Source organism: Mustela lutreola, chromosome 1 (genome assembly GCF_030435805.1).
Source record: "Mustela lutreola isolate mMusLut2 chromosome 1, mMusLut2.pri, whole genome shotgun sequence".
Classification (NCBI taxonomy): domain Eukaryota; kingdom Metazoa; phylum Chordata; class Mammalia; order Carnivora; family Mustelidae; genus Mustela; species Mustela lutreola.
Genome location: NC_081290.1, coordinates 261,948,991 through 262,009,938, shown reverse-complemented (window position 1 = coordinate 262,009,938; position 60,948 = coordinate 261,948,991). Strand labels below are relative to the sequence as shown.

The window sequence follows — 60,948 nt, the reverse complement described above, 5'->3', positions numbered from 1 at the left end:
AATGAATGAAGAATGGCATGGTATGGCTGTCACCCCATGGTAGATGACAGGTGCCTGTCTTTAGCAATGGAACTTGGCCTTGGCAGCCCTGACAGGCATCACCTAGATCCTGCTGCCTTGATGCATACGGCCAGCTCCTCTCTGCCATTGTCTAGGAGGTATTAAGTCTTAAATGACAAGGTCTATTATGAAGGGCAGCAACAGTCAGGAGGTGTGTTGTGAGAATTTTCTGGTAGGTTCCAACCACAATTCTTTGGGGGTAAAAAATAGAACACCCTCATGTTTACAAGGTGGTAATAGAACCTGATGGCTGCGACCAGGCTCAGGAGGTCAAGAGTCCATTCCCCTGCCTCCAGGCAAGACCAGTTCAATCACAGACAGATGGGAGCCTCCTTATATTATTAATAGTATATTATTATTATCATTATTATTATTAGCTGTATAATAATGGCTCCACTAAAAATAAGCATTCACAGGGAAAATGGTGTCACAACCTCCCAGTAGTCATTGGATCATGGAACCAACATGGTCTCAGCTGTGTGAGGTCTGACCATATCCATGATGTTAACAGGATGGCCCAATGCCAGGGAAAGGGAAGCAAGTGGGTTCTCCTTAAGAGGGCAAAGAAAATGTTCTAGAGTCAGGTCCTAGGGACACAAAGTCATCAGTGTCACTATCAGCTATCTCCCCCGCCATTTACAAACACCTCAGCCCTTCCCCCACGCACAGGGCTTTATGGCGCCTGAAGTCCTCTTCCATCATGATCTCATCGGGTCCCCACAAAACCAGGATGGCGCGTGCAGCGTCGGACTAGGAAGAAGCTCAGGCCGTGACAGGCGTTGGGTTGGTTTCCCAGAGTTCCCAATCCTAAATAGGTGGCTGGGCTAGGATCAAGGAACCAGGACATTTTGTCGCTAGGCTGACATCGTCCACATTTTGACATTCTGCTTCTCCATACAGGAAGAAGTGAGGGATGGGACCACCCAGCCCACATGGCCCGCAGTCCAAGTTTTCAGTAAATACATGAGTTTTCAGTAAATACATGAGTAAATACACTGACTATGTTCGAGGCACTGTTCCAGACTCTAGGACTAGAGCAGGGACTAAAACCGATTAAGAAGGATAGGAGGAGGAGAAAAAGGAGAAGAAGAAGAAAGAAAAAGGAAGAAAGACAAAGAAACCCAGGTCTCCTGGAGCTTATCTTCTGGTGCTGCAGTTTTTATAAGTAGCTATAAATGACATGATTTCAGATGACACATGGGCCTGGAATTCAACAATATTCAATTACCTGGTGAGAAAGGTGTGCCCTCTCCAATGGTCTCTCGATCCTTTCCAGACTGAAGGAGGCCTCAGTCTGCTGATACCCCTTTCAAGGAAAAGGGAGCAGCTGCAGGAACCCGCGAGAAGTTAATTCCGTCCGTGGGTTCTCATCTCGCTTATTAACAATTAACACATGGGGGGGGGGGGCAAGTGATGCTAATTTTCCATGAAAGGTGGTGATACGGTCACTCTTTAAATAAAGGTAAATTCTCTGATCAGTACATCATTTTTGAAGAAGCACCTGAGAGGCGGCCAGGACAGGTGGTCAGTGGCCGGAGCAGAGCCCTCGGCGTCGGGGAGGCTGGAAGCAGACAGCGCCACACGCGTGGCCAGGAGCCCTGCCGCTTCCCAAGAGCCACACGCGCTCCTGGCCCCGGGCTCCTGGGCTTTGAAGATCCGGTATCGCGAGAGCTCCAAGGTTCACGACTTGGGGCCCTCCTGGGTGCTGCACCTGCCACCGCGGTCCCCCGCCAGCTCTGCCGCCACCGCCGGCTCGCGCCACGCAGTCTCCAGGAGAGAGGCCACGGGAGCCGGGCCTGGAGCCCGACGGCAAACAGCGCGTCCTTCCTGCCACCGCCAGAAACGCCGGCAATTTATCTCCCTTATCTCAATCTGCACACTTTCACTGAGGACAAGGGTCTCTCGCAGGAAGCTTCTGGAAGGTAATTTGCCTTCGTTCTTAGAAGCCAAGGGCTCTTCTCCTACTCGGCGGTGGAAGAACTGGGACCAGCCTCCGGGGAACCCGGCTTTCTCCCAAGGGAAGGGGGCGGATGGGTCCCGTGCAGGCTCCGTATCAGGAGCTCCTGGGGAGCGCGACCGCACCATGAAGGCACCTTAGGGCCCCACACAGACTCCCCGAGCCAGAGTCACCCAAGGGCGGGGCCTGGCAAGCAGCATTCTGTGCTCTTCCCAGAGTTGGCCTTTCAGCTGGGTGGTGTGGCTGAGGAAGCACCCACAGTTATCTTAACAAGTTAGTAAGTGGAGAGGTTTACTGATGTGGGCTTTGGAGTTGAGCAAAGCTCTTTTCAAATCCTGCAAGCAGCACAAGGCAGGGGCTGAGCGACCTCAGGCAAGCCGCTCACCCACTCTGAACCACAGCGTCTGGGCTGTGAAACGGGGGTAGCAGGGGCTCCTGTGCGTCCTTGGAGTGTTTGAAGGATTCCACGAGGTATGAAAAGTGCGTTGCTCAGTGACTGGCTTCAAGTAGGAACTACCGAAATACTGGCCAGTATTTTTTTTTTAAAGATTTTATTTATTTATTTAAGAGAGAGAAAGAGTGAGTAAAAGACAGAGCGCACAGCAGTGGGGTGGGAGAGGCAGAGGCAGAGAGAGAAGCAGACCCCCTGCTCAGAGGGGAGCCTGATGGGAGGCTCGATCCCAGGATGCAGATACTTAACTGACTAAGCCCCCCCAGGTGCCCCAGTATGGGCCAGTATTAACACAGGGTTGGGTTTCTATCTTGGTAACCGAAAGGAAGTCACAGCGGTCTGCCAAGAGGACAAGGGCGGAAGAGGAAGAAGTGTGGGAAGGAGGTAGGGGGAGAGCCCAAACCATTGCTGCGGTCCAGACTCTTCTGCTCCTTCCCTTCCCGCGCTGTGAGGTTCCTAAAGCCAGAGGCTGGGATTCTCTGTCCCTCCTCACTTCTCTGCCTACAGTGATGTGTGCCCAACATTACCCAGTGACCCACAGACGTGAGGCAGCCTCTCATGGAGAGAAATACACCGAGGGATCGAGGAGCATTGAGGGGGACACCTAGGACCCCATGTCATGGATGGGAGGCTTGGGGCAGCCTGCCTCTTCACCGACAGAGGAGGCCCTCCTGGGTCTCTTACACTGAAGTACTTTTTTCTTCACTTGGAAATTGAGGGACAAACAGAAAGCCCATGCTGGGGATCAGCACCTCCTTTCTTCATTCCCTCCCTCCTGCAGCACATGGCCTCTGGCTAGCCTGCCCTGTGCATCGAAAATTCAGCACAAGGTTGGGAGCCTCCTGGTTCCCCTGCCTCGTTTTGTACAACCTGGAACCCAGAAGGTGAAATGACTCAGCCTTGGTCTCGCCACCAGCCAGCACACCGGGGGTGCCAGATGTGGATCCAAGCCCTGGCCACGCCCCCCCACTCCCCACACACTGTGCACATAAGAGGCACAAGCAACAGCTCCGCAAGGACATTTGGTTCTCGGATGCCATCAGTCGCCTGGCACAACGTCCAGAGCTCAGGAACTACTCACTGGGTGAATGAGTGAACAGCTGGGGAACTAAATCTACTACAGGGAGAAAAGTGTGGGATGTGGTGGGGGCCACACTTCACCAGCTGCAGCATGTACGGGACTCACCTGCCGAACATGCAAGAAAGGCAGATGCTGACTCCGGGAGTGCTGGCGGGCTATGGTTCTGCAGTCCCGGCGGGCTTCTGGGTGATGCCAACATGGCCAGCCCCGGACCGTAACCTGAACATCATGTAGCCAGATCGCCTGAACTCGAAGCCCAACTCTTCTTCTCACCAGCCGTGTAGCCTTGAGCTGCTTACTGTGCCTTGGTTTTCTTGCCTATAAAGGGGCGAGACGTGGTACTAGTGCCTGCTTTGCAGAGTCACTGGAGGCGGGAGGTGATGAGTTAGCACATGTTAATCACTTTGCTCTGTGCCTGGCACATATAAGGCGTCAGAAACCATGGACTGTCATCAGAAAGTAGAGGAGAGCCTTTCTTATCATGAGGCCATCGCCCTGCTTTCTGTCCCAGACACCCACCCCAGACGAGTCAACACATTCTTCTCCGACATCCAGCTAGTCTTGGGCCAAGAAGGATAAGCCAGCATCGCCCACGGAATGGTCCTGCAGCCCAGGGCACCATGCGCCCCTCCCCCTTCACCCCCTGTGGCTGTGGCTGGTGCGAGTTGAGCAGAGGACAGTGCCCCAGCAGGCAGAGAGCAGAGCTCCCCCTTGAAGGGCTGAGGTCCCAGCTGGCAGTCATTTCCATCTGTTTTCTCTAAAAGCCTCTCAGAGCTTTCAGGAGGCAGAACATTTTTATCTCCAAGATCCTGAAGAGCCGGAAGGTAATAAAGAGCTATGCGGTAGCTCTATAGATCCCTGCAGATAGCGTCTAAAAGAAGGCGGGCGTGCTTATCAGGGGTGTTCTCGGAAGGCTTAAATTCAGAGTCCTTGGGGTCATCGGGTCAGCAAGGGCTTGGGAAAAACTAGGGACCAGGTACCCAGAGGTTGGTTCCTCTTTCTCTGGCTGGGGGATTCTTTATCTCTACTCCTGGCACACACACACGCACACACACACACACACACACACACACACACACACACCCCGCCCAGCTTTCCTGTCCCCCAGCAAGTCACCTCCCATCCACATCATGTCCACAGAGGCACGATTGGCTGCCAGCAGCCTGAGTGAAGGTGTGGACTTTTGTTTTCCCCCGGAATCCAAGTCTTTGCCTGAAGGAAAAACACTCCACTAAGAACATTTTCTACGTCAGCCACGGGGAAGGGGCAGTTGGAAGGAAAGTGATGTGGTTTCGAGGTAGGGAAGCCCTGAGTTTGAATCAGGCTCCAGCATTTGCCAGCTGTGTGTCCTTGGGCAGGTCACCAAGCTCCTCATCGGGGCTAGTTCCTCCCGTGCAGAGAGGCTGTGGGATTCGAGATAACATACGGGAAATGCCAAGGAGCATGCCGGCCAGTGGCACCCCCGTTAATGACCGTGGATATGACCTCCCCAGCTCGGGCTGACCCTGCCCTCCTAGCCCCGCCTGGCATCCACTCTGCTATTTTAGCAGGTGGACGGCTGGAAGTCTTCCTTTTCGTGTCTGTTCCTTTCTTCCCCATTTCTCACCGTGACCTCAACGAGGGCAGGGACCCTGTCTGATTGATCTTGGATCTCTGTGTCCTGTGCGAAACTGGCATAATAAATGGGCCAATCTGAATTCCAGACCCTGAACTTCAAGATAAAGAGAGCCCTCCCTGGCTCCCTGCCCACATTTGTCCTCGGGGCTGAGGCTTGGCTGAAGGGAGAGGGTCCAGTGAGGGAGGGGCAGCGGCTGCTCTCAGACCGGCAGGCTGGCCTGCCACTTCTCCCCCCGTGAAGTCACCTTGGTTTGATCCCCGCTCCTCCTCAGGGAGGCCAGGTCCCAGCGTGTGCAGGCAGGGAAGCGCTTAACTCTGGGTTGGGCATTTCTCCATTGTTTCATTCTCTCTTATCTCCAGCTAGTTAGTGATTAACTGCTGTTTGAAGGTTTCCCAGCCTCCAGAGCTCCCCGGGAGCACAGGTGGCCACTGGATTGGAGCAAGAGAGCAAGAGAGCTCTGACTCAGAGCCTAGCTCTCCCTGCGAGAGACAGGGAGGACCCAGAGGTGCAGCCCCTGGGTCATGGGCCCACTGGGGCAAAGCCAAGAGGTTTGGTGCTGCACTAACAGGGGTTGCTGGGAAGGGCACCTGGGAGGTGTGTCTGCAGGTGCTGTGTGTGTGTGTATGTGTGTTTGTGTGTGTGTGTGTGTGTGTGTGTGTGTGTGTGTTTGGGGGAAAGGTGGATGACAACCAGGACCCAGGAAAGAGCAACCTGACTTTCTCTCACCATCCACCATCCTTGCCTTTGCCCCCTGGAGCTTTCAGTATAAACCTTGACTGTGGGGCTTCTATCAGAAAGGAGATATGTTCGCAGACATCCCCAAAAGTTGGAGCATACTACTTTCCCCTCTTTTTAGCCAGCCCCATCTCAGATGACCCACCAGGGAGACCAGGCTAATTTGGATGAGTACTGTCCAGAACTTTCCAGAAGACACAAAGACCATTTCCTTTCCAGAATGTGGGGCCCGCCTCCGCCTTTCCCTTTCTTTAATGCCAGGACTTTTGAGTTGAGGTTGTACCTCCATAAAGGGACTTTCAGGGAGATCTAGGAGGCCCTAAGACACACAGTAAGCAGAATGATTGGGAGTACACATGTAAGCACATTTTTCTAGGAAAGGGCTTCTATACTCAGCCCAAGGGATGTGAATCAGACCTTATCACATCTCACCCTAAAACCCTTTACTCACTTCCTGTTTGCTCCATCATTTTTATTGCAAGTGGGGGCAAACCCTTCCCCTGACGTAAGGGGACCCCGCCTGTGAACCCCGGGATCACGATGCTCAGGCCCCACTGGCTCTCTCTCTGCCCGGACCCCTGCCTTCGCCCTTGCGGTTCCCTCTCCCGGCCTCCTGCTCCTCTCCAGCTCTTCTCACGGCAGCCCCTTCTCAGAGTTCAGGTTCAGGGCCAGTATCTCATCTTCAGAGAGGTGTGTCCTAACTGCTCTCACCGAGTCAGCTTCACCCCCACCCCACCCCCAGTTCCCCACAGCCCCTCGCCATGTCTCCAGAGCACAGACTAGGTCTTGCTTCGCTTGTTTGTTGAGGGTATAGAATATAAGCTCCCCAAAGACAGGACCCTGTGACTGTCACTGCTGTAACTCCAGTGGCTGGGAGAACCTAGTGTTCAAAATGTGTGTAGACGGACCAAATGGACATGAAGCTGTCCTCAAGTCCTCAGAGCAGTTGGTTGTAAACCCTCAAATTTAACAACTATGGCTCTAAATCAGAAATCAGCAAATGACAGCAAATCTACGGTCTGTTTTTGGACAACCTGCAAGCTGAGAATTATTTTTATGTTTATGTTTTATGTTTTTGTTTATGTTTTTGTTTTTGTTTTTGTTTTGGAGAAAAAAAGCCAAAAGAATAATAATATTTAGGAACACATGAAATATATATGGAATGCACATTGCATCGTCCATGACTGAGGTCATATTGGAACAAAGACACAATCACCCATTGATGTGTTCTCGGGGGTGTGTCTATGGCAGTGACAGACTGCATAGGCTGCAAAGCCTAAAGTATTTGTTGCCCAGGCCTTTACAGAAGAAGTTTGCCCACCCTACTCTAACTAATACTAAAAAGGGAGGAAGGGGTGGAATCCAACTGGATCCAAGAAGGAATGGAGGAAGGGAAAAGAATAAAAATAAAAGAGAGAAAGGAAAAGAGAAACAATAAGAAGAGGGAGAGAAGATTTTATTGAGCACCTGCTATGTGCCATGTACTGCGTTTGGTGCTCTACCGACTTCATTTCTCAGTCTAGACAAAAACTTCAAGTAGAGGCAAAATCTGTGATCAAGAAGCTTCCATCCCCAGATGCTGTGCTTCCTCTGAGTACCTGTAGCCTACTGATCATCTAGCCCCCTCTCCTGCCATTAAGGGACACAGCTCTGACCCCTCCCCATAGCATTTTCTCTTTTAGACATTTCTCTCTGCGAAGATCAAAGCTTTCTTGTCCCTTTCCTCCCTTAAGTTCCTGCTCTGTGTGAAGTGACTACAGACATGAAGACAGGTTTTCTCTGTATTATTTCCACCCCCCCAAGCTATCCAGCATAACAAAGTCCACACAGTTGGAACTCAGTAAAGATCTACAAAGTGATTAAATTAGACAAGTAACCACACAGAGCCTTGGTTCTCTTAATCACCATTCCTTAGGACAGAGGACCCCAGTGGAGAGCATTTCCATAAGGATGACTAATGGCAACAGATTCTTCTTGATCATGCTACAACCCACCCATAGAGACCTAAGGGTTCTCCGCTCTCTCCCCCAACTTCCTGCCCTGGGGTACCCTTCTGTGGAGCTGCCCACCTCTCATCCCACAGCCCATGTCCCTTCTGCTTATCCTATCACGGTCTTGGGCTCTTGCCAGGGGAAAGCACATAATTGAAGGAGGGCTAGTGAAGTTGGACAAATGACAAGAGAACGAGAGCTTATATTTGGAAACTGCCCTTCCCCCATGGTCGTTCCAAGACAGGAGTGGGAAATCCAAGCGAGCAGGCTCAATAGAAACTAGTTCCACATGATGTCCCTGCATGATAAGAGGTGATACCACATCTATCTGGTTTTTCCTGTGAGGGTGATGACTCTGACTTTGGTGGCTGGTTTGGGAAAGGGAACAGGTCGCCTTATAAGAGAGATGGAAGACATAAACTCATGAGCACTAGTCTTGAGAAAGCCAGGAGGGAAGGGGAGGGCAAAGGGATGGGACCGATGACTTCAGAACTACGACTGATACATCAGGGAAGGCAACCAGGAGAGAGCTGTGGGGTACAGCCTGGTTCCTTTGCTTTTGATGACACCATTGGCAGAAGACTCTCCCGCTCCTTGTGCCTTCCCCGCATCTCTTAGAATGGCTTCCAGCGGCAACTACCAATAACTCCTGGGAGAATCCAAGATTGGAAGTGAGGCAACTCTGGGTCACAAAGTCCCTCTTTTCAGACAGCAGGAAGGACCCAAGGAAGACAACCAGATGGCAGCAGCAGAGAAATCCGTGGAAATCATAGCAGAGGGAAGTTGGATTGGGTAGATTGCCTTGACTTGCAGATGTGATCCATCATTTCTCGGGTAGAGGCAGACCTTTCTAAGCGCTGCCCCAGCCGCGCTTTCAGTCTGCAACTACCACTGTCTCCTCCAGGGGGCGTGGCTCTTTTTGCACAAACGAAATTGAGAAAGAAAATACAAGTGTCTGTACAACTTATGGTCTTTTTTCAAAAGATTTTATTTATTTATTTGAGAGAGGGAGAGAGAGAGAGCGCACAGAGGCAGAGGGAGAGGGAGAAGCAGACTCACCGCTGAGCAGAGAGCCCGCGACGTCGTGAACCCACATCCAGGTACAAGCCCCAGGATACTTCAGCGCCTGCTCGCAAGGTGACAGTACCGAGAGAGTCATCACGTCACTGTTAGTAAAATGAACAACTGGGGAAAGGACTTCAGTAGGAGAACAGATACATACGTTGATAAATAAATCCACGGCTTCCCCATTTGTTGCTTTATTCACTTTTTTTCCGTTCAGCACCTTTCCTTCTCTTGTTAATAGGTGTAAGAATCACTTGGGAGGCTTGTTTAAAGGGCAGAATTTCTGCCCCCACCCTCAGAGTCTGAGTCTTTGGTCTGGGAAGGTGTTGAAGGCAGTGCGGGGAGGGGGATGGAGGGGGGGCTTGGGAGGGCAGCACCTGACGCCAGCACATGTGGCCTTCGAGTCACATTGTATCTGACCCTTCATCTTGAGGTTCCATCTCAAGATGGATTACAAAACTCTACGGGCCACATGTGGCCCCTGCTTACTCATCATTTACTAGGCAAAGCGTCCTGATCACCTGGATCGGCAGGATCAGTGGAGGAGGGACTGGGGGAGGGGGGAGGGGGGAAGGGGGATGCATTTCTCCTCCATGGAACCCAGTCCTCTCGTGTACAAGAGAGCCAAACTGGAGGACGGCTCCATTTGTTCTCGCTTCTGTGATTCTCTCCCTCCGTGGCCGTGTTGTCCCATAAGTAAGCAGTTTTCCAAGGGACCGCACAGCCCTATTTCTGTATCCAGCAGCCTCTATATTCGACAGCGCTCCCTTAAGCAGAACTCTCTGGGAATGAGCATTTCCAGCTCCTTCCATCCCTCCGTGGTCCCTTCTCTAAATCCCAGCGTGTTTTCACCAAAAGAGCGCTAAGTATATCTAGAGACCATTTCCCAACCCAATGGAGAGAATACGATTGTAATGGCTTGAAAAAGGCAACACATGCATGGCTGATACCGAAACTACAAGACCCAGAATATCTGATTCATTATTTGACTGCTGTTGAACTGGGTAGGGTTCAGACAAATGTTGGCCGAATTCCCTACACACACTTACTTCCCTGCCTCTGTGGACAAGGAAAACTAATATTGACTGAAGGTTCAAATAAAAACTTGATTCCGTGCCACGTCTTTTCTCATGAATCTTGGTCTTTGTCGAGGTAATCTTTGAATCTTTGCCTTTGAGACTTTTTTTAATTTCTGAATTTCGTCATTAAGTGAGGCTGAGGCACAGGATGGAGAGTGGGAGCTTTTTTAGCTCCGGGACAAATTCCACTCACGAAGATCTGTGGGTAGACCTATGTCCAGGCAAAAGATCAGAAGATACGCTTGTTCTGGCCCGTTGGCCCTCAGATCCATTCCCTACCCCTTTTCATTCAGAGGCTTCCTCCCTTTCCACTCTCTGCCTCCTCCTTGTCTGATACATGAGGCTGAAGGCTTTCCTGGGGCTCCCGGCTCCCCTGCCAGCCAGCTTCAGCCCAGAGGCAGCCAGTGAGGGTGCCAGCAAGAGACTGGAAGGAAGAAGCCAGGGTATTTCTTCCTTCGCCTTCTCTCCTGGGCATACCTCCAGCAGCCACTTCCTTTCCTCCCCGACTCCAGCTCCCTCCAGACAAGCCCATCAGGGACTCTGGTAACACCACTTCCTCCCCTTCTCTCTCTATACTAGTGACTTTCTGCTTCGGTTAACCTTTCAGTTACCTTGCCATGCTGGTCGGCTTCACAGAGCTTCCAGTACTGGTTGTGACCCATTGCCTGCATCAGAGTCCCTCTGTTGCCAACACTGGAGCTCCTTTCTGTTTTCTTGGTTAGATGCCAACTGCTACAGGAGATAATTAACCTCTCCTCTCAGCCCAGTCAATATTAGAGCTCTTTGTCTTCCATCCTCCTTGAGGAGCTTGTCCTTTTCAAAACTTGTTCATATCACCAAAGCCCACAGCATCCCCGAGACGCAGACAGGGCAAGGATCACCACTTTATTTTACAAGAGAGGGAACACATCTAGAGATGCTAAAGGGCTTATGCCAAGCCACACGTCTAGGGAATTACAGAGCAAAGCCAGAACCCAGGTGTCTTGTGGGCTGGTGTTAATTTCCCTATGGCATTCGGCCTCCTCTATCTCTCCCCAACCCGTTCTTCATGGGTCAAAATAAGGACTGATTTGGATCTCATTTGCCTTTGATGAAAAGGTGCTATGACTATGCAAACTGTACATCCAAAGGAGTTTGAGGGAGTATGCATTTCTATTTTAGTCTTTAGGAAAATATCTTGCTTTTAAGTCAACCAGGCTTTGTCAGCCTTCTCTAAATCCCAGGGCAGTGTTTCCCAAAGTCAGAATCGCCTGGTGGGAAAGGTGGGGATAGGTGTCTGATAAAAACTCAGATTCCTGGATCCCACCCCACCTACTGAAACAGAAAATCCGAGGAATGGGACCTTAGTTAAGGTGTGTCCTTAACTAGCATTCCAGAGGATTCTTATGAAAAACAAATTTTGAGGGCCACTGTTCTATGAGATAGAAAAAGGTTGTCATCGACCACAGAGAAGGAGAGGTCAGCAAGAAGATAAGAAGGCTTTTCTGGGTGACAGCCCAGATAAAAGATAGATAAAAGCCCAGGTTGTCAGGCTTCCATCCCAATAAGAGGTACCACTTAATGACAACCTATCATGTGTCAGCCTTATTCTCAGACACTGCATATGCAGGACTCCATTTACTCTTCACAAGTAACTCTATAAACAGTAGCTATTATCGTCCCCATTTTACACATAAGGAATCTAAGACTCAGAATTATTGTCCCTGGGTCATCTAGCTACAACCCAAATTCTAGTAAGTTCTGCTTGACTCCAAAGTTGCGCTCTTGTCTGTCCTTGTCACCCTCGGTCCCCGCCCCAGAATGGAATCAACTCCCATCTCCAAATGATCATGGGAACAACGATATGCTAATCTGGTTCTGTGCGGGGCATCCTAACCCTGTTCTCTAGAGGGTATGGGTTTTCTTACCACTTGTTCCTGAGTGAGAGGCCAATGTAGGGGGGCAGGTGGATGATGTCCAACCCCGCCCTTCTAAACCGTCAAGTGATAGGAAAGGATCCTGGCAAGAGAGATTCCCACTGATCTCTTGATTGTCCTCCTCAATTTTCCCCAGATCTTCTCCCCTTCACTTGGCTCAGAAGTTTCTGGTTTTGCCCCAGACCAGTAGAAACCAATCAGAAAACCTGAAGCCACAGATGTCTGCATTAATCCATCCAGGGAGGCCTCAGGGGGAAGCAGCCCAACTGTTTTTCTTATCATAGATGTTGAAAAAATTAATAACATGAATGGGCAAGTGTGCAAGCACAGGGTGCTTGACATCTGGACGATCTTGCGTCATCTGAGCCGCCTCTCCCTTTTTGTCTAAGACATTGCTCTCCATGGCTGCTCGTCATTCTGTTGACACTGCTGTTTGAATCAAATAGGGCAGTGAACCCACCACACAGACATTGAGTGATACAGGGGCAGGGGTGGGGGGTCATCAGACCAGGGTGATGGTTTGAATGGTATATGGGAGGGTGCCCCCCAATGTCTTCAGTGTTCTCTTCTTATCCTTCCCAACTGCTGTTGAACCCCACCCTGTGTCACTTAATTTTCTGTGCAAGTCTCAGTAGGCATTTGTCACCTATGTCAGGCTCTCCCACCTAATTGTAGAAGGCAGAGGCCTGTGTTCAAATTCCAAGTCAATCACTCACTAGCTGTGTCTCCTCGGACATGTTAAGTAACTTTTCCGAGCCTCAGCCCACCCATCAGTAACATGGAGACAATAATGACATATTAAATTTCCAGAACTGCTGGAGAAGAACTTTTTAAAAACTTTCACGTAAATCAATTATCACAGCACCCAGTTCAATAACTACTTCTTGAGGGCCTTCTGTGTGCCAGATACCGTTTAAGGCCTGGCGATAATTACAGTCAACAAAAATATCTAGACCCTTCCCTCAGAGAGTTTATAAAATTGTGGTAGAGATGAACAGTAAACAGCTACACTTACAACCTTCTGTCCCTTAGTAAAAAATGCTATGAAGCAAATTAGAGCAGGGTGAGGGATAGAGAAAGGCAGAGGGGGGAGCAAATGTTGTTATTGATAAGGTGGTCAGAGGAGCGCTTTCTGCAGAAGCCACACTGGATAAGAGACATGAATGAGGGGAGGGAAAAAGACAGGAGGATATCTGGGGCAAGGGCATTCCAGACAGAAGGAAGGTCCAGATATAAGGACACTGATGTGGGAGCAGGCTTTTTCATTTAGGGACCAGCACAGAGGCCAGTGTGGCTTAAACACAGTGAGCCATGGGGAAGGCAGTAGGAGTTGAGGTTCGGGAAGAAGCCAAAGGAAAAAACTAAGTGAGATGTAGGTAGGTAGGTAAGGATTTATGATGAAATTCCTTCATGTATTCATAATAACTTCACATCTTGAGTGGAACTCTGCTTGATACTCTAACAAAGACAAAGATAAACCAGAAAGAGAAATTTCTCTTTGATAGACCTTGAACCATTAGTTTAGTAAGGGATAAAGATACCTACATAATGAGATAAGAAGATAATAGATGTCATGAGTGAAATGTGAGTGAGGACTAAAGAAACCCAAAGGAGTTGGGATACCTGGGTGCTCAGTGGGTTAAGCCACTGCCTTTGGCTCAGGTCATGGTCCCAGGGTCCTGGGATCAGGGGGTCCTTGCTCGGCAGGGAGCCTGCTTCTGTCTCTGCCTCTGCCTGCTTGTGCTCGCTCTCTTTCTCTCTCTCTCTGACAAATAAATAAATAATAAATGAAATCTTTAAAAAAAAAAGAGAGAAACCCAAAGGAGAGAGTCCTTGCCTTTCATGGCTACTCCTACCACCAGAAACTTGGAAAGCTTGAAGAAAGAGATCATATTTACATAAAGACTATAAAACAACTGTGCTTACCATGTTCAAAGAGATAAACACTGAATTTAGCATATTTCAGCAATCAACTGAAATTAAATAATTGTAACTCTGAGAAAAAGATCAAATAGAAATGCTAACATTAAAAAAAAATCCAATGATCAAAGTGAAAATTGCAACAGATGGGTTTAATAACAGATTCAATAAAGAAGGAAAGAGAAATAGTGAACTGAAAGACAGGTCAGAAGAAATTACCTAGAATAAAGCACAGAAAGACAAGACAATAGAAAATACAAAGATGAGCAGAATATAGTAAGCAGACTTAACATATTTTCTTCAGGAATATAGATTCTCAATATTCTCAATATAGAGAATAACTCCTCAGAAGAAGTTAGAAAAAGAACAGCAAAACAATCTCTCAAATATATAAAGGAAATAAAAAAGATAAGAAGAAAAATTAATAAAACAAAAAATCGTATTAAAGAGGTCAAAATTTGGATCTTTGAAATGACCAATAAATCGATAAACTTCTGCTAAGACAGAGAAAGACAAAAAAGGGGAAAGGTACAAAATAATTAATGTCAATGTTGGGGGGAAAAAAAGCCATAACATATGTTGCAGACATTAACAAGATAATAAGGAAATATTATTAATAACTGTAGATAAATTTGAAAATTTAGATGAAATAGACAAATCCCTTGGAAAACATTACTTACCAAACCTAACAAAAAAAGAAATTTAAAAATCTGAATAATCCTATATTAAAATAATTGATCTTTTATTAAAAATAAATTTCTCACAAATAAAATATCTTTCATGGCAAATTTTATGAAATGTTTGAAGAAGATACAATGCTAACCTTAGACAAACTCTTCCAGAAAACAGAAAAAGTGAGAGCAACCCCCATTTTGTTGTGTAAGGTTGAAGTAATCTTGACACCAAAACCCAACAAAAATACATGGCAAAGAAAATTACAGGTCAATTTTCCTCGTGAACAGGGAACAGAGAGGCAGAAAAGTCCCTAAACAGAATACTAACAAGCCAAAGCTAACAATATATAAAAAGGAAAATATGTCATGCTCAAATTTGACTAATTCCAGGATGCTGGTGTGACTGTTGCTTTATTATCAGAAAATCAAAGTAATTTGCCGCCTCTTCAGATCAAGTTGTTTCAGAACTTAACAAACATGTTCTACATTGTATATGGACTTGCCAAGGTCCAAGACTAGCCAAGAGTTTCCTGAAGAAATACACGGGATCAGAGGAGTTACTCTGTCAGGCATTGAGTCTTACTATAAGAGTAGAGTGATTGAGACTGTGGTCTTCACTCAAGGATATAGAGGAAGACAGATGTCACTAGTGTTTTTTCCAAGATCTGAGTAGCCTCCCTTTCCCAGCACATGGCAGAAAACATTTCATAGCTCCTCAGACATGAGTTTAATTTTCTGACTGGTTCTGGCAAATGTGTTTTAGGAAGAAGTGAATGATGAGTAAAAATACCCGGTGAGTCAGTGGGCAATCTCCAGTCTCTCTCCTCTGGATAGAGAGTGCTCCCAATGGTGTAGACACTTCATTCATACAGGACAGTTGCCCTGACACAGCTCCCACATCACCAGTGACCTCTTAGTGAGGAATAAATAACTTAATATGTGAAGCCATGAGATATTGCAGTTACGTATTACCCCAAACAAAGCACAGCGCATCCTATCTTGTCCAACATACAGACAGTCCAATGGGGCACAAAAGTGCTCAGATAGATAGCCACCCATTTGTGGACAATTGATTTTTTTTTAATTTTTTAAAAAGATTTTACTTATTTATTTGACAGAAGGGAGATCCCAAGTAGGCAGAGAGGCAGGCAAGGGTGGGTGGGGGAAGCAGGCTCCCTGCTCAGCAGAGAGCCTGATTCGGGGCTCGATCCAGGACCCTGGGATCATGACCTGAGCTGAAGGCAAAGGCTTAACCCACTGAGCCACCCAGGTGCCCCTGGACAATTGATTTTTCAACAAGAAGTGAAATTGCAGAGTAGTAGGGGAAGAATGATTTTGGTACCACTGGCTATCCATGGGGGTGGGTGATAGAACTTTTCCCTACTTCATGCCATACGCAGAAATCAATTCTAGGTGGATTCAACTTTATTTGAAAGGCAACCCTGTACAAAACTATAAATTATCAAAATTTAGGAGAAAATACTGGATAATTTTTCATAACCCAGAATAAGATTTTTTTCAACCATAAATAAAAACTGTTAGCTATAAAAGATAAATTGTGTTCTATTAAATTTTATGAGAAAAAAAGGATTTTTTTTTAAAGAAAACAGCAAAAGGGAATCCCTAAATTTTAATAACAGCCAACCCTGGGTAATTACATTATAGTCTGAATTTCTTTCCTTAATTTTGCTTCTCTCTTTTTGCAAATAATCTGTGATGCATGTGGATCTCCTCTGTAATAAGAAATGTAAAAAAAAAAAATGAGAAGTTATTAGTTTTTGTTTGTGTGTTTATAATCTAGAAGAGACAATCCAAACATTGAGGATATAAAATTAGAATTTTCCAGACATCATTCTTCATTGTTTGTTAACTCAAAACTCAAAGGAAACTCAAAGGAAAAAAATAAATTCCCAGTGACCGGATTTCAGGGATTGGAGATGGCGGATGGAGGTGAGTGTCCATGGTCTTTGCGGCCTTCCTTATGGCTCTTTTCTGCATAGTTACTAACTTCATCAAGACAGCCTACGGCCACCTTTGAAAAGCCTCTCTGTTGTCAATTTGCAGTCCTTATTTTCAGAGTGAGGTGCCTTGGCAGGCCTCCTCCTCTCTCCCTCTTCCATTTCTGGTCTCCCTTCTCTGATACGAAATATGTTTTGACCTGCATGTCCTTCATGGAGGTTATCGGACCCGGAGATGTGAGGCCAGTAGCCTTGCCCCGGGAGAGGGGGCTGTTCATCAGGCCAGTGACGGATGCTAGAGCCTCCCACTTCCTTTGGTCTCGCCACTCCAGGCCCTTTGTAAAATCTTTACTAGATACACACTTGACTCTGAGCAACCTGAATATAAAGACCTTTTAAGATCTAAAGCGCTTATAAGGATACTTATTTGTATTCTTCCTTTTTATAGTTTTATTGGCTCTTATTTATTCGTTGAACATTTACTGGGCACAGGTAGTAAACTTATCAGAGACCTTGGCTCCTAAAGCCCTGAGAATTCACAACCTAAATTCTGGCAAACCATGGAATGGGGACGTGGCGGACGAGGGTCATCCCTGAAACCAGTGAGCCATCAACAGGCAGAAATATCTAGGTGCTCTGGGTCAATGGGGTTTACGTGGGTTCAGACATTCTAGAGTCCCTCACTGTGGACATAAAGAAGAATCTAGAATCATTAACAGCGACCACCTTCATCATCATCACTAGTACTTACTGAGTACCTCTGCATAAACCACGCCATGCACTTCCCGTACACCATCTCATACACCTTCCCTGCAACCCCGGGATGTATATAATGTTGGCCCATTTTAAAAAACAAGGAGATTAGGACTTGAAGAGTTCGGTAATTTGCCCAAGGTCCCCATGGCTCAAATGGCATGGCCTTAAGCTGGAGATGGAAATCTATGAGCTGGAGACACTTGTCCCTTTTTCCGTACCAGTAACTGCTGCTCTGGGCACTGAGTGGCATCTGTCTACACCTTAATAAGGTACTTCAGTTTCACAGCCATTTGAGAGAAAACAGGAATTTTGATTTCTGAAGGCCATTCATATCTGGCGTCCACTTCTTTAGAAAACCTCGTGTACTGGAGATATTGTCCTCTGTGAGATGGGGACAAAGACAGCGCTGAGGCCCGGATACGATCATGTGGACTAAATGTGACATCCGTCACCCAGCCACCATTACCATGTGGCTGTTCCCCAGGCCCCCAGGCTGCTGGTCATCCCACTGTCACAGGTGGTAGGAAACACATCCAAACACACACAGTCTTACTGCTTCTTGGAGTCCAGTGCCAACAGCTTCCTTCGGGAGCATCTCTCCTCCTCCCATGCAACCATGTTCCAGGGGGCCTGTAGACGCAACACTGATGTCACCATGTCTCCAGGCCCTGAGCTGGCTCACTTTTGCTGAGCCTTCACAGAGCAACGGGACCATGATGAGATAGTGGCTGCAACTCCAGAAAGAAACTCCTGTAAGTTTCTATATCAGATCCTCTCAATGGGAGAAAGTGTCACGAAGTACAACGCGGAAACTAAAAGACCAGAGCTTGAGTTAGGCAAATGAGAGTGTAAATATTGCCTCTGCTCCTTCCGGCTGTGTGACTTGGGGCTAGTTACTCAACCTCTCTGAGCCTCTGCTATAAATAGATAGCAATAGCTGCCTCACAGCTTTGTTAGGAAGACACTATAGGATACAACTATGTTAAGCACTTAACACAGAACTCAGTCCATAGGAAGCACTAAATAAAAGTTCGTTGTTATTACATTATTATCAAATGCAAACAAACAAACCCTATCATGACATCTGTTTTACAGGTTAATAAAGTTGCTTTACATGGGTTTTCTCAGGGCGCCTGGGTGGCTCAGTGGGTTAAAGCGTCTGCTTTCGGCTCAGGTCATGATCCCAGGATCCTGGGATCAAGCCCTGCATCGGGCTCCCTACTTGGCAGGGAGCCTGCTTCCCTTCCTCTCTCTCTGCCTGCCTCTCTGCCTACTTATGATCTCTGTCTGTCAAATAAATAAATAAATAAATAATCTTTAAAAAAAAAGAAAAAGATAAATGGGTTTTTTCTCCTACTCTATCGGTCTGCTGTTCGTGGTCTTGAGACAAACCAACCAGCTCTTGGAGTCTCTTTCAGGGCAGTGTGCCTGGTGTGCATAACTTGGAGGCTTGGCAAGGCCCGGAGGCTAGCAGGCTTAACTAGATGTGCTAGCTGCACACACCAGAGGAGACACCTGAAAAGTCTATTTGAAATGTCTAAGGAAGAAATAATTTGGCAAGGAGATGGAATCAGGAGAACTGACCCACCCTGCACCTCAGTTTCCCCATCTGCATGCAGGGAGGGGGTAATTGGACTTCACACTCCCCTCTCGCACCTCTGACCTTCACAAGTAAAGCCATCTGATTCTGGCAGGACCACCTCAGCCGTTTGAGCGAGCACCGGCCACCACTTACTCTCACATAGCCTGGGAAAGGTTGGCGTGCAGTGCCCTTCTCTGGGCGGAGTTTTGCAGGACTTGCCAGGCCCACGACTAGTGCTATGTCCACTGCCCCTAACCTCCCTAGGATCCAGAAATTGCAGCATCTCCCACCCCACCCCACTGCTGCCTCCGCCCACTGTGTCTTCGGACCCAATGTCCCACTCCACTCCTTGTGGGGAGGAGAAATTTTCGAAACAGGGTCCCTGTTTCCCCCACAAACTGCCCAAGGTGTTCAGAAGGAAAGCTTCTTCTTTCCAGCTGTGGAGAATCATTCTTTCACACAATCAGGGGAGGAAAAAAATAAATAAATAAAACAAAACGGAACAAAAAAACTGACTACAAACCTTCGCTTTTTTTTCCCCCTGAAGGAAAACTTGCTTTGGGGTTAGGGAAACATCGCCACCTGGTGGAATGATACTGACATAAGTACACCGGCGTCTCTAAAGGACTGAAATCCCAGAATCCCAAAGAGAAAGACCTGGAAGAGCTTGGATCCGATTCCCTTCCTTGGGCCGAATAATGGCAATGTGGTAGAGGCAGTTTGTGTCAGAGCTAGAAACCAGACCTACTGAGCCTTTATGCGAGTAATTTTGGCCCTCACTCTCCCTACACCCTCCCCTCAACATACACTCGCCTCACACTTGTTTTAAGATTTTTTAAAGCTTTTTATGATGTTCAATTAGCCAACACACAGTACACCATTAGTGTTTGATGTAGCGCTCAACAACTCATTAGTGTTAACACGCAGTGCTCATCCCTCACACTTGGGCTTAAACGGATTCCATAACTGAGGCCAGCACGGACAGGATCGTCCTCGCTCTGCATGCCCCCTCTTGCTTTTTATTGACTTTACGGAAGGCAGGAGAGGAAGACCAGAGGCATTTTCAACTGACAACCGGCACAGAAAGGAGACAGGTAGGAGACCAAGAGGGGAAGAGAGTGGGCAGACGTGAGAACTCAGAATGCTGTTCTGTGCTTTATCTTTCCAACTCGGGAGTCAGTGATGGTGATGTGATGGGCTTGATCCGTCATTTCATCGTCGTCGCTCTCGGGGGCCAGCAAGAAACATGTGACACAACAACAGTGAGTGCTTCCGTGTCTTGTTTGGCATACTCGTGTCTCAAAGATGGTCTGTTCTGTGAGTTGCGTAGAGAAACCCTCGCGGTTGCTGCAAAGGGTAAAAATCTAGTATGTGTGAATTGAGCTTAGTACAGACAGAGTCATTTCCGCCTCCTATTTGCAAATAACTTCACAGTTTACTACATGCTTCATTCCATTTTAAATGATTTAATCCTTACAAACACCCTCTGGTGGGAATAATGAGTCATTACGAAGGAGGAAATAGAGGCTCAGAGAAGTGAAGCAATTTTCCTGAGGTCACACAGCCACCAATGGCAGCCCTGGGACTTGACAGGAGGGGGAAAACAATGGTTAATCCACCGTGGGCCGGGCAGGGTGCAAAGAGCTCTGCACACAGCTTCCGGGGCTTCTCTACTCAGGGAGTGACGAGACCGCGCTCAGCCGGTCCTCGTCCTTCTGGCCCGACAACTACAGAAGCATTTCTGCGGCTGCCACATCCCACAGTTCTTAGGTTGACTGTAGGACACACTGGAAAGCCATAGGACATACATGTTCATCGGGTCATGATCTCAGGGTCCTGGAATCGAGTCCCGGGTCGGGCTCTCTGCTCGGCGGGGAGCCTGCTTCCCTCTCTCTCTCTGCCTGCCTCTCTGCCTACTTGTGACCTCTGTCTGTCAAATAAATGAATAAAATCTTTAAAAAAAAAAAAACAAAACTGACTTAAAGGAATAAATAAATAAATAAAACTGACTTGGAAAAATGTTGCCAGATATCGGCCTCTCTGAGAAAGAGGTGGGACGCAGAACATCTCACTCTAGCAGAGGCCACTAGCCTGGGTCCGGGGGCACTGTCAAGTGGACTTTTCCTCCAGTCCCCACCTCAACCATTTCCAAGGAGCCCTTGGGCAGAGGCCCTGATAGAAAGGATACTTCATGCCTTCTCGTTTAATAAATACAGGGTCTTCTCGGCTGCGTTCTCCCCTCTACACATCAAGACCCAAAGCCCAGTCCTCAAACCACTTCCCTCCTGCATCTAATCTCCCTCGACACATGGGTTCATCTAGTCTCACGCCAGTAAATGCAAAGTATCTGCTGATGATTCCTAAACTTGTGCCAACACCCTCAGGCTCTCCCTCTGCATTCCAGATTCATATATGCGGCTGGGTACCCCACATCTCTACCTTGTCGACTAAACCATCAAAACTGCCAAGTCCACATCCAAAATCCTGGTTTGGCCCCAACCCTTCCCACCGTGGTCAATGGAAGTCCCATCCATCCAGTTCCTCAGGCCAAACCCTGTGGAGTCCCCCCCGGGATTCCTCTTCTCTCACAGCCCGCGGCCCATCCAGCTTCACTGCATTTCCAGAGGCTGCTGATTCTCACCACCACTCTGGGGCCCACCCGCCTGCACTACTTGAGGTCAGTCTTCACCACAGAGCTAAATGTGTCACCCAAAGCGATGAGAGGAAATGGGGATTCTGTGAGAACAAGGCGTTGTTGAGGGCAGGACTAGCAAAAAAAAAAGGTCCCTGAAGAGCCAGAGGGTCATTACGAGGGCCCTGGACACTCTGGGAACCAGGTGTGCTGAGAAGAAGGGGCTTTCTCCCAGAGATAGGAAAACAGGCTGGGGGGCAGGGGGGGTTGGGCACACGGGAGAGCATTTGAACCAGCTCATGACAGCAGATCGTTACATGCTCAAAAATCTTGCAAACCACTTAAAACAACCATATTAAAAATGAGATGATAGCGGCGCCTGGGTGGCTCAATTGGCTGAGAGTTGGACTCTTGGTTTCAGCTCAGGTCACGATCTCAGGGTGGGGAGATCGAGCCCCACGTTGGACTCCGGCGCCTGGCACAGAGTCTGATTGAGATTCTCTCTCTCTCTCTCTCTCTCTCTCTCTCCCCCTCCTCTCAAATACATAAATAATAAGTCTTTAAAAAAATTAAAGGTTATAAATTTATAACTAAACAGATTCTATTCAGAAACAAGGATAGGAAATACCAAAAACACATCAGTTCTTAATTATCTTACCGCGTTGTCCGGTGATGGAGGGTTCTGAAGGCGACTGACACAGGCTGTGGCTGCATAGTGAGAACACCGTCCCAGGAGATGCTGCTGTGTCTCTCCTCCCAGCTCTGGGTTTAGGGATGGCATCCTGGAAGATGGGAATTGGCCACCATGGGAGTAGTGACATCTTACAGAAGTCAGCAAACACCACCAGATCAAGGCCTGATTTATTGTTTTGTTGACTCTCTAAACCCAGCTTTGGCAAAAGGTATTCTGTAAAGGGCCAGACAGTAAATATTTGGGGCTTGGTGCCCATACACTCTCTAACTTACATCGGCCACTGTAAGGCAAAGGCAGTTGTGACAATATGGAAAACCACAGAGCAGAGTGTTCCAATAAATTTGATTTACAGGAAGAGGTGGTAAAGTCAGATTTGACCCACAGACCCTTGTTTCCAGATCCCTGGTCAAGACTTTAAAGAAAGTATTAGGAAAAAGTTAATAATGTCGATTAAATTTTTAAAAAGTGTTTATAGCCAAAATGTTATGAGTAGCGCACGTGCACGCGCACACATACACACACACACACACACACACACACACACACACACGAAGTATTCCTCCGATATTTGAAAAAAATCATCTCCTTCTGGAAAGAAGTTGTCTTTGTCGTTAACAAATGATTGGAGACCCAACATCCAGCTTTGTGGTTTTGCTTTCTTCTCACCTATTAACATAAAACATCAACCCACATTCATGTTGGACCTGCACTCGTTCATCAGTTGAAAGAGCAGATGGGAGAAACTCCAGATATATGAGCCCAGGGCCAAAGTCAAGACCATTCCATGGGAATCTGTTGGCTATAAGGAAACTACAATAAAGAGTTTTGTATCATTTGTGATTTATAAATTGTTTTTGCACATCCTTTATGTTAATAAATATTTACCAGCTTTCCACTCGACTTCATGTACTTTAATCTATTTTGTTATGGCCTAGGCCAGGCAACACAGGGTTTTTACAACCCTTGCCATAAACAATATTTTTTCTTTTCCTCCTTTCAGCCCTGCCCCATCACAGAAGGCCCCCCACCAAAGACATGGTTTGAATTCCCAAGGCTTCTGCAAGAGACTTTCTCGTCTAGAAGTCAAGAGATCTATAAGATCCTGCCCCGCTTTTCAAACTGAATTCAAAGTTTCCATTGGAGACAAGTGACAGTTGACCCTTGAGAAACATGGGAGTTAGGGGTGCTGACCCCCAACATGGTCAAAAATCTACATAGAACTTTTCTTTCCCCAAATATATTACTAATAGCCTACTATTGACTGGGAACTTTGCTAATAGCATAAACAGTTGAGGAACACATATTTTGCATGTTATATGTATTATATCCTGGTTCTTACATAAAGTAAGCTAGAGAAAAGATGTTAAAAACATCATTAAGAAATGAAACACACACAAAAAAAGAAGTGAAATACATTTACAGGATCCTACTGTATTATTAAAAAAAAATCTGCATGTAAGTAGACCCATGCAACTCAAACCCATGTTTTTCTTTTCTATTTTTTTTAAACTCATGTTTTTCAAGGGTCAAATGTACTAGCTAGTTCCTACACACTTGACCCTTGACCCAGGAGGTGAATCCTATTTTCAAAGCAAAATTATATACATGTTCTGACATTGTTTTTATATATGGAAATTAAGAATGTTGTATGGAATTTAGGTCACAGTGTTGTATTCTCGGACTCTGTACCTTCTGGGCCCACGACTAAGAAGTTTATTAATGAGGTTTTAAAGCATCAATAACAAATCCATGAAGATCAACAATTTAGGAGAATAATTAGACCTAAAAAATAAGAAAAGAATTTCAAATGTGTAACTCTTGTTTCTAAGGAATACAATTTCTGGCCCAGATTAAGAATCAGGCTGTCCAAGAATAGTGTTATTTTAAGTCTGTTTACAAAAACACAGCCTAATTCTGGGATCATTAAAGATACTGCCGGGTATAATGGAGTTAAACAGTCCACTGTTTAAATTTAATTGTTTAAATTGTAGCTCTAGGATTGTGACCCTAAGAACTGTGTGAGATTCTAGAGCTTCTCTAACTTCCTCATATTTTTTCTTAAAGATTTTATTTATTTATTTGACAGAGAGAGATCACAAGTAGGCAGAGAGGCAGGCAGAGAGAGAGGAGAAAGCAGGCTCCCTGCTGAGCAGAGAGCCCAATGCAGGTCTCGATCCCAGGACCCTGAGATCATGACCTGAGCTGGGCACCCCTAACTTCCTCATATTTAATTTTGTTTGAAGACCCTGTTTATATCCCTATAGCCTTATTAGGATGCTCGTGCTCTTAAAAGCAATGATTATGTTTTCTTTTTATATCCCAAATGACTGACATATTACACAGTATAATTCAGGAGCTCGCACCGCACAAGGAAGAGGTTCTTCACAATTATTAGGTTACGACTTAGCATCCCCAGCCAGCGCACTGGGAGAGAAAGGGTGTGTGTGCCCTCTGACCCTTGCACAGAGAAAGAAGCAGCGTTGGTAGATCAGAAAGAGAGCTGGCCGAGCCTCTTGACAAACATATCCTGAGTCCCTCCACTTGTCCCCATCTCCCTCAACTGCCACCTGGATTATGACATCTGGAGCAGCCATCCCTTGGCTCTCCCCAGGTCCACTCTTGCCTCCTCCCATGTAGTGTCCCCACAAAAACCCGAAGGAGTTTTTATTTATTTATGTATTTATTTATTATTTATTTATTTTTATTTATTTGTTTATTTATTTATTTTTAAAGATTTTATTTTTTTGACATAGAGAGAGAGAGACCACTAGTAGGCAAAGCAGCAGGCAGAGAGAGAAGCAGGCTGCCGGGCGAGCAGAGAGCCTGATGCGGGACTCGATCCCAAGACCCTGAGATCATGACCTGAGCCGAAGGCAGAAGCTTAACCCACTGAGCCACCCAGGTGCCCACCGAAGGAGTTTTTATAAAATAAATCTCATCATTTCATTGATGATGATTTGTTCATTCACTGATCAAACCTCTTCATCTTTGACAAGCCTCTCCTTATCCTCAAAGATAATTGTTAGGTTTCTAATAGAGCACTCAAAAGCTTCACACTCTGCTCCTTGACCTGGTCCCCACTGGGCTTTATGGCACATCATTCCACTCTGTTCTGATCACACTGACCTATGAGCCCCTCACTAATGCAAACCCCTTCTCACCTCTGAGCCTTTGCTTATGCTCTTCCCTCCCTCTCTCCCTTTCTTACACCTCATTTCATCTGGCTCACTCTCACTCATCTTAAAGATCTAATATACCATCTCCAGAAAACAGTCTCTGACTCCCCAGAATGGGACATAGCACCTCATACTTCTTTCTCATGGCACTTCTTTCAAAGGTATTTAACAAATTACTTGTAAAATTATTTGTTCAATGTCTGTCTCCCTTGGCTCAACTAGACTCTGCGTGAGGCCAGAGATGTGTGTGTCTCCCCTCCCCGCCCCAACAATATCCCCATCCCCTAGCACATAGTAGATTCTCAGTAAATGTGTTGAATGAATCGCTGGAGAAGCTTTATTCTCTGAAATTGTTGCCTCATTTACAAATGGCAATAATGCCCACTTCACAGGACGGCCATGAGGATTAAACCATACAACTCATGTCAAAGCTCTATCATGGTGTCTGGTATATGGTAGATATTTAATAAATGTTTGTTAAGTGACTATAAGCACTACAGCTTCTAAAATGGCACCTCTTTAAATGGGCCTCATATAAAGACTAGGCTAGTAATTAGCACTTGTGAAGGTTTCTTTATTAGGTGATTAATACAACTTAAACCTTGGGTGTTGAGGCTAAGGTATTATTAAGACAAGTGCTGTTGATTGGCACTTGCTGGGCACAGACAGTGGCCTCGTGCCAAACCAGGACACTCAACAGTGTTGTCCTGGGGGATGGGTTCACCACAAGCTGGGGAAGTAGAAGAGGGACTGTTTATGTGCAAGGGGAATCCTGGTGTACTAACAGAAACACCACCATGGCTCCAGACCAGTGATTACAAAATTCAGCCCAGAATTCAGAAAATTTATCTTTTGCTATTTCTTAGAATGTTCGTAGTTGGTGAATTAGAGCCAATTGAGGAAATAAACTCAAGAGACAGAAAGACACGGAATCCAGGACACACTTGATCCAACCCAGGAAAAATGAGACCAGAATTCCTGAGATGATGGAGGAGAGGTCAGAAACCCAGGAAAACAGTGGAACAGCCAACAGGAATGACCACCAGAGCAGGGTGGAGGGTTCTGGGAGAGGAGTCAACTGGAGAAAAGCTAGATACTACCTGATGGGACAATGTGATTGAGAGAAAAAAAAATCTTACTGAAATTTGGAGAAAGGAGTTGGGAGAAAAATTGGTGACAGGTGCTTGGAAGACTAAGCAAAGGAAAAATGAGGTCATTGTGAATGCAGGAGTGACATGGAGGGCAGGGGTAGAGGATGAGGACCAGTTAAAGAAAGAATATCTACTCTTAATACATTATGTGTATGTATTATCTCGTATCTTATATCTTATATCTTAATACATTACGTGTATGTATATCAGCTGTGAACACCCTTTGTGTAGTTTTCACATAAATAGTGACCTTGACTTACTCAACACGCTGATATTACTACCTGGAGGACGGGGACAGGACTTTGAGTATAGATGGAGAGAGGGGGCATGGCGAGAGGGAAGTACTGTAAGTGACTGATTGAAGTCATCATTTTTTTTTTAAAGATTTTATTTATTTATTTGACAGACAGAGATCACAAGTAGGCCGAGAGGCAGGCAGAGATAGAGAGAGAGAGAGGGAAGCAGGCTTCCTGCGGAGCAGGGAGCCCAATGCGGGGCTCGATCCCAGGACCCTGAGATCATGACCCGAGCCGAAGGCAGCAGCCCAAACCACTGAGCCACCCAGGCGCCCGAAGTCATCATTTTTGATGGCCATAAACTCAATCAATCAATAAGAAAACCCATCTAAACATGTTGAGAATGATGGAGGTAAGGACCTGAAGCAGCAACTGAATATATTGGATTGCTGAGCTAGGAAGGGCTAAAGTCAGCTACTATAAACCTGTGGCACTATTTGAATGTTTGAACTAGAAACACGTATTCGTTTGATTAAAAAAAAATCAATAAAATGAATTTTAAAGAAACAAAGGAGGATATGTGGCCAACAGTGCTTGAATGATTTATTTTTATTTTTCTCTATTTCCCAATTAAAAAAACAAAAGTCCACCTTTATATTTTATACAGGAGAAAAATCAAATCAGCTTCTTGAAACAGAACATCAGATTTGAACAGGAAGAGAAATTGGGAAGCAGGTGTAGGAGAGAAATTGTAGAAGGGGAAAGGAGATTTCCAGGGTGATGGATTAAGTGATGAAGGATATGTTTGATTCAGAAGAACATCCTTCTTTCTCCCCAGTACATGCCCACCAGCACCCACCCCATCCCAAATTACTCTAGCATCCAGGTCCCCCAAATTACAGGGTCGCAGGTGCTCTCCACACCACCCCCTCACCGTGTCCCATCACTGAGTCAGTGGGCAATGGGTGTGTGTTTTCCTTAGTCCTGACCTCTTGCTATCAACAAGAGTCACAGCACACTGTGCCTGCGCTAATTCTCCTTACAGCCCTCAGAACAGGGCATGTGCAATTAGGAACTAAGAGTACTTAATGAAGATGCAGAGGACAGGTAGGAAAACTACAATAGTGAGCACACTGGCTGTGGGGTCTCCCAGACTTGGTTTGAATCCCAGCTCTACACCTACAAGCTACTGGCTATGGGACCATGAGCAAGTCACTTCCGTCTCTGGGTTTACCCATCTGTGAAAGAAGAGACTAAAAGAGCCTCCTTCAAGGGGTTGTTGGAAACATCAATGGAGACAATGCAGAGTGTCTGGTCTATTGTCAATGTCCAATAAATGCCACCAGTTTTTATCTGTGCTTGTTTGGGGTATGAATATAGGAAAGTCACCACAATTAAACAGTCTTGGCATACATGCCATGGGCACCCTCCATAATGGTAAATATTTTAAACTAATTTTTAACTAATATGTTTTTTTTAGTTTTCAACATCATTGAAAACCTGGTTAATGGCACTAAAAGGCTTATAGTAATAACAACAACAAAGCAGCAAGTCCCTGTTCCCCTGCTCTTACTTCCCACGTCCTGTTTGCAGAGGCAAGTTTTGCCTCTTTTGGCTTTTCTTCTGGTATTGCATTCTGGTATTTGGACATATTTCTTTTTCTTTAAGATGTTATTTATTTACTTGACACAGAGAGAGAGAGAGATCAAAAGTAGGCAGAGAGGCAGGCAGAGAGAGAGGAACAGGCTCCCCACCGAGCAGAGAGCCCAAAGTGGGGCTCGATACCAGAACCCTAAGACCATGACCTGAGCTGAAAGCAGAGGCTTAACCCTCTGAGCCATCCGGGCGCCCCGGACATTATTTCTAAATAATGTCCCTATGCTGCTATTCTCTCATATGTCAATTTTAGACATTATTGTCAACGAAGATTTAGATTTGGCTCTCTTATATCACACTGTCCCTGCCCCTTCCTCCAAAATGTCCTGATTTGGGGTTAAATGATTAATCAGTGGCTATGTATATATTATTCAACAATTAGTCAAGTAGTAAAGCATGATTGCATTTCCTTTCTTGCAGACCTTTTTATTTTTGTTTTTCCAAGAGTTAAGCATTGCCTTCTTTTTTTATTTACTTTTTATTTATTTTCAGTATAACAGTATTCATTATTTTTGCACCACACCCAGTGCTCCATGCAATCTGTGCCCTCTCTAATATCCACCACCTGGTTCCCCCAACCTCTCACCCCCTGTCTCTTCAAAACCCTAGGGTTGTTTTTCAGAGTCTATAGTGTCTCATGGTTCACCTCCCCTTCCAATTTCCCTCAACTCCCTTCTCCACTTCATCTCCCTATGTCTTCTTTACTCTTCATTTGTTTGACTTTCTTTGTGCCTTCTGCTATTTTTTATAACTATTGGGACATATCTGCTATATACATTTTGAAAACTACTTCCAAATGCTTAAGCTGATCAGATAGTCCTTCGGTTTCTTCCTCTGGTGCTGTCCCTTCTAGAGCTCTGTTCTTGGGAACCCCCCACCACCAGCTGTGCCCTGTACTGGGTGGCATCCTTATTTTCCAGACCCCACTTCTACTTTCTTGATTTAGGTCCTTGTTTTGGTGAAGTACATTTTCCAGCATCTTCTGAGATCAGGTACATTGGAGGTAAAATTTTAGATAATATTTTCATCCCTCCCTCACATCAGGATTTTAGTTGAACTGGATATAGAATTCTGGTTAAAAATTATTCTCACTTGGAAATGTTAAGGCATTGCTTCTCTTCTTGTAGCATCCAATATTGTCCTAGGGAAGAAGTCTGATGTCATTCGGAGTCCAACTCCTTTATATGTGACTTATTTTTCCCTTTGAAAATTTTTAGGGTCTTCTTGTCCTAAAATTTCACAAGGGTGGGTTTCAATGAAGATTTTTTTAATCTATTTTTTTCTGAAAACAAGGTGGATCTTTTCAATCTGGAGATCGATGGTCTTTTGTTGTAGAAATTTTTCTTAGAATATTTCCCCCTCCCTTTCCTCTGTCTCCTGAAATTTCTTTTGGTCACATACCACCTCCTGAGTTGATTCTGCATTGTTTTTGAAATCTAAAGTATTATATTCTTTCAAAATAATACTCAAGCCTTCTGCCCAACTTTTTACTTTTATTTTGTTATTCACTTTTTAAATTTCTAGGAGCTCTTTTCTCTTCTCTAATTAATCTGTCTCCACAGGAACTTGTACTTGTTTCAGGGATGCAATATATTTCTTTATCTCTCCAAAGAGTAATAATTATATAAAGGTTTCTGTTTTTTAACTTACTTTCTTTCCCTGCCAGATTTCTTTTCTCTTTACACCATCAAGTTTTCCCCCCCTCTTTATTCTATTTCTTTTTCACACTGGAAGTTTCTACAAAAGTGAGCCTGTCTTGGGGCACCTCCATGGCTCAGTCTATTTAGCATCTGACTCTCGGTTTTGGCTCAGGTCATGATCTCATGTGAGATCAGCCCTGTATAAGACTCCATGCTCCATGGGGAGTCTTCCAGAGATTTTCTCCCTCTGCCCCTTACACCACTCGTGCAAGTGTGCACTCTCCCTCTCTCCCTCTAAAATAAATAAATTTTAAGTGATCCTGTCTTTCCATAATTAAGACTAAAGTACCATATAATAGATTAGAAGGTATGCATTCAGGGTGAACCCTGACCAGTGGGCATCCCCAGAAGCTGATGAGGTAGTGAGCTGCCTTTTTCCTGGGGAACTCCCAAAAGTAAAGATCTTACTAAGAAAATGGGTATTTTCTTTTGGACTAGTCAGTTTCTCCAGAAAGGAATATTCCAGTCTTCTGCATAGGACAGGATGATCTGCGAAAGGGGCTGACCCAGGCCTGGCTGTGAGCATTCTGAAGAGAGCCAGGGTCTCAGCTGTAGACCTGTATTTCTCCCTTATTTTCAAAATGGGATTCCACCCTGAACTTGGCTGTCTCTAGGTCTCCCCAGCTCAGAGGAAGGGGCAGGAAAGAGTCTCCTGGTTGCTTAGCATGATGAAAAATAAAGACTTAGCAACTAAGTTCTCTATATTTGGAATTTCAAGAAATCCCCCCTTTATTGCTACCACCTGTAGCACCTGGTATCTCCAAGCCTCACCTTCCTATGGTTCTGACCAGTAATGTGGCTTGTTTCTCACAGATACTAATCCCCATCCCCCTGCCTTAGTCCCTTAGGTCATTGCTCTCTCCATTCTGATAAATCAATCACCCTGTCTCCAAATGTTTCCCATATTCCAAAAGGTATTGCTATGTCTCCAATGACCTCTCTTCTGCCTTTCTCCTTGTCTTATTCTTCTCTTTTATTTGCCAAGGTATAATTTACACAACATAAAAATCATTTTAACCATTCTGAGGTACAGAACACAATGGCAATGAGTACATTCACAGTGCTGTGTAACCACCACCTCTCTCTAGTTCCAAACATTGTCATCGCCCCAAAAGGAAACCCCATATGTAGTAAGCAGTCATTCCCTGGTCCTTCTTCCTCTCACCTTCTGGAAATCACCAACCTGCTTTCTGCTTTTATAGATTTGCCCATTTTGGATGTTTCCAATAGACAGAATCATACAATATGTGATCTTTTGTGGCTGTCCTCTTTGACTTCCCATAACATTTCAAGATTTATCCACATTGTAACATGTATCAGCGCTTCATTCCTGTTCATAGCTAAATAATATTCCATTGCATGGATATACCATATTTGTGCACCTATTTGTCAGTGGATGGACTTATCTCTTCTCTTTTATTCCTATCCTGTCATCAGGGGTGGGAGTTGAAAAAGAGAGATGACATATGTGACAGGTAGGTCTGCCACAGTTCACCAAAACAATCTCACTAAGTTTGGATACAAGCTCTATCTCTCCGACCACACAACAGCCTGGTTTTCATTTTAACCTCTGCTTTAGGAATCTGTCCCGTGACCAGTCCCTGTTGGAGTGACCATAAAAAGGATGCAGTCTACCCCATCAGAGTCATGAATCAAAATCCATTCCTCTTCTCTGGCCTGGGGGTCTCTCTGCCAAAGAAAACCCCAAAAATGTGGTTGGGAAGGCAATTCCAAACTGTTTAGAATAGCATGACTGGCTGGTTATTTAACCCCAGTTAAGTATAGAACTGATAAATTTTTTCAAGTCATTAGAATATTTATATTAAAGAACAATCCCTCAGAGCTAGTATTTTAAGAGCACATGATCTTCCTCTACAGAATTCCATATTCCATACCCTAGTCATTTTGAGACATGAGCAACATCCCAGTTAAAGAATTAGTATGAGGAGATAAATGTATATTCTTAGGTGTCAGCACCCATTTTCAGAATATTCAAGGTATATACCATGAGGTCTATAGAAAAGGATTAAAGGGGGCACCTGGGTAGCTCAGTGGGTTAAAGGCTCTGCCTTCAGTTCAGGTCATGATCTCAGGGTCCTGGGATCGAGCCCCACATTGGGCTCTCTGCTCGGCGGGGGCCTGCTTCCTCCTCTCTTTCTGCCTGCCTCTCTGTCTACTTGTGATCTCTGTCTGTCAAATAAATAAATAAAATCTTTAAAAAAAAGGATTAAAAATAGAAAGCTATGAGGTGCTACCATATTTGGAATTCCCTAAGGAGATTAATTCCCAAGTCAGTATCTAGATCGAAAGAGTTAGGGGTGCTCCTGAGGAAATGTCAACCTGAGACTCTCAAAATTCTTAATTGCATGAAATCTGAACCATCTCAGAGAGGGTGAAACATATTTCCCAGAAACCCAGCAAATAAGGTTCATGGAAAAAAACAAAACAAAACACACGCACAAGCCCCCAGAAAAAGAGCCTAAGGCAAGTTCTTGTTTTAATTTACCCTTACTTATTGGTACTGTTGGATGCAATGCTAACCTTCCTTTGTCCTGATTTTGGAAAGGAGGGAGTCCTTCCTCGACACCTCTCTTGAGATCTCATGCCAGTGGGGATTCGGCCCTTCTAGGAGGCTTCTCCTGTCACTTGGGAAGCAGAGGCACAGAGCTGCATCGTGGATTTCCCAGACCAGAACTTTCCAGGGGCCCCGCCTGACCGGCTTTGGGCCTTTGTTCCAGATTTGTACAAGCACATGAGTTTGCTCTCTACTACGTCTGGCCTCTCTCACACCTGAAAAGACGTGGGCCACCTCTTGAAGAAGGCCACAAAGGGCCACACTCTAGGTTTCTAACACCACCTATCCTCAGGGGCTAAGAAGCAGGTTCCTTGACATGAGAACCAAATAGCCACTGGCAAATAATATGGCCCTGCGGGGAACAGAGGGCTGGTTCATCTCCTGGGCCTATGTGCAGGCAAGGAGAGCAGCAGACTTACAGAGAGACAGAGGCACAGGAGCCCGACAGGACGGCACAGCAGCAAAACAGGTCAACAAGGCAAAGAGGCCAGGCAGGGAGACAGTGAAACAAGCTAGTCAGTGTATTTGTTGGGTGGGTACATTCTTAGGAGAGACAAGGGCAGACACTGATGGTGCAGTTCCAGCAGGGACTGCAAAAGAGCTTCCCCTTTGGGTCATAGTCACCGCCCCCCTCAATGTGATCCTCCTTGTAAGTGTCATCATCCTGTCACCGTCACCATCAGTTCAAATAAATCTGAATGAGTGAAGACATGTACGCCGCTTTATTGATCACACCCAATATGATCCCCTGTAACTATCCCGTAGCATCACCCACATCGCCGTCAGCACACCAAACCCGGGGGTCAGGGCCAATAAGCATGTGCCTCATGTCGGGTACTCCGTAAAAACGAGTAGCCCAGCCCAACCCTCTAGGAACTCATTCTCATGAGCAGCGTCATTATTGGCTAGAATGTATTGAGTAATTACCATGTACCAAGCACTGTGTAAGGATTAACCCTTACAATACCCCAAAAGGCATGAATGCTCTCCCATGATGAATGACAAAATAGATTTAGAAAAGCTAAGTGATGTGTACAAGGTCACAGAGCTAAGGAGGGGCAGCACTGGGATTTGAGCCCAGGCTCACGACTGACACCTCACCGTGATGCATTTTGTCTCCCACCTTCTCCAGTTTTGGGGCACGTACAAGGGGACCCATTGAAGGCAGCAAGAAAATATTAGAACTGCCACACATTCTTACTTATCATTTTATCCTCTAGTTTCTATTTGATATGTGTTTTCTGACATACTTAGTCACCATTATTGTGTATATATACAATTTTTAAATAAATAATTTCTATTGTGGATACATGCTTAATTGTTTCCCGATCAAAGTATGCAGTCAAAACTTCTTGGAGACACCTGGACAGAGCTAACATGACCACCCCACATAGCTGAGCAAATGGAAAAGTCCATCAGTTGGGTCTGAGCTTACCTCTGGGGAACTCTAGTCAACATCTATAATTCTGAACCATGCTAATAACTGGGTTCTGCAGAATTAAAGTCTTGATTTCAACCAGTGACTAAAAATTTCAACATATCCTTCGGAATGGCCTCTCTTTAATTTTACCTGTTGCCATTCTTACTGCTAACACGCCTGTACTGGTAACAATTAACATGTATTAGTTTAACAAATTTTTAATGAAGGAGAAATAGTTTCATCACTTTCTAAGTCCTCTCTGAAAATGTCCCAAAAGTTTCTTCATTTTAAAAGTAGGTTTAGGCTTTTCAAGGGAACGCTTATCTTCTAGAGATGGGTAGTACAAAACGTAGGTGTGAAATGACAGGCTGTCTAAGATTGCTTCAAAGGAAATCTGGAGGCAGCAAGTGGCTGGGGATCAGAAGAGGCAGAATTGGCCAAAGGTTGATCATTAAGGAGGTTTAGAGATGGATATCTAGGTATGTAAGTTATTTGGCCAACTTAAATGTTTTAGTTCCATAATAAGTAGTTAAAAATAGTTAAGATGTAAAGAAAAAGAAAAGAAAAACTTTATGTATTTATTTATTTATTTTTACTGAGCACTGTAAGAACTTACCTCTCAGTTGAGAAAGGAGAATGATCAAATGTGGATTTCACAGAAATTATTGTAAGCCTTTTCGTGTCTTCCTAAAATCATGAGTTTGTCTAGCGAACATGTGTCCATTGTTTGCTATTATGTTAGAATCAACCACACACAAGATATAATAATTAGGAGAGGCGGGGAAAGGGGCTTGATTTTAAAACAACCATTGCATGATCTGTGCAAGGAAAAACTCAAAAAAGAGACAAATGTCATGGATCATTGAAATGATGTCCTTTGCAGACACTTTTCAGCTGATACTTTTGGCGTGGGCACCAAGGACAGGACCTCCCACACACAGGTAGCTCTCAAGGCCGAGACCGTTGATTTGGAATCTGATTGAAATCTGAATGACATCACTCAGAGGGACATGTGGCAGCTTAAAGGACCCCAGACCATATCTCAAGGCAAACAGTGAGATGCAGACCAGCATTCCCACAGGGACAAGAAAAACCAGCAAATGCCGATTACATTGCCACTGAAATTAAACCAAGGGCAGTTCACTAAACAATGCATAGAAGGCAGGAATGGTTGGTGTTCACCATGGCCCACAGCTACTAAAAAAGCACAAAATCGCTCCCAGGGCAACACTCATCTGTTGGCCATCCCCCCTGCTCCAAGAAACCAGAGCCAACCCTGCCAAGAGGCCTTGGGCAAGAGTCCTTCCGGAGTTCAGCCTCCAACTCTCTTCAATCCTTTGTGTTCTGAGTAAGAATTTCCACACTGAGAGCTCGCTTCCAATTACTCCCCGAGATAATATCAAAATGATAGGTAAAAATAGGCCCAGCTTTCTGGTGGGGCAGCCAAAGCACACAGTGCCACAGGGAGAACGCAGGCTGATTGGGATCTCTAGAGGTTGTGACGTCTTCTTGGAGAGCAGCGGAGGGCGGTGGGAGCAGTGTCATCAGATTGGGCTACCGAGAAAGCCACAGGGAGAGAAGCACACGAGTGCTTGTTGCGACATGAGCTTTCCTGGGAAGGGAGAGGGTGCGTCCACCTCTCCTTGACACTTGGGACCAAACCAAAGAGGAGCAACCAAGCTGACTTGAGAAGGTTAAAGTTGGCCAGTCCCGCCAGGGGCCTGCATCATAGTGGATCCCAGGGAACAAAAACACAGATTTGGGAGAGCTTCAAAAGGTCACTAGGATCCACCTTTTTTGGCAGAGGAACCAAAGTTTTGGGATGGGGGATGCCTTTCCATAGATTCTCCATGACCTCCATCAGTGAACCTCGACACTGCCCCCCAAATAAACACATAATATAAATTTTGGGATGGGGGATGCCTTTCCATAGATTCTCCATGACCTCCATCAGTGAACCTCGACGCTGCCCCCCAAATAAACACATAATATAAATTTTGGGATGGGGGATGCCTTTCCATAGATTCTCCATGACCTCCATCAGTGAACCTCGATGCTGCCCCCCAAATAAACACATAATATAAATTTTGGGATGGGGGATGCCTTTCCATAGATTCTCCATGACCTCCATCAGTGAACCTCGACGCTGCCCCCCAAATAAACACATAATATAAATTTTGGGATGGGAGATGCCTTTCCATAGATTCTCCATGACCTCCATCAGTGAACCTCGATGCTGCCCCCCAAATAAACACATAATATAAAGGGAAAATGGTGTGCTTGCTCTGCATGTGCAGCTTCAAGGAAAACTCCTGTTTCCCCCAAGGAAGACATCAATGTGCCTAACCTGCTCCTACAGAGGAATTTTGGAACTAGCCCTGTCTGCTCACCGCCACAAAGAGCCAGTGCTTGAATGGACCCCATAAACTGTCAACGTCTGAAGAGACTAGGACCTCCCAGCACACCCCTCCATGGGGAAAGCCACACAGCTATCAATCACACAGCTGTCATTGGCGCCATCTGAAACACTGTTCCCAGCCATTTGGTGGTTCAAATCATGAGCCTGAAAATGTCCTTATTTCCTTGAAGCCAGTCATTCCTCTCTAGAATCTGCCCAAAGAAAGTGAGCCTCAATAGGATAAAAGTTCTACACAGAACTGTTTTCATAACACAGTGTTTCTCTAACACAGCAAACTGGGGAAGATTAAGAATGAGTGATACATCCACTCAACCCAGTAACACTCAGCCATTGCAAAGACATTTATACAGAGGATGCAGCAAAATTTAAAAAAAAATGCTTGTAATATTTTAGATGTAGCTGACAATGTGAAGAAACCAAGATGCTGAATTCCCTATTCATTAGGCTATGTTGGTATTTTTTAAGAAGACCCATTTATAAAAATAACTAGAAATGATCCTATTGATAGGAGGAATGTAGACTAGTCAAGTTCATAGAGACAGAAAATAGAATAATGGTTACCAAGGATGGGGGAAAGGGAAACAGAGAATCATTGGTTAACAGGGACAGAGTTTCAGTTTGGAATGATGAAGAAGTTCTGAAGATGGACGGTAGTGAAGACTGCCCAACAATAAAAAGTGTCCTTAATGTCACTGAACTGTACACTTAAAAATGGTGAAAGAGCAAAATTTTATGTTTGGTATTTTTTGCAACTATATTAAAAAAAAGTTGCCCCCAAAATGACTAGCTGGAAATAAACTAAAAAGAAACTGTTTTTGAGTGGGAGACTTTTGCATGATTGTTTTTTCTTATTTCTAATTTTCTGTGTTGTCTAAAATGTATATAAGAAATATATTCAGTTGATCTTGGAAAATCTAACAATCCTGATTTAAAAAAAATAAATTTCAACATGCTATTAAATAACAATGTCTCTAATGTCTCTCTCTAAGTTTTTCAGGGCAATAATAATCCACATTCCTCACTTAGGTTAAATACCACACCTTGCCTGATTACCCTGACCATTTTACAGGAGAGAAAACCGAGGCTCACAGAGGTTGGGTGACTTGCCAGGTTCCACGTTTTTGCCAGGGGTGGTTTAGATGATTCCGACTATTGCAAACCCAGGCTGTTTATGCTGGAATGGCCAACACAGATCACCGGGACTTCACATGTATTCTGCCCTCAGACATAAGCTCTCCAAGACGTAGAGAAAGAGCTTGTCCATTAAATGACATTCCAGCCAGCTTCTACCTTCCTTAACTTTTGGGCTTTCATGCAAAAAGAGAAGAAAAGAAAAAAAGAAAAGAAAAGAGAAAAGAAAAGAAAAGTAAGAGAAAAAAGAAAAGAAAAGGAAAGGAAAGAAAAAACTCTTGGATTTAATAAAAAAAAAAAAAAAGACAATTTCTTAATAGATCTTATAGCCAGCCAACAAACATCAGTAAACTTTCCCCAGTCTCTTCTCAGGATTAGGACCCTGAGGCTTTGAAGCTCTGAATCATTAAGGACTCAGTTATGTTCAAGAGGTGGGACACCCTGAGGTAGGAAATTTAGACTAATCTATGTTGGAATGGTTTTTCACAGCGAGAGCTATTAGTGATTTAATATCCTAATTTCATTCATTTTCATCTATTAGAATATTGAGTTACCTGGAGCATGTATTTCTCCCACATTCTAACTGGTTTTTCATTTCAAATGAGGCAGCAGAGTGTCCAGGGGTCGTGTATCAAAGGGTCTGAACGCTTCAATGATGAAGGTGAATTTCACACCTGTTGATGTTCTAGGCATCCCTTCGCCTTTGGTGATCTTTGCGTTCTGGAAATGAAAAATCTGTCAGTTTGTGTCAAGCGCAAGAAGTATTCTTGAACTCTTTGCTAAATTCATTGAAACAAAGGAAATCAATTCTGGTATCCAGCACCTAGTAATTAAGGAACAACGCCTCATTACTAATGAAGAGAATATGGAGTAAGGAGAGGTCTCAGCCAGAACTCCTGCCAAGCCCAGAGAACCAGCTTGGTTGGAGGAGGAGGAGGAGTGAGTCAGTCAAGTTCAGTATACACTGACAGCCATCGAAGCAGAGGACAATCTGGGAGTCAACACCGAACTGCGCTGAGTTTCCAGGTTCTGTGACAGTCACGACACCAAGATTAGATGCCTTGGGAATACATTACTGTCGAGAATTCAGAGCAAAAGTTCTAAATAGACATAGGGAAGGCACTTGACCTCCATCGCTGACTCTCATGGGTGGAGACTGCTTGGAACACTGCACTGAGAAGGGGCTGACCCTACAATTCCAGTGACCAGGAGAAGGTGTGGGGAGAAGGGGGATGGTGGCAAGTGTGCCAGACATTTGTCACCTGTGGCCCACTCTGTCATGAAAACCACTCTACCAAAATGTAGGCTGTCTAGGCAACACCTGTCTTAGGTAAAATCGAGAGGAAGATGGAATTTGTTTTTAACATGCCACGTTCCCCTTGACCTTTCCCATGGTCCCTCCTGGTCTCTGGCCCCAAATAACCTGCCGTCCTCTCACAATCAGTTCAGTCTCCCCATTTCTCCGGGACACTAATGACAAACAATGTCAAGTCCCAAGGATTACGGTGTCAAGGCAGCTGGTGTGAGATCCCTGGCGGCCCTATTTGGGGCTCAGAGCCATGTACCATTATGTCTGGGGGTGGAAGAAGGGAGACCCCGCAGAACAGGCGACCACAACCAGAGGCCACCTTTCTTCCTTCAAGACAGAAACTCGGACAAGAGGCAGAAGAACGTAGACAAGGCTGTCCTCCTTTTGCATCTGGCGTAGCCCTGAGTCTGGTCCAAAGGCAAGCCTCAAGCTCTTCACTGTGAAAACTAGAGGCTGCCCCGGGCAGGTGAGCTCCCCAGAGCAGAGAACCTTCTCCACTCTTGCTGCCAGTGCTCCCTGGGTTCAGGAGACCTATCCCAGGGTGCCGGAGGACCCCTACTCCATCTGAACCAACGGAGCCTGGAGGCCACCCTTACAAGCCTGTAGGTCCCTGGACCTACTTCCCTGCCAATGTCACTAGGACACTGAATAAATGATAACTATGTGAAAGGATTAGAAGTCGCAGCTGGCCCTTCACGACAGCAAGTCTACCCAGGGATAGACCTTTCTGAATAGGGCTGAGGCGCACACACTCAGTAAATGGTAGCAGCGGTTATTGTTATTAATGACGTTGCTGAGGTCTCATAGGAAAAACTTTTTCCTTGAGCCTGGCTTTTATAAAGTTGTGGGGCGCTGGACTTGAACATGGAGCTATATCCTCCACCAGGCCCTGAGCTCCTGACAAAAGTCGCTTTGCTCACATCCTACGACCCGGTGGCTGGACACCTCACTGTTCTCTCTCCCGGGGCCTGGCCTGGCCTCCTTCTGCCCCCAACCCAACCTTGACCGCAGCCTGCCACCAGGGCCACTGGGGGACAGCAGGGCCGCCATCTGGCTGCTGCGGGGCTGACTGCCTCATCCGCGTGTGACAGTCAGGACTTTCTCTTCTCTGCCTCTTCTTGGCGCCTTCGTTTGGCACTGGGGCTGCTATTCAGTAGCTGAGTCTTCCTCAAAGTCCACAGCTCCTTCTTGGAAATGGCACAGACCTGAAAACAAGGGGCCCAAACACCTCTGCCAACAGGGACATTGCGTAATGACAGCACCGTGTTCCAGGTGCAGAGAACCCAGTTTCAGAGAGGCGACAGAAGCTCGAGACACTCGGGGAGGCTGCATGGGTGTTTAAGCTCCCTCTCATTCTCAGGGACAGATCTGGTTTTGAAAATCAGACCACCCTGGCTCCAGCCTGGATGGGCCCCTCCTTCCTCATCATCACCACACCCACAGAGACGATCTCCTTTTGGGGGACAATAGGTGGCTGTCACCTCTGTATAATATCTATAATATCAACAATGTCAGCAAGGAACCCACCCAAGAAATATGACCTCCCTAAATGCCTGGGATTCCACTATTAGTGATTCACCCCTTTGGTCAGTACCACCCACTCTCTGGCCCATTCTGGGAAACACACATTCACCTGGGAGGGGTGACAGGCAAATAATTTTACCAGACATTTTCTCCTGATAGGAGAAATACATGGCTGCTTGGCCCACGGAGTTGAGGTGGTTATCACAGGAGTCAGAGAGTGGGGAAGGCTTTGTGGTCAAATTTCTTTAGTGTCATCAGGTTTCTAAGAGCTAGGCCTACTTGCCCCCTCCAGCTGCCCCTGTAGCTGTTGATCCCCATGAGTCAATCACCAAAAGATTCAAAGAGGCAACATACAGAAAGGGTCAACTCGGTACCCCATGTATAATCAATACTTGACAAATGTGAGTCCGTCCTACTCCTCCCATGAATGGAAAGATACATTTGTCCCAGGGGAGAGCACTGGTTCGCACCTGCTCCTCATCTTCTGGGAAAGACAAGTCAAAGAAGTCAGGTTTCTCCCCTACTCTGTTACTACATGGGCACTCCTCCACCCCACCAGGCCACGTGGTCCACGGCTCTTTCACCACCACTGGGGGAGGGAGTGCGAGGGTCAGCTCCTTGAGCTTGAGCTACAACTTGGGTGGGGGAGACGTGGTTTCTTGGACCCAGGGCTGTGAGAGGTTGAGGAGCCTCTTGCTTGGTGTTGATTTTGTTCTGCTCCCCAGCTCTGCACATCCTTTCCTGTGGATCAGGTTCTGCTCTGGGCCTCAAGAGGTTGGCCTCCTGTAGACTGCATTGCCAGCCTCCTTTGTCCTCTGCCTTCTAGGGATACTCAGCCAATTGGAGGTTTCAGGAGGAGATTAGGAGGCAGGAGGAGAGAGAGATAAGTGATTTATTGCCCTTACTTCTTTCCTACTGAGTCAGGTTATGGCAGCAGCTGGCCCCCCAAGCAATGGTCACGGATCCCATGAAGCAGTCCCACTCCCTTGGCTCCAGTGCTCACTGGGGTCATCTGTCTAGAGACTAGAAAAAACCTCTCACTCTTGCTAGTCCCTGGGGACACCCCATCTGTTACTGACCTTCACCCCTTTATTTCCCATCCACCAGGGTTTATTGTACAGACCAAATGGGATTCCATGCGCGGTCTCTTCACCAAGCCTTGTTGAGAAATGAAACACCCCTCAGAACTCCCCTCTGGGGAAGACCATGTAGATCAAGATCCAAATCAACCTGGAGTGGTCACTCTGACCTCACAGCTTGGATCTGCTGATTCTCTATTTTGTGCTAAACATGGGTTTTCTCATTTAATCCTCCCAACAGAGGTGTAGAAAGATCACATAACTTGCCCCAGTTCACACAGTTGTATTTGAAAACTGCATAGGAGTGCTAGTACGTATATCAGGAAGTCGGTACTCAGTTCAACTTTCGGACTCTCAGTCAAATACTGGAGTCAAGTATTGCATTTCAGCCTGACTTCTCTTCATTGCAATCTAGTGGGACAGATATTTCTAAGTTTATCTTCCAAAGGCAGGCTCCGTTCAAAGAGCTATTTATCATCTTATTGGATGAAGTTGGGGAAGATGACTCCAAGATGATCTACTGCCTTAACATATTTAAATATGCTTATCCTCAAGGTAACACACAAAAAGTAATATTAATGGTGGAAATTTTAAGGGCCAGATTAGCCCAGCAAGGGAGATAATGATGGAGAAGGAAATCTTTGCTGATTCCTCAAGGATACCACACAGATATCTAGATTATAGCTCCAAATCCTTTAATAGGCAAGGTGTACCTATTGGCTTTGGAGGAGCTCTTGGATCTTTGCCTTCAGAGGCTTTCACAGAGGGAAAGAAAGATGAAGACACAGGCTCATCCTGACCTAGACCCCAAGCATCTCCTCTTTTTTCCCATGACTGATAGTAAGTGTGCACCAAACATTTTACACACTCTCCTAATTATGCAGCCTGCCCTCCAGCTGAGGTCGGGGCAATATAGTGAGCTCTGGCCACAGACTGCAGACATAAGGGACATGTGCCTCTCCTGAGCTAAAGCAGCTAATGGCCAATGTACCTCCTCCTCCTCTCCCTTCCTCTGTCTTAAAGGTCATTTGTTCTAAATGGTGCACCTAGGAAGAAAGCCAACCAGCCTGCAACAGATATTTGATGAGTAAGAAATCCATGTTTATGGTCTGAAATCACTGACATTTTAGGGTTGTTTATTACTGCAGCATAGAAGAACCTATCCTGACTAATACAGCATGTAAGACAAAATCTAAACAAGTATTTAGTGTTTAATTAGACTGTTGGTAGCAATTTCTCATTCCCTATAACTCAAGAGCTAGAAAAGAAAAAAAATCAACATTTCCCAGCTACCTTTGAAAACACAGTTCTAGAAGTAAATTAGATTCCCCCAATAATGTCCTTGTGTGAAGTAGTATAACTTTATAGCAGAAATATGAGTGTTCAGAAACATTTTAGTCACTGGAATCCTCATCCCAGAGTTCAGTCACAAGTTTCGTGGGTGCCGAGGCCCATGTGGTGAAAGCAGCCAGGGCAGTGGCTTCCTAATCCCTGGATCACAAGGACAGTGGGATCACTTTGAAATGGTTGACCCAGATTTCCACTTCTCCAGCCCTTAACATCCTACAAGCTCATAATTCCCTGAACTGAATTATTTTCTTATTGAAATACACAGAGTGGTGGCTATTTCCTTCATTCTACTCTGAATCCATGTTTATAAAAAATAAAAAATTATATTAAAAAAAAAGTTTGAAAAGATATAGCAATAAAGATATTGTACAGCACTCTGAAGGCTCAAAGCTGGGAGACGACAGCTGCTCTGAGACCTCAAAAGTTTGGAAGAGAAAAGTGTAGTGGGAAGAAGGGACACACAACCATGAATTCATTTTTAAAACGTAGCATCATTGAACATTATATCAAAAACTAATGATGTACTATATGGCTAATTGAATTTAAATAAAAAAATAAATTAAAAAAACAACAACAAAATAAAACCTAGTATCAAAGATTTAATGCAAATCCTTCTTAGTACAATCAAAGATGGGTTGGAGGTCCAGAGAATCCCCATCCCTTCTCCAAGGTGGCACAAACAGTAAAGGCAGAGCTGTGGTTCAGATTGAGGTCACCTGAATGTGGCTTCTACTAATCACTTTGCAGACAAGTACCTGACAACAAGCCTCTGGGAAGTTTCATCTTCAGATCCCTCCAGCTGTCCTAGAGGCACCCCCATGGTTCTGCATACCTCACCTACACACTTCCCAACCCCATGGCTGGCTTCCTGGGCACACTCCTGAAGGCACCGAGTACATGTCTTTGTAGACAGCTAGTGAGCATGTCAGGAAGTCAACCCAACTCTGCAGGATTGAGAGAACTTTGAGATTTAGCCTGCCCTGGGGAAAGCAAATAGGAAGCTGTCAGTGCTATGCTTATCTCTGCAGGACTGAAAGAAGGCACACAATTGCACCAAGGCATAAACTTCTTGCACCACCAAGAGGATACAAGAAGTATAAAACAGATGAAGCCAATAGAAAATATCTGATAAAGTCAAAGAATCCCTAACAGGGCTGATGGAAGGTACTACTCTCCCAAAGCCAGTCAGTAAACTCTGGAGGAGGTGACTCCTTCTTCAAATGTGAAGACAGCAATGCAAGATTTCAAGGAGCATGAAAAATCCAGGAAACATGACACCACCAAAGGACCACAGTAATTTTCCAGTAAGCAGCCCCAAAGTAATGGAGATCTGTGATGTGTGCAATAAGTAATTCAAAGTCATTGCCTTAAGAAAGTTCAGTGAGCTACAAGAAAACACAGAAAGACAATTCAATGAAATCAGGAAAACAATACACAAAAAAACCCAGAAAGCTTAACAGAGATATACAAATCATTAAAAAATAACCAAGCAGAAAAATTCTGGAACTGAACAATACAATGAATGAAATGAAAGATGCAATGGAGAGCATCACCTGCAGGATGGAGTAAGCAAAAGAAAGAATCTGTGAAGACGAAGACACATCATTTTCACTTATCCAGTCAGAGAAGGACAAAGATAAAAGAGTGAAAAACGTTTTGTGAATTAATGGGATGTTATCAAGCAAACAATCTAAGCATTATTAGAACTTCAGATGGAAAAGAAAGAAGAAGGTGGTACCCCTTATTTAAAGAAATAATGGCTGAGTAATTCCCAAATCTGAGGAGAAATTTAGATACCCAAGTTCATGATAGTCATAGATTACCCGAAAGATCCAACCCAAAAAGATCTCCAAGACACATTTTAGTGTAACTGTCTAATATCAAAGACAAAGAGAATTTTTAAAGCAGAAAAGGGGAAAAAAATCCAAGAACCTCCATAAGACTATATCGGTGGACTTCTGAGCAGAAACTTTGCAGGCCAGGAGAGAGCAGGTTGATGTATGTAAAGCACTGAAGGAAAAAAACTGCCAACCAAGAATACATTACCTAACAAAGCTGTCATTCAGCAATGAAGGAGAAATAAAGACTCTCCCAAACAAACAAAAGCTAAAGTGGTTCATGGTTAGACCTGCCTTACAAGAAATGCTGCAGGTTCTCAATCCTTACAAGTTCTTCAGGCTAAAATGAAAGCATGCCAACTAGTAACATGAAAACCTAGAGCCCATTGGTAAAGGTAAGTATATAGTCAATTCAGAAGACTCTAATACTGTAATATGGTGATATGTACATCACTAAACTCTAGTATAAAAGGTTAAATGACAAAAGCTATAGATTATTAAAAATAACTATAGCTACAATAATTGGTGACTGTATATACAACATGTAAATCATGATACCAAAAATAAAATGTGAGGTGGGAGTAGAAGGGTAGAGTTTTTGTATGCAGTCGAAGTTAAGTAGTTATCAGCTTTAAATAGACTGTTATAACTATAAGATGTTTTACGTAAGCCTCCTGGTGATCACAAAGCAAAACCTGTAATAGATACATAAAAGAGAATGGAATCAAAGCATACCACTACCAAAAATTATCAATTCATTCAAGACACAAAAGAGGAAGAAAGGAACAAAAGAACTACAAAACAACCAGAAAACAATAAATGGAATTAGTAAATCCTTATCTATAAATAATTACTTTCTATCTAAATGGGTTAAATTCCCCAATGGAAAGGCATAGAGTGGCTGAACATACAGAAAAGATCCAACTACATGTTGCCTACAAAAGATTGATTTTAGCTTTAAACGCATACACAGACACAAAGGAAAAACTGGGAAAAAATATTCTATGCAAATGGAAAACAGAAGAGAGCAGAGTAGCTATAATTATATCAGACAAGTAGACTTTAAGTCAAAAACTGCAACAAAAGATAAGGAAGGTCATTTCATAATGCTTACGAAATCAATTCATCAAGAGGATATAACAATTGTAAACATATATGCACCAACATCCATTTACCTAGATAAGTAAATACTAACAGATTTAAACAATACAATAATAGTAGGGAACTTCAATACTTCACTTTCAACAATGGATACATTATCCAGTCAGAAAATCAGTAAGGAAACACTGCACTTGAACTTTACATTTGAACCAAATGGACCTATCAGACATATATGAAACATTTTATCCAACGGCCACAGAATATAAATTCTGTTCAGGCACACATGGAACATCCCCCAGGATAGATTATGCATTAGATCACAAAACAGGTCTTAAATTTAAGAGCATTAAAATCATACAGGTATCTTTTCCAACCACAATGATATAAAACTAGAAAATAACAACAGAAGGGAAACTGGAAAATTCATGAACATGTGGAAATTAAACAACACACTCTTAAACAAACAATGAGTCAAAAAAGAAATCAATTTTTCCATTGAGAATGATATTTGCGGTGGGTTTTTCATAGATGGCTTTGATGATATTGAGGTATGTGCCCTCTATCCCTACACTTTGAAGAGTTTTGATCAGGAAGGGATGCTGTACTTTGTCAAATGCTTTTTCAGCATCTATTGAGAGTATCATATGGTTCTTGTTCTTTCTTTTATTGATGTGTTGTATCACATTGACTGATTTGTGGATGTTGAACCAACCTTGCAGCCCTGGAAAAAATCCCACTTGGTCGTGGTGAATAATCTTTTTAATGTACTGTTGAATCTTATTGGCTAGTATTTTGTTGAGTATTTTCGCATCTGTGTTCATCAAGGATATTGGTCTATAGCTCTCTTTTTTGGTGGGATCCTTGTCTGGTTTTGGGATCAAGGTGATGCTGGCCTCATAAAATGAGTTTGGAAGTTTTCCTTCCATTTCTATTTTTTGGAACAGTTTCAGGAGAATAGGAATTAGTTCTTCTTTAAATGTTTGGTAGAATTCCCCCGGGAAGCCGTCTGGCCCTGGGCTTTTGTTTGTTTGGAGATTTTTAATGACTGTTTCAATCTCCTTACTGGTTATGGGTCTGTTCAGGCTTTCTATTTCTTCCTGGTTCAGTTGTGGTAGTTTATATGTTTCTAGGAATGCATCCATTTCTTCCAGATTGTCAAATTTATTGGTGTAGAGTTGCTCATTGTATGTTCTGCTATTCAACATAGTACTAGAGGTCCTAGCCTCAGCAATAAGACAACAAAAGGAAATTAAAGGCATCCAAATCAGCAAAGAAGAAGTCAAATTATCACTCTTCGCAGATGATATGATACTATATGTGGAAAACCCAAAAGACTCCACTCCAAAACTGCTAGAACTTATACAGGAATTCAGTAAAGTGTCAGGATATAAAATCAATGCACAGAAATCAGTTGCATTTCTCTACACCAACAGCAAGACAGAAGAAAGAGATATTAAGGAGTCAATCCCATTTACAATTGCATCCAAAACCATAAGATACCTAAGAATAAACCTAACCAAAGAGACACAGAATCTATACTCAGAAAACTATAAAGTACTCATGAAAGAAATTGAGGAAGACACAAAGAAATGGAAAAATGTTCCATGCTCCTGGATTGGAAGAATAAATATTGTGAAAATGTCTATGCTACCTAAAGCAATCTACACATTTAATGCAATTCCTATCAAAGTACCATCCATCTTTTTCAAAGAAATGGAACAAATAATGCTAAAATTTATATGGAACCAGAAAAGACCTCGAATAGCCAAAGGGATATTGAAAAAGAAAGCCAACGTTGGTGGCATCACAATTCCGGACTTCAAGCTCTATTACAAAGCTGTCATCATCAAGACAGCATGGTACTGGCACAAAAACAGACACATAGATCAATGGAACAGAATAGAGAGCCCAGAAATAGACCCTCAACTCTACAGTCAACTAATCTTTGACAAAGCAGGAAAGAATGTCCAATGGAAAAAAGACAGCCTCTTCAATAAATGGTGCTGGGAAAATTGGACAGCCACATGCAGAAAAATGAAATTGGACCATTTCCTTACACCACACACAAAAATAGACTCAAAATGGATGAAGGACCTCAATGTGCGAAAGGAATCCATCAAAATCCTTGAGGAGAACACAGGCAGCAACCTCTTCGACCTCAGCTGGAGCAACATCTTCCTAGGAACAACGCAAAAGGCAAGGGAGGCAAGGGAAAAAATGAACTATTGGGATTGCATCAAGATCAAAAACTTTTGCACAGCAAAGGAAACAGCTAACAAAATCAAAAGACAACTGACAGAATGGGAGAAGATATTTGCAAACGACATATCAGATAAAGGACTAGTGTCCAGAATCTATAAAGAACTTAGCAAACTCAACACCCAAAGAACAAATAATCCAATCAAGAAATGGGCAGAGGACATGAACAGACATTTCTGCAAAGAAGACATCCAGATGGCCAACAGACACATGAAAAAGTGCTCCATATCACTCGGCATCAGGGAAATACAAATCAAAACCACAATGAGATATCACCTCACACCAGTCAGAATGGCTAAAATCAACAAGTCAGGAAATGACAGATGCTGGCGAGGATGCGGAGAAAGGGGAACCCTCCTACACTGTTGGTGGGAATGCAAGCTGGTGCAGCCACTCTGGAAAACAGCATGGAGGTTCCTCAAAATGTTGAAAATAGAACTGCCCTATGACCCAGCAATTGCACTATTGGGTATTTACCCTAAAGCTACAAACGTAGTGATCCAAAGGGGCACGTGCACCCGAATGTTTATAGCAGCAATGTCCACAATAGCCAAACTATGGAAAGAACCTAGATGTCCATCAACAGATGAATGGATCAAGAAGATGTGGTATATATACACAATGGAATACTATGCAGCCATCAAAAGAAATGAAATCTTGCCATTTGCGACAACATGGATGGAACTAGAGCGTATCATGCTTAGCGAAATAAGTCAAGCAGAGAAAGACAACTATCATATGATCTCCCTGATATGAGGAAGTGGTGATGCAACATGGGGGCTTAAGTGGGTAGGAGAAGAATCAATGAAACAAGATGGGATTGGGAGGGAGACAAACCATAAGTGACTCTTAATCTCACAAAACAAACTGAGGGTTGCTGGGGGGAGGGGGTTTGGGAGAAGGGGGTGGCATTATGGACATTGGGGAGGGTATGTGCTTTGGTGAGTGCTGTGAAGTGTGTAAACCTGGTGATTCGCAGACCTGTACCCCTGGAGATAAAAATATATGTTTATAAAAAATAAAAAATTAATTTAAAAAAATAGAAATCAAAAGGGACATTAAAAAATATCTTGAAACAAATGGAAACACAGCATATCAGATCTAATAGGATATAGCAAGATCCAGCTGTAAGAGGGAGGTTTATAGCAATAAATGCCTACATTATCAAAAAGATAGATCTCAAATAAACAACCTAACTCTATACCTCAAGGAGCTAGGAAAAGAACAAAACAAGTCAACAAAAGGAATAAAATTTTAAAAGAGCAGAGCAGAAATCAATGAAATAGACCAGAAAAATAATAGAAAAACTAAGAACTGGATTTTTTTAAAAGATAAAATTGACAAGCCTGCAGCTAGACTAAATAAAAGAAAAGAGAGAAGACTCAAATAAATAAAATGAAAGAGGAAATATAACAACATACCATATAAATACTAAGAATCATAAAAGACTACTATGAACAATTACAGGCCAACAGATTGCATAACCTAGAAGAAGTGGATAAATTCCTGGAAACATGCAACCTCTCAAAACTGAATCACAAAGAAATAGAAAATCTGAACAGACCAATAATGAGTAAGAACAACTCAGTAATCAAAAGCCTCCTAAAAAACAAAATCCCAGGACTGGATTTAATGGTGAATTCTACCAGACATTTAAAGAATTAATTCCAGGGCACCTGGGTGGCTCAGCGGTTTAAACCTCTGCCTTCAGCTTGGGTCATGATCCCGGGGTCCTGGGATCAAGCCCCACATCGGGCTCTCTGCTCGGCAGGGAGCCTGCTTCCTCCCTCTCTCTCTGACTGCCTCTCTTCCTACCTGTCATCTCTCTCTCTCTCAAATAAATAAATAAAATATTTTAAAAAATAAAAATAAAAAATAAAGAATTAATTCCAATCCTTTTCAACCTCTTCCCAAAAACTGAAGAGGAGGGAAACACTCTTAAACTCACTTTTTTAAAGCCAACATCACTTTGATACCAAAGCCAGACAATAACACTACAAGAATAGAATAGTCCAATATCCCTGATGAATATAGATACGAAAATCCTCAACAAAATGCTGGCAAACACAATCCAACAACACATTAAAAAGATCACGTGCCATTATCAAGCTGCATTCACCCCTGGGAGGCAAGGATGAGTCAACATAGACAAATCAATAAATATGATATGCCGTATTAACAGAATGAAGGATAAAAACCATATCATCATCTCAATGGAAGCTGAAAACGCATTAACAGAATTCAACATTCTTTCATGATATGGACTCTCAAGAAATTAGATATAGAAGGAATGTACTTTGGCATAATAAAGGCCACCTATGAAAGCCCACAGCTAACATAATCAACAGTGAAAAGCTGAAAACTTTTCCTCTAATATCAGGAACAAGATAAGAACATCTATTTTTGCCACTTCTATCCAACTAGAAATCCTAGGCAGAGCAAGTAGGCAAGAAAAAAAAAGCTATCCATCAGAGAGTGGTAAAAATGCCTCTGTTTGCAGGTGACATGATCTTACATAGAGAAAATCCTGAAGACTTCATCCAAGTACTGTTAGAACTAATAAACAAATTCAGTGAAGTTGAAGGATACAAAATTAATATACAAAACTCAGTTGAATTTCTATACATGGACAACACACTCAGAAAGTGAAATTGGGAAAACAATCCCATTTATAACAGCATCAAAAACAATAAAATACTTAGGAATAAATTTAGTCAAGGAGGTAACAGATCTGAACACTGGAAACCATAAAACACTGATAAAAGAAATTGAAAAAGGCACAAATAAATGAAAAGATGTCACATATTCATGGACTGGAAGAGTTAATTGTTGAAATGTTCATCCCACCTTAAGGAATCTGCAGATTCAATGTGATCCCTTTCAAAATTCCATTGATTTTTTCATGGAAATAGAAAAAGCAATTCTAAAATTTGTATGGAACTACGAAAGACATTGAGTAGCCAAAGAAATCTTGAGAAAGAAAAAGCTGGAGACATCCCTTCATGATTTCAAACCATATTACAAAGCTATAGAAATCCAAACAGTAAGTACTGACCAAAAGTCAGACATACAGGTCAGTGGAACAGAATAGTAAGCCCATATATAAACCCACACATATATAGTCACTACCTTTCACCAGGACACCAAGAATATACAATGGGGGAAGAACAGTTTACTTAAAAAATGGTGTTAGGAAAACTAAATACCCACATTCAAAAGAATGAAACTGGACTCTTCTTTAATACCACTCACAAAAATTAGCTCAAAATGGATTAAAGACTTAAATGTAAGACCTGAAACCATAAGACTTCTAGAAGAAAACATAGGAAAAAATCTCCTCATCATTGGTCTTAGCAATGATTTCTTGTCTATGACACCAACAGCTCAGACAACAAAAGCAAAATAAATAAATGGGACCACATCAAATTAAAAAGTTTCTGCACGGCACAGGAAGCAACAGATGAAAAGACAACCTACAGAATAGAAGAAAAGAATTGCAAACCATGTATCTAATAAAGAAGCAATATCCAAAATATAGAAGGAACTCCTATCACTCCTATCACGGAAAAAAAAAAAAAGTCTGATTTTAAAATAGACAAAGGACGTGTTAAGATAGCTTTTATCAAAAAAGCAATATATATTAAGTGTTGGTAATAATGTGTGGGAAAGAACCCTTGTATACTACTGGTATACTACTGATGGGAATATAAATGGGTAGAGCCATTATGGAAAACAGTATGGAGATTCCTCAAGAAATTAAAAATAGAATCACCACATGATCCAGCAATCCTGCATCTGGGTACTAGTCAAAGGAGATAAAATCAGTTTCTTGGGGGCACCTGGGTGGCTCAGTGGGTTAAAGCCTCTGCCTTCAGCTCAGGTCATGATCAAGCCCCGCATCAGGCTCTCTGCTCAGCAGGGAGTTTGCTTCTGCTTCCTCCTCTCTCTCTGCCTACTTGTGATTTCCGTCTGTCAAATTAAAAAATCTAAAAAAAAAAAAAAATCAGTTTCTTGCAGAGATATCTGCCTTCCTGTGTTCACTGTAGCATTATTCACATAGCAAAGATACAGAAACGAGCCAAATATCTGTGAAGGGATGAATGGATGAAGAAAATATGGTGTATATATAGCAGAAGAATATTCAGCCATAAGAAAGAAGGAAATCCTCCCATTTGCTTAGCAAAATTAGCCAGAGAAAAAGACTATATGATCTCACTTATATAGGGATCTTTAAAAAATAAATAATTTTTTTTTTAAAGGCCAACTCAAAGAAACAAAGCAGAATGGTGGTTATCAGAGGTGGGGAGGTTAAGGAGTCAGCAAGAAGCTGGTCAAGGGTATAAATCTTCAGCTACAAGAAGAATCATCTCTGGGGATCTGATGTACAACATGGCAACCATTGTGGATAATACTGTGATGTATTTTTAAAATTTGCTAAGATAGGAGAACTTAAGCATTTTTACTACACACAAAGAAAAAGAAGAAAGAAAAGAAAAATAGGTAAGTTTGTGAAGTGATAGATGTGTTAGTTAATAGAACTGTGGAAACCATCTCAAAGAGTATGTCAAATCATCATGTTGTACACTTTAAATATATACAATTTTGTCAATTACACCTCAATAAAGCTGGGGGAAAACAACAAGTTGAGGCCCCTGAGCCTTTGACCAGTGTTGCTTCTGTCATATATATAATGCCAGCTTTGAATCTTGGCAGAGAAGGTTCACCTTCCTGGACCACTGGGGAGCCACTGAGTATTACAGAGGACTCTGAGAGCAGCAGGCTGTTTGGAGCAAGGAGAATGTGTGCCACATGCTCACAGCATTTAAGATTGTGAAAGACAGGCTTGAAATGAAATCTAATGATCAGTATTCACTTTTATGGCATGGTTTATAAAAATAGACAGTCCTCGTAAAGAGCAGCAGTTGCCAACCAAAAGCCTGTTAAGTGTCCAGAGATTTTATTTCAGAGCTAACAACTTGAGTTCCTCACATGTCTCCACTAATGACGCCCCGCGAGAACTTAAGCCTCTAGCTTCAATGTCTTGTGCCTCATTTTCCGTCTGTAAAGAAGGGATAATGACACTAGCTGCTGGATCATGTTGGCAACATGCTCAGAAATCCCCAGATCAAAGGTGCTCTGCCTGGACCCAATAAGATGATGACGGGGCTTGCCATCATTAGTGTTGTTATTATTACTGTTGTTGTTGGGGGCACCCATCTTGCAGCCCAGGAAGTAGGCATGACTCCCATGGCTGATTCAGCACAAAGACAGACTAAGGAGGAGTTTCAGTGCTGGGGGAGCCATTGATATAGAGAGGGCCCATTTCAATAACATCACACAATGGCATGTTGCCAGGCTCCCCATGGAGAGTGAGGTGCTCTACTCCCTCAGAGTAAGACCATGCCCAGCACATCTCCAAGAGATAAATTATCTGTCTTTGGAGAAGGAGGTCATAGAGGAAGATCATATCATTTCTCTGGCTATATGATTTCTGTCATCACACAGCTGGCTGAAAAGTCCTGGGACCATAGCCAGGAAGCTTTATATTTGAGTCCCAGCTCTACCAACTAGACTCTGGTAGCCTTGAACATAAGCCATCATTTCTCAGGATCATCATTTCCTGATTATAAAATAGATGGTTTTACTTTTTTTTTTTTTAAATTTCTTTTCAGCATAACAGTATTCATTGTTTTTTGCACCACACCCAGTGCTCCATGAAATCCGTGCCCTCTATAATACCCACCACCTGGTTCTCCCAACCACCCAGTCCCTGCCCCTTCAAAACCCTCAGATTGTTTTTCAGAGTCCACAGTCTCTCATGGTTCACTTCCCCTTCCAATTTCCCTCAACTCCCTTCTCCTCTCCATCTCCCTTTGTCCTCCATGCTATTTGTTATGCTCCACAAATAAGTGAAACCATATGATAATTGACTCTCTCTGCTTGACTTATTTCACTCAGCATAATCTCTTCCAGTCCTGTCCATGTTGCTACAAAATTTGGGTATTCATCCTTTCTGATGGAGGCATAATACTCCATAGTGTATATGGACCACATCTTCCTTATCCATTTGTCCGTTGATGGGCATCTTGGTTCTTTCCACAGTTTGGCAACTGTGGCCATTGCTGCTATAAACATTGGGGTACAAATGGCCCTTCTTTTCACGACATCTGTATCTTTGGGGTAAATACCCAGTAGTGCAATTGCAGGGTCATAGGGAAGCTCTATTTTTAATTTCTTGAGGAATCTCCACACTGTTTTCCAAAGTAGCTGCACCAACTTGCATTCCCACCAACAGTGTAAGAGGGTTCCCCTTTCTCTACATCCTCTCCAACACACGTTGTTTCCTGTCTTACTAATTTTGGCCATTCTAACTGGTGTAAGGTGGTATCTCAATGTGGTTTTAATTTGAATCTCCCTGGGGGCTAGTGATGATGAACATTTTTTCATGTGTCTGATAGCCATTTGTATGTCTTCATTGGAGAAGTGTCTGTTCATATCATCTGCCCATTTTTTGATATGATTGTCTGCTTTGTGTGTGTTGAGTTTGAGTTCTTTATAGATCCTAGATATCAACCTTTTGTCTGTACTGTCATTTGCAAATATCTTCTCCCATTCCGTGGGTTGCCTCTTTGTTTTTTTGACTGTTTCCTTTGCTGAGCAGAAGCTTTTGATCTTGATGAAGTCCCAAAAGTTCATCTTTGCTTTTGTTTCCTTTGCCTTTGGAGACATATCTTGAAAGAAGTTGCTGTGGCTGATATCGAAGAGATTACTGCCTATGTTCTCCTCTAGGATTCTGATGGATTCCTGTCTCACATTGAGGTTTTTTATCCATTTTGAGTTTGTCTTTGTGTACGGTGTAAGAGAATGGTCGAGTTTAGTTCTTCTACATATAGCTGTCCAGTTTTCCCAGCACCATTTATTGAAGAGACTGTCTTTTTCCACTGTATATTTTTTTGTGTTTTGTCGAAGATTATTTGACCATGGAGTTGAGAGTCCATATCTGGGCTCTCTACTCTATTCCACTGGTCTATGTGTCTGTTTTTATGCCAGTACCATGCTGTCTTGGTGATCGCAGCTTTGTAGTAAAGCTTGAAACCAGGTAGCGTGATGCCCCCAGTTTTATTTTTGTTTTTCAACATTTCCTTAGCAATTCAGGGTCCTTTCTGATTCCATACAAATTTTTGGATTATTTGCTCCAGCTCTTTGAAAAATACCAGTGGAATTTTGATCAGAATGGCATTAAAAGTATAGATTTCTCTAGGCAGTATAGACATTTTAACAATGTTTATTCTTCCGATCCAAGAGCATGGAATGGTCTTCCATCTTTTTGTGTCTTCTTCAATTTCTTTCATGAGTGTTCTATAGTTCCTCGAGTACAGTTCCTTTGCCTCTTTGGTTAGGTTTATTCCCAGGTATCTTATGGTTCTTGGTGCTATAGTAAATGGAATCGATTCTCTAATTTCCCTTTCTGTATTTTCATTGTTAGTGTATAAGAAAGCCACTGATTTCTGTACATTGACTTTGTATTCTGCCACGTTGCTGAATTGCTGTATGAGTTCTAGTAGTTTGGGGGTGGAGTCTTTTGGGTTTTCCATATAAAGAATCATGTCATCTGCAAAGAGAGAGAGTTTGACTTCTTCATTGCCAATTTGGATACCTTTTATTTCTCTTTGTTGTCTGATTGCTGTTGCTAGGACTTCTAATACTATGTTGAACAAGAGTGGTGAGAGTGGGCATCCTTTTCATACTCCTGATCTCAACGGGAAGGCTGCAAGCTTTTTCCCATTGAAGATGATATTTGCTGTGGGTCTTTCATAGATAGATTTGATGACGTTCAGGAATGTTCCCTCTATCCCTATACTTTGAAGCGTTTTAATCAGGAACAGATGCTAGATTTTGTCAAATGCTTTTTCTGCATTGATTGAGAGGACCATGTGGTTCTTCTCTCTTATTGATTTGTTCTATCACATTGATTGATTTGCGAATGTTGAACCATCCTTGTAGCCCAGGGATGAATCCCACCTGGTCATGGTGGATAATCTTTTTAATGTGCTGTTGGATCCTGTTTGCTAGGATCTTGTTGAGAATCTTAGCATCCATATTCATCAGTGATATTGGTCTGAAATTCTCCTTTTTGGTAGGGTCTTTGCCTGGTTTGGGGATCAGGGTAATGCTGGCTTCATAGAAAGTCTGGAAGTTTTCCTTCTGCTTCAATTTTTTGAAACAGCTTCAGGAGAATAGCTGTTATTTCTTCTTTGAAAGTTTGGTAGCATTCCTCAGGGAATCCATTAGGTCCTGGGCTCTTGTTTTTTGGGAGGTTTTTGATCACTGCTTCAATCTCGTTACTACATATTGGTCTATTCAGGTTGTCAATTTCTTCCTGGTTCAATTTTTGGAGTTTATAGTTTTCCAGGAGTTCATCCATTTCATCTAGGTTGCTTAGCTTATTGGCATATAACTGTTGATAATAACTTCTGATGATTGTTTCTACTTACTTGGTGTTAGTTGTGATCTCTCCCTTTTCATTCATAATTTTATTAATTTGGGCTTTCTCTCTTTTCTTTTGGATTAGTGTGGCCAATGGTTTAACAATCTTATTGATTCTTTCAAAAAACCAACTTCTAGTTTAATTGATACATTCTACTGTATCTCTGGTTTCTACCTCATTGATCTCTGCTCTAATCTTGCTTATTTCCCTTCTTATGTGTGGAGTTCGTTTGATTTGTTGTTGATTCTCCAGTTCTTTAAGATGTAGAGACAGCTGGTGTATTCTGGATTTTTCAATTTCTTTTGAGGGAGGCTTGGATGGCTATGTATTTCCCCCTTAGGACCGCCTTTGCTGTATCCCATAGGTTTTGGACCAAAGTGTCTTCATTCTCATTGTTTTCCATGAATTCTTTCAGTTCTTTTTTGATCTCCTGGTTGATACAAGCATTCTTTTTTTTTTTTACTTATTTTTTATTTTCAGCATAACAGTATTCATTGTTTTTGCACCACACCCAGTGCTCCATGCAATCCCTAGTTGCTTTCAGTTCTGCCCTAATCAATTCTGTTTGGTCATCCATGGCTTTCTCCAGCCTAGCTGTCTGGGCAGCTCCAGACCGCCAGAGAGGTTCCAAGCAGCGATCGCACACTGAGATTTTCCCACTGGCCCGGGCTGGGAGTGCCTGGTCTTTCTGGGTCTAAGAGCACCGGACTTGCACGCACCTCTCTCGGGGAGGCTGTGGATCATGCGCGTCTCAGGCTCTGAGAGCAGGATGCAGTCCGAGAGCACCAGGCTGGGCCTTCGCGCAGGCTCTCAGGGGAGGGTGGGGGTGTGCACTTCTCAGGCTCTGTAGCTTGGCTCGGTGGTCTGCCAACTGGCGAAGCTACCAGCCCATCACAGGAGCCAGACCCCAAGCGTTTGGGCGCCCTGGTGGCTCAGGGACCAAGACCTGGTTTCTCCACTGCACTCTCTCCGGCTCAGCACCAGGGGTGGCTCTCCTCGGTCCGGGGACTTAAGCCCTTGTCCCTAGCCACCTAGATTCCCACAATCCCTACCCCCACCTCCAATCCTTTGCTCTTTCTGAGTGCTTTCAACCAGTTTCCAAGTTAATACTAGTCCCTAGACGCAGGGCACTCTCATATTAGGGGTATTACTTTACAATGGGTCGCCTCTGGTGGCTCCCTCCCCCTTTTGTTTATCATCCGATATCAGTTCCCGGTTCCCACTCCGCTTTACCTGCCCACTGGCGTCTTCTGCCCCTGTAGAGATCCAAATGTGTATAATTCTGATCTCAGGCTGATTTCATGGGTGATCGGAGTTCTTTGGTAGGTCATCAGCTCACTTTAGGGTACAGGTTGAAATGGTGCCTCCTCCTACTTCCCCACCATCTTGTCTTCCAAATAGAATGTTTCCCTAAAGTGATCGGTTGATCTCCTAGTTCTGATTTTCACAGTTACCAATTAATTAATTAATTAATTAATTAAATAACAACAAGGGACTCTACCCAGAGAAAGCCTTGCCTGGCACATTTCTCCATAGTTTAATGACAGTACCAGTCTCTGCTCTTCCAACAGGCCATTGGTCCCTCACCACCCTTGAGTGGTTATGTTCTAAGTCTGGAACAAGGAAATGTACTGAACTTGTTTTGAAATTTATCAGCAAACTCAAAATAGAAAGCCAAATTCTAGGTATCAGCAAGTGCTTACTGTTGTTTTCAAAGTATGTTCATGCAGGACCATTACCTTACTTTATATGGCCTGTGTACAAAAGGTGCCCCACCTGAGTGGATGAATTTGAGAAGAAGTCTCCTCTGGGTACATGCTGCTTTGTAGACATATGGCTTATAAGCAGACTATACTTTGCACATAGAAAAAGGCAACCCTATTCCCAGATGGGTACAGCCTTGTGCTAGAGCCCAAGTCTTGATGAGCAGAGCACAAGCTAGATTTCAGCTCTCACAGAGTACCTTGGTCAATACTGTTGTGCAGCCTGCACACTGCACAACCATACATGGCAACCTTGTATCTGTTGAGTCCTAAATGTTCCATAGAGTCCCTTTATGAACCTCAGATGATTGTGGGGAGGCATCCTACCCACCCCACCAACTGATTTTTATTTACTTTACATGATATTGGCCATCCACGAAAATTTTTGCTTGAGCAAAACGGGATTTTAAATAATTCAATAACTACTACACATAGGTAACATAGGAATAAATAAAAGGAGATTGATTTTGTTTGGGAATATGCAAAGGTTCAAACCGAGAAAACAGACTTTCTCAGGTCAAGGCAGTTTAGAGAAACTGACTTGGTAAGGATTTTCAATCAATGTGAACTCAGGACTGCAAAAATTCCTTCCTTCCCCACCCCACACTGCTTTCTCAAACAGTGTACTTTCTCCCTGGGATTCCTATCCTGGCCATTGTAGAATGACTAATCTAGTTACTTTCAAGTAAACTAAGTGAAAAAGAGTAGTTTTTAATCACCATTTTGGTTCAGTGTGTGTTGCATGTATATAGGTGTTAAAGGTGTGTGTTATGGGAATGTTACCCTGCATATATGGTAAGAAAGAAATTACTGCACTGTCTCCACCTGTCTTTCTCCCATGCTGGCCTCTGGCTTCAAATGTAACCACCTCATCTCATCCTTACTTGTGCTCCATGCTAGAAAATTCTGAAAGAGACAACCATGCCCTCATTTGGATGCCTGCAAACATGACCCACCTTCAGCCTCTGTCACAGGGTCTACAACACTCACCAAGGAGCACTTGTGGGCCTCCCAGCTCTTATTTCTTATCATTTCTCTCTTCTCTCTCCTCATGTCCCCCCCCATCCCTCCCTCCTGCTCCTACTTCCTCTTCTCTTTCCTCTTTCTCTGTACCCCAACCTGAGTCCCTGCCACAGAGACACTCAGATGTCTGACCCTCAGCAATCTAAGGCCTCGGGAAAATGGGAAGGCTCTCCCTGCTCTCCCTCCCCACTAGACACACCATTCTACCATCTCTAATCTAGGACAGTCTTTCTGTGAAGAATAGAGAACTGACTTGCTGCTTGATGAGTCCCCAGACTATACCCCAGGAAGCCTGAAACAGGTCCTCTTGACTTAAAGGCAGATTTTGTCATGCCCCCTGGCCAGGATTCATTTTGTGGGGTAGAGGGAGACATGAGACAGGGCCACTTATACTCATACCTCACCATCTTACTTCATTTCTCTCTTCTCCCCTGAGGACCAGAGGCCAATGGTGAAGGAAGGAAATGGTTGATCACATCTACTTCTGGAATCTTCCATCTGAACCCTCAGCACTTGAACTTAAAATTACCTGCCACCTCAGTTTGGAAACTTCACCATGCCTTGAATAGTAAAAGATCCTCAGGATGTAAGTGAGTGGAACGTGGAAGGTGTCACATGTGCATTAATTTGTCACATATCATCCAGAGAGAAGTAAAGGGGGTCCTGAAGGGGGGAATGCCCACAGTGCTCTGTGAATGAGAAAACTCAAGCAGAAGGAGAACCAAGCAACAATACTATGACTAGAAGCAAAATGGTAAGGATAAGTAAAGATATGTATCAAAAGCTCTTTTTAAAGAAATGTGTGTCCCCTAGAGCCCAGCAATTCCATTTCTAGGGGGTAATTTTAAGATAACTGGACAAGTATACAATGATTATCTACAAAGATGTTCCTTGAAGAATCATTTACAGTGGGGAAAAAACTGGACACAGTAGGGAACAGATATGTAAATAACTGTGCTCTTATATTGGACCATTATATAACCATTAAAAATAATCTAAAACAATGATGAACTAAACTATATTTATTGGAGTAGAAAGATACTAAGACATCTGGTTAGGTGAAAAAGTGGATTACTCAGTGAAAGTGTATCACAATCACATTTTTATTATATGTATATATGGTATATAAATATTAGCAGTAGCTCTTTTGGTGTGAGATGCTGTTTTATTTATGCATATTTTCTAATATTTTTTACAAAGAACAATTACTGATTTTTTTTCTTTTAATAAAAGAAAGTAATGTGGGCCTGGGTGCCTTGGTCAGAAGAACATGTGACTCTTGATCTCAGGGTCATGTGTTCAAGCCCCATGTTAGATGTAGAAATTATTAAAAAAAAAATAGCTTTAAAAAAAAGTAATGGAAAAAGGGTTTTTTTGTGTTCAGAAGACAAGCTGTGTGGTCTGGAGAAGACAGAAGAAAACCATTCATACAAAAACAGAGAGCTACCAATTCTGAAAACCTGTTGACAAGACTGGAATTCCCAGTTCAGGGGACAGCTCTTCTGTTGCCCTGTCCTTCTTGAAGGGATGGTGAATCAGTCAGGGTTCTTCCCTGCAAACAATAGAGCCCACTGTGGCCAG

At 43.7% G+C, this 60,948-nt stretch overlaps 1 long non-coding RNA gene across 1 annotated transcript; it reads right to left on the bottom strand.

Moving 5' to 3' along the window:
* Positions 1 to 19,778: 19,778 nt before the first annotated feature.
* On the bottom strand, positions 19,779 to 38,348 carry LOC131822109 (uncharacterized). Its single transcript, XR_009350090.1, has 3 exons — positions 38,188 to 38,348; positions 22,134 to 22,257; positions 19,779 to 20,190 (listed from the first exon to the last, which is right to left on the bottom strand). It is a non-coding gene; the product is annotated as an uncharacterized LOC131822109 (long non-coding RNA).
* Positions 38,349 to 60,948: the final 22,600 nt, after the last annotated feature.